This window comes from Micrasema longulum, unplaced genomic scaffold, assembly GCF_059751315.1.
Source record: "Micrasema longulum isolate JH-2025_06_02 unplaced genomic scaffold, ASM5975131v1 h1tg000454l, whole genome shotgun sequence".
NCBI lineage: Eukaryota > Metazoa > Arthropoda > Insecta > Trichoptera > Brachycentridae > Micrasema > Micrasema longulum.
Genome location: NW_028277653.1, coordinates 3,116 through 75,204, shown reverse-complemented (window position 1 = coordinate 75,204; position 72,089 = coordinate 3,116). Strand labels below are relative to the sequence as shown.

General features: G+C 33.0%; 4 protein-coding genes across 13 annotated transcripts; 2 read left to right on the top strand and 2 right to left on the bottom strand.

Annotated features, from left to right (window-relative positions):
• Positions 1 to 19,774: 19,774 nt before the first annotated feature.
• LOC148281473 (uncharacterized) lies at positions 19,775 to 25,123 on the top strand. Of its 5 annotated transcripts, none has more exons than XR_015822346.1 (4): positions 19,775 to 19,965; positions 20,810 to 21,256; positions 21,337 to 21,497; positions 24,418 to 25,123. XR_015822346.1 is itself a non-coding variant. In XM_088226664.1 (3 exons), exons 1-3 carry the CDS (start codon positions 19,869 to 19,871, stop codon positions 24,635 to 24,637), a joined length of 1,005 nt encoding a protein of 334 aa, XP_088082790.1. In that variant the 5' UTR covers positions 19,775 to 19,868; the 3' UTR covers positions 24,638 to 25,123. The 5 variants fall into 5 exon arrangements, 3 of the variants coding, with proteins under 3 accessions (XP_088082790.1, XP_088082793.1, XP_088082791.1); XR_015822347.1 differs by having other exon boundaries at positions 21,337 to 21,502; XM_088226664.1 differs by having other exon boundaries at positions 20,810 to 21,497.
• Positions 25,124 to 27,174: 2,051 nt separating this feature from the next.
• Sec61beta (Sec61 translocon subunit beta) lies at positions 27,175 to 32,076 on the bottom strand. The gene is made up of 3 exons (XM_088226663.1): positions 31,938 to 32,076; positions 29,954 to 30,150; positions 27,175 to 27,533 (listed from the first exon to the last, which is right to left on the bottom strand). The coding sequence occupies exons 1-3, from the start codon at positions 31,938 to 31,940 to the stop codon at positions 27,446 to 27,448; spliced, it is 288 nt and encodes a 95-aa protein (XP_088082789.1). The 5' UTR covers positions 31,941 to 32,076; the 3' UTR covers positions 27,175 to 27,445.
• A 1,738-nt stretch (positions 32,077 to 33,814) lies between these two features.
• Positions 33,815 to 43,007, bottom strand: Caper (RNA-binding protein 39-like protein Caper). Of its 5 annotated transcripts, XM_088226659.1 has the most exons (10): positions 42,879 to 43,007; positions 41,123 to 41,182; positions 40,881 to 40,931; positions 39,726 to 39,814; positions 38,905 to 39,120; positions 37,833 to 38,088; positions 36,378 to 36,644; positions 35,840 to 36,058; positions 35,407 to 35,525; positions 33,815 to 34,658 (listed from the first exon to the last, which is right to left on the bottom strand). In XM_088226659.1, the coding sequence occupies exons 6-10, from the start codon at positions 37,986 to 37,988 to the stop codon at positions 34,370 to 34,372; spliced, it is 1,050 nt and encodes a 349-aa protein (XP_088082785.1). In that variant the 5' UTR covers positions 37,989 to 38,088; positions 38,905 to 39,120; positions 39,726 to 39,814; positions 40,881 to 40,931; positions 41,123 to 41,182; positions 42,879 to 43,007; the 3' UTR covers positions 33,815 to 34,369. The 5 variants fall into 5 exon arrangements, with proteins under 5 accessions (XP_088082785.1, XP_088082784.1, XP_088082781.1 ...); XM_088226658.1 differs by lacking the exon at positions 40,881 to 40,931 and having other exon boundaries at positions 42,718 to 43,007; XM_088226655.1 differs by lacking the exon at positions 40,881 to 40,931.
• A 1,678-nt stretch (positions 43,008 to 44,685) lies between these two features.
• Positions 44,686 to 52,694, top strand: Pss (phosphatidylserine synthase 1 homolog l(3)77CDf). Of its 2 annotated transcripts, XM_088226661.1 has the most exons (7): positions 44,686 to 45,208; positions 46,171 to 46,429; positions 46,888 to 47,198; positions 47,305 to 47,559; positions 48,650 to 48,872; positions 50,246 to 50,351; positions 52,444 to 52,694. In XM_088226661.1, exons 1-7 carry the CDS (start codon positions 45,027 to 45,029, stop codon positions 52,518 to 52,520), a joined length of 1,413 nt encoding a protein of 470 aa, XP_088082787.1. In that variant the 5' UTR covers positions 44,686 to 45,026; the 3' UTR covers positions 52,521 to 52,694. The 2 variants fall into 2 exon arrangements, with proteins under 2 accessions (XP_088082787.1, XP_088082788.1); XM_088226662.1 differs by lacking the exon at positions 50,246 to 50,351 and having other exon boundaries at positions 44,700 to 45,208.
• The last annotated feature ends 19,395 nt before the right edge of the window (positions 52,695 to 72,089 follow it).

Here is a 72,089-nt window from a genome sequence, read left to right as displayed (position 1 = left end):
GACAAAAAATGGACACAACTTATTTTAACACCTAATGCATTAAATCTGTATTTTTTTTGGCTGTAAACATTCTCAATGTTTACATTAAAATAATAATCACAAACGAAATTTCGAATGAAATTTGACGCATGCACCATAAATGAAATACATTTTTCTATGCATTATTCATACAAACACAAAAATTATTAAAATGGAGAACGCGCTTTTTATTCACGCCTAGAGATAATCAATTTTCTTTTTGCGTGTTTTGGCGACATTCGTCAAAGAAGTTGACAAGTTGGTTCTGTAGAAGTAGAATTGACAAGTTGAAGACTGTATAAATATATTATTGTAATGCTACGGAATGCACGAAGGAAGGATAAGGGACGAATTGGACATAAACTTCAGTAAAATAAATATTGTAAATAACAAAAACGACTGTTGAATCCAGTAATAAACTATTAAACCTACAACGATGTGAGATATGTATACTTAATTTTTCAATAAAAAAACGTCCGTTATAACGTTGGCCCAAAAGTTTTCATAAGGTATGCTACCCTATCTATTATACTGATTCTCTGGATAGCTTCTAAAAAGTATTTTATGATGCATAAAGTTGCCTAGTCTCACCCACATGATAAAGGTTTCAGCTCTTTTAGTTTTTATTTCAGCTCGTAACACGGGCAGAATGGTAAATGTTACACAGTTTGTAAAGTGGCCACTTAAATAAGCCCTAGACTTCCATTCCCCTTTCTTAAAAATGTTTTCCCTCTCTGTTGAAATAAATTTAAATATTATTATATATCTCCAGAATCCTAAACTCCTCGAGTTTTTACTGCTTTTTTTTTCTCAAAGGTATTTTTCCCCCTTTTCTTTTCATAGTTCCTCTTTTTCTCTCCTTCCAAACTCATTATCTGATCTTACATTCCTTATAATTTAAATACGTAAACAATATATACTTTTTTAAAATTTTATTAATGTTAATATGTGCAAGATTTATTTCCCAATTAAAGAACAGCTGTTATTTTCAATTAATAAGATTTTTTTATCTTTTGATAAATATGTGTGTTTTTCCAGTACAAAATTTTGACAAACTCTTCTTTTGACCACTCTGTTTTTTGGTTGGCTGGAAGATATTGCTTTTGGCAATAAGTCCGCCAAAGTACTTATTCTTTGTACTTGAAGTTTTAAATAAATAAATAATGAGTTGATATAACCGGTCACTAGATATTCCGAATTTGTGGATTAAAGTATCACTCGTCTTTTATTTATATAATAAATAACAATGTACTTCCATCGAAACGAATTTAGGTTATTAATTTAATTGAGTTGACATGTAAATTTTACAAAAACGTAAAATACAAAATCGAATTAATTTATTGTGCTTTTCAGAGAGAATATTTATTTTAAAACATGCACATTTTTACTTCTCTACTTTTATGCTCTGTAGATTAAACTTAAGTATAATAACAAAAGATTTCCTTTAATTTGTCAGAATCCGGCACTGACTCTGGTAGTGGGGTGTGCGTCGGAGCGGAAGTTAGGTTGCTATTGCGTATCCGGATACAGCTTCCTTTAGCTTCCTGTTGCCATAGCAACTGACAACTCTGGCCTCGACCGCTGAGCTTCTTCCCGGAAAAGACTTTGCTTTAGGACACATTATGAGGCTTATTTACTGCTTTTTAATGAGGTACGATCAAACTTTGAAATACAAGCATAAAAATATGAGAGCACCTTCATTATATATAATATTGAACCCTTCCGTGAACAGTTTCCGTGTGAAAGGAATACTTAACAGATGATAAATGCGAGTTTTTAATTGATAAAAACAGGCGTGTTAGTGCCAAAATTACCTATAGATAGCAACAAGCGTCATTTTTTTATGTGACTTAATATATTTGCATGGTAAAAAGACTTAAAAAAAAATAACAAGGCAAAGAATGAATGCAATAGAATCGCCAAAAAAATCAGTAAATGTTTTTTATATAATTAAATTCTCCTTTACTGTACACCAGTGGCGAACGGTGATTTTATTTACAGTTAAGCCATAAAAAATATCATTTATTTGTATCTATACCTACATAGTAGGTACATAATATTTATTTATTTATTTATTAAGGGAAGCATTCTCATTCAGTCTTTATATACATACAAGGTACAAAAGAACAATAAAAAAGTAAGACCAATTACAGATTTCACATGAATTTATAATGAATGCAGGAGAAGAAGGGAAAAAGTATTAAAATTCTAAAAAAATACGTATGTATAAAAATATAAATATTAAATAAAAAGTACATAAAAGGGAGAAGACATTGCATAGCTCCAACTATACTTTCCTCCCCTCTCTCTCTGCTTCCATTAACATTTATATGTCTTAGTAAAAATTCACAACCAACAATAATTAATTAGATGCAGGTAGTAGATGTACATATAAATAAGTAAAAATTAAAAGTTGAAATTAGAAATTAAAATTAAAAATTAAAAATCAAAATTAAAAGTTAAAATTAAAAATTAAATTTTAATTTACTATAAATTAATATTTTTTATGTGGTTCTGTGTGACACAACAACTCTCATCTATGAAATCAACTCAAACGACTTAACTTCGTGATATATCAGTCAGTATTAGGTATTTTCATTACGATTGAAATGTCAGCTGTCCGATTTGTTCTAGAAATGAATAATGCCAAAAACGGCTGCGTCGAGCGCCATATGTGTTACGGAGTCATATGTCAAAAGTATAATCTCAAAGAAAAATAGTCCTTAAGAAATAATGGTTGAAATACTGATTTCCAAACCGCCATGTCCGAACATGGGCTTGTTGGTGTGTATCAGAATTAAATTATTTGAATTTACGAGATGATAGGCAAACTCTGAATTTTTTTTATATTTAAACATCTCTTGTGTTTTAACGCGAATATTAAAGATACGTGACGTTCTCCCAATATACGAGTACATTGATGGACACGCATTGCATTGTAGTTGGTAAACCCCTGAGTTGTCCAATATATCACTTTTATCTTTGCAATTCATTAGTAAATTTCCAATATTATTTTTAGTATAAAAAGCAGGTTTTATATTTCTTGGCAAGAATTTTGAAGTTTTAGTTGAGGAATTATTTACATATAGAATTCTTTTCCATTTACAAATATTATCTTAATCTTTGTTGGTATTTACAAGAGGACATGAGAACGAAGAGACGGGTACGTCTCGAAACTGGTAGACATAAAAAATCGGTAAGTGGTTAAAATACTCGTATTTACTTACATTGGTTAAAATGGAAAAAATAAGAAAATATCAGTTTTTACGAACTTATGTCATTGCCTCGGCCTCGTGGTGTAATGATCATCGCGTTTGCCTTCCATGCAAGAGGTCTCGGGTTCGATTCCCGACATGGTTGATATGAAATATATATTAAAAAGGGCGTTTTTACACTAGAATATTTCACAGTCCCTAGACTGGTGCCTTAAGCGTAAGACTGATCATCTTACCGACATGTAACAAAAATGATCAAGATACGCTGCGATTGGTGTACCAATGCAGTGCCCTGTGCAACATTAGGTGCAGAAAGGGAATGGTGATGATAATGGTGTAAAAAAACAATATAAAAAAAACACATTGCAAGTTAGCAAGTAAGTATTCAATGATAATAATGTCACATATTATTTTAATGTACAGTTATTTTATTTTTAAAGCTAAAAGACTAAACAAAAATATTGTTTAATCGGGCTTAAGAATGAGACTGTCGACTTAGCAGAGCGTCGTCTCTGTCCCAAGAGTTCGTTATCTGTATTTGTTATTGTATGTAAGACAAAGACGACGCTCTACAAAGCCGCGGTTTGCCGTTTACACCTGCAGTCTCTTTCTTAGGCCCGTGTACTTTATTTAATGCCGGCTACTGTTAGTGTTTTGGGTAATGCTAAAGGTCGCAATAATGTCCTAAATAAAAATATTAGTATACGTATGTATGCACGAAAAGCGATTTGCTTATGAATGTTGATAAATCGAAAGTGATGGTTTTTGAAAGGAATGAAAATATAACTAAATGTGAGATCAGTGTGAACGGAGATATTCTGAATCAGGTAGAAGAATTTGTGTATCTGGGAAGTATGTTTACTAGGGATGGAACGACCGAGAAAGATATTGAAAGGAGGGTGAGTGCCAGGCACAGGGTGAACTGTGTACTGAAATCTACTTTGGCAAACAAATATGTATCGCAGGAGGCTAAACTAGCAGTTCACAACAGAGTTCTAGTGCCAACTCTAATGTATGGGAGCGAAGTATTGAATTGGAAAAATGATGATGAAAGTAGGTTGAATGCTGTCGAAATGCGATCCCTCAGGCGAATGTGTGGTAAAACGATGTATGATAGGTGTACAAATGTCGAGATCCGTGAAGTGTGTAAGGCTGAGACTGCATTATCGACAGAATCAAGAAAAGGGTGCTGCGTTGGTTTGGACATGTAGAGCAAATGGACAGCGAAAGAACGGCTAAAAAGATCTACGATGCGAATTTTGATGGATGCAGAAAACGAGGAAGACCGAGAAAGACATAGCCCGGTCAAGTCCATCAAATACTTGAAGATGAACTTGTCAAAAGTAGGAACAATCGGCGTGCGTGCATGAGAAGATGTATGAATGTAGAGGAAGCAAGGTCTGTGTGCCAAGATAGAGTGATATGGCCTTCTATTCTCTCTGCCTACGGAAACGGCGTGATGGTTTGTCTGTTGTTGTTTGTTTGTATATTTATTAGACATTTAATCATCAGCTCGGCCATAAATGAAGCGAAGTTTAGGTGTATGCAAAAAATAAAAATTTCCAAATTAATCACGCTCTAGGTGATAGAGAAGATTCAGAATACCACCGCAGATGGTCCGCAGGTGTTACCATGATTGATAAGAAAAAAAATGAATATGTTCGCGGTAACCTTGGGGTCGCGCCTATTCCGGAGAAACTTAAAAATACTAGACCCCGATGGTACGGACACGTTAATAGACGGAATGACAATCGCGCGACAAGACTTGTGTTGGATATCCCCACACCAGCGAGAGCTCGAGGTCGTCCACAAGCCACCTGGTGGACCAATATTGAAAGCTACCTGAGGAGGGAGCAGCTGACCAGGATGACACGAGACAGGAAGAATTGGAGACTGCGCACCGACAGATAGATGAACTGGGAAGAGACGAGGAAGAAGAAGTTGTTTAAATTATTCCTCAATTCATTATTATTTATTTATTTATTATCATTATATTACATACACAAAATTATAATTTATGTAAAGTTGCTTTGACTGTCTAACTAGGGTTATTTACCCCGTTCTAAGACAGTCAAAAAAATATAAAAAACAGTAATCAATATATAGAAACAGTTATAAAGATACAGGACAAAGTGAAAAACAAAGTAAAAAATGGAGTAAAAACATGGTAAAAAATGTAGTAAAAACATAGTAAAATGTAATAAAAACATAGTAAAATTGTAGTAAAAACATAGTAAAAATGTAGTCAAAACATAATAAAAATGTGGTAAAAACATAGTAAAAATGTAGTAAAAAAAACGTAGCAAAAAAAATATGATAAAAACAAAGTTATAAATGCAGTGAAAACATAGTAAAAACCATTAAAATATATAAATATATCTATAAAAATATTTTGAAACTCAGTAAAAATGCGAAATAAAAACAGAATACATACCTAGTATGAAACATATTTAAGTCATAAAAAAAATTGTTGTATGTTGTATGGCAAAAAGCATATTTAAAGAAAGAAAAAAAAACATGGCAAAATACCGAATAGAAAGAGAAAAAAAAAACAGCATATTAAAAAATAAAGTAAAAGATGTAATAATTTATTTATTTTTAAATACATAGTTAAAACAAATTAAAAAGTCATGAGAATTTTAAAAATTAAATCAGTAAAAAACTATAAATATTTATAAACAATTTAAATTAAAACATTATTATAAAGCAAGTTTTGTGTAAAAAAAACCTGTGAAAGAATAAATATTTTGGTTGTTAACAATGACATAATTACGCATTCATATGTAGATTAGGTAGGTACCTATGGTTGATTTTATTCATTTAATTTTTTTGGGTAATAAAATACTAATTACGAAGCCGTAGTATCTTTCTCCGTACCATTATCAGATTTTAAACAATTTTTTTGTGGTATTGGACTACTTTGTGTTCCATTCTGTAATCCCAAAACACCAAACAAAGGCTTTGCAAAAAACAATCATTCATTCGAGTTAAATTAAACTTGCATCAATATTTTACTTAACCACGGCACCATGAAAATGTAATTGTATTATTAAAAGTGAGTTGATTAGAGAGGGCTCGAAGGGTGTAGGAATATACCCCCTCATTGTCTTGTATAAAATATTTGACACTTTTATGAGCGGCGCGCGGCGAGGGATTGTACTAGATTGTAACTTCAACCTGTGAGGGCCATTGCCTTTGTCCATGGTTTCCAGTTCATAATAACGGAGAGTTATACATTATTTATTGTGGAACTCGAGCGGAGCAGGACAATATCGAATTTAATTTTCTAATGTACCATCACACTATGAAACATATTTTCCTACGAAATATAAATTTTATTTATTTTTATTTATTTACATTGAGAACATTACAGAGTATCCAATTTATTATCAATACATTACAAAATATACACATCAGATTGATAAATAGGAAAGAGAAGAGAAAAAAAAGTCTTGTAAAATGAACATACATATTACAATTTGAAAATTGCCTTCCTAAGAGAAATCCCACTGTCATCAAATATATTGACATCCGAGGCGATACTATGAGTATATAATAACTCGATTGCTCTACCTACCGGCATAACCAATGGCAGGTTGGTTCTGCATCGTGGTAAATAGAACAGAGTTTGTTGCTTTTGTCGAAGATAATATCAGGGACAAACAGACCAAATTCATTCTGAATATCGGAATTATGTATGCGACCACCAATCAGGTGAAAAAATTGAACACTCAAATGAGTATCCCTTCTCCCCGACAGTGATCGGTAGGTAGCCCATCATTCCTAGTAAGAAGTCGGGAAAAGCCGCGCGGAATATCCATAAATAAAAATACGATAATCATCGTCATCGTTTCCCTATTTGCAGCCAGTGGCGTATAGGGCACCGCATTTCAACTCCAATTGCTGCGTATGTAGAGCATTGTTGTTTCATGGCATGTAAGATGATCAGACTTACGCTAATGGTAGCAGTCCAGTTCGGCACAATGAAATATTGCGGTGTAGAACCATCTGTAAAACCAATATTTTTCGTCCACCCTTCTAGAAATTAATATTATTCAAAACGTTGAGGGCTTACTGACAAATCGAATCAATTCAAAAAAATAAGGCTTTGACAAAAACTCTATCTTTCCTCGCCTCTATTGTATACACTATGATCGGTCTGACACACGTTTACTATATCCGAATTATGTTTCCAATAATCACGTGTTCATTGTACATTGTATTTTTTTAAAAAAAATTATTCAGAAAACATACAATCATACATAATAAGTATTAAAAACAACAATTTTTTAACAAAAAAAGACCAATTAAGTTTTCATAAATTATGAAAAAGATATAAACATTAAATGTAACAAAAAAAATAAATAAATAAGAATTTTAAGTGAGAAAAGAATAATTTTTAACATTTGGGTTTTCCATGGAGGTAATAAATTAAAATAAATAAAAATACCAAATGTACCTTAGAGTATATATTCCAAGGCAGCGTTTTTCAACCTTTTTCATGACACGACCCCCCTAGTATCAAAAAATATTTCGCGACCCCCCAACCCTTTTTTCCATGTATGTTAAAAATATATAATACTTACAAAAATTTTAGGCGTTTGCGTTATTTGCAATCTGATATAAACATATAATTAAGTATTAAGTACGTAAAACATATAATTTTAAATTGAATACGTGGCCAATTGATAACTAACAAACAAATACAAACATATTAGATGTATTTAAATAAATAAAATATATCGTTAGGGTTAGACTCTCAGCGCCATCGGTTGGTAACACTAGGAACTACTGCAGGTTCCAGATGTTAGCAACAGATGGCGCTGGTAGTCCGAAAGATCCACAAGTTTCGAGACGTTTCTTTACGCTTCGAGATAATTCTCGCCAGAATGCGCTGGCCTATAAAAACGGCGGTTGACCTTGGCAATGGCAGTTTGATGCAAGACAGCAAAGCAAGTAGAATCAGAAGCAATCCCGATAAGTGGAAACGATTCAGAAGTGTATATTCGTGTTATGTGGACTGTAAGGCGCCTTGGAGTTGGAGTAATTATAGACTGATTTGTGAGCGTAAGTCACGCGTGGTCATGTCTGCTGTTTAATTGTTTGAAGAGCGCGAACCACTTGTTTTACGGTACGCATTTATTTGAGTTGTTATAATTGAAAATGGATAAATTCCTGAAAAGATCATCAGAACTATCAACGTCTAGCGGGAGTAGTGGAATAAATAAAAAACGTATTTATGACGATATTTATTTAAAATTTGGGTTTACTGTGATTGACAGTAAACCGCAGTGCGTAATTTGCTTTGAAATTTTGTCAAGAGAAAGCATGAAGCCATCGAAGTTGGTACGCCACCTAAACACAAAACATCCTAATGAAAATAATAAACCCGTGGAATTTTTTGAGCGAAAATTAAAATCTCTTGAACGTCAAAAAACCGCTATAGGACAAATGTCCAACCTGAATGAGAAAGCGTTGCTCGCTAGTTATCGAGTAGCTTTTTGTGTGGCTAAAGCAGGGAAATCTCACACTATTGCCGAAAATTAGATTTTACCAGCGGCTTTAGATATAGCAAAGATTATGTTTGGCAAGCAAGAGGTCGAAAAGCTTAAATGTATACCTCTCTGTGACAATACCATTCAACGCAGGATAAGCAATATGGCGACTGATGTTCGTGATCTAGTCATAGAAAAATAATGAAAAGTTCTTTTGTATCCTTGCAATTTGATGAATCAACGGATATTGCGAGTTGGGCGCAATTTGTAGCTTTTGTGCGTTTTGAATCCAATGAAATAATAATGAAAGAAATACTATTTTGCAAGGCACTTCCCAAAAATACTACAGGTTAATGCTTGCATGACATGTTCCTTGAAGCTACGCAAGATATGCATATCGATTGGGCACAAAAATGCATTGCTATTTGTAGTGACGGAGCAAAAGCCATGACTGGTGCGAACAGTGGATTTATTGCTAGACTGAAAGAACAGATGCCAAACGCTTGTTGGATGCATAGCTTTCTCCATCGCCAAGCTCTTGCAGCCAAATCCTTACCGCAAGAATACAGTCAAGTTCTTAATATTATTATTAACATTGTAAAGGAAAAGCGTTGCAGACTCGATTGTTTCGAATCATTTGTGAAGATATGGGGACACTACACCGTAATTTGCTTTACCATACAGAAGTTAGGTGGTTATCAAAAGGCAAAGTACTGGCCAGAGTTATGGAACTTCGCGCTGAACTATTAGTATATTTACAGCAAGCCAAGTCACATTACTCTGAATTCATTTCTGACTCGGAATTCCTTTTAAAATTGGCTTTTCTTTCTGACTTATTTGAACATTTAAATAACTTGAATAAATGTCTTCAAGGGCGTGATGAAAATGTCATTACAGCAAAAGACAAACTCCATGGCTTTATAAAAAAAAAAAAATTGTGGTCATCATCTATAAATCAAAACAACTTTGATTCATTTTCGTCCACACAGTCTTTCAATGAAGAAGTCGGAAGCAAGATCAACATCAATTCATATATATCTGGTATGAAAATGGTGTTACATAATTTGAAGAAAGAATTGTGCCATTACTTCTCACTGCAAGAGATATCGGATAACACTGGGCAAAGATAGATCTTAAATCCGTTTTTAAATGCAGCTATTAACGAGGCAAATTTAGCAACTAAGCTCAAAGAGAATCTGCTGGAACTATCTGCTGATGGGATGTTACACTTGGAATTCAAGTCTGAAAATTTGGATACGTTTTGGTTAACAAGAAAAACAGAATACCCGGAATTAACAACCGAGGCTTTGGAGTGTTTGATTCCATTTTCTACCTCGTACTTGTGTGAGTTGGCATTTTCATCAATGGTGCGAATAAAATGTAAACTAAGAAATCGCTTAAATTTGAAAAACGATTTAATACTTAATGTGGCAAAAACGGATCCACGATGGGAGAAATTAATTGAACAAACTCAAGCGCAACCTTCACATTAAAATGAACGAAGATAAGCAAGCACAGATGTAATCATTTTCTATTTAAACACATTTTTAATATTTATTTTCTTTGTAATGACATGTTTTGAACTAGCATTTTTCTGACTTGTATGATTGATTATAGGGAAATTTTGTTAAATATAATAATTTTAACTCTTATCGACTTTTTATTTAAGTCTCACAAATTATATGTTGTACTACTTTCTTTTATTCTTAAAAGCGTTTTTTTATATATTTATTCTGCTTGTGTAAGAAAAGGTATTTGGAGTAAATATTGTTGTGCTATATTTAGTTATAAAGGTGCCAAACTTGCTTTGTTTCTTTGTTGTTCTCAATATGTGTTATTTTTTAAATGTTAATATTATTTATGTCTCGAATTAAGTTGTTGTAACGTCTGGGAATGCAATTCAACGTATTATACTTGTAAAATACTTTGTGTTATATGATTTATAAATAAATTTAGAAAAATTAAAAAGATTTCTTGTTTGCAGAATTGTAACACGATAAAAAATATTACCATGTTGATTGATTAAAATACTTTTTTTTATATGTTTGCCAATGTGCTTACATTAAGTACTGTCACTGACAGTATATGTATTATTTTCAATTAATTATGTAGATACGAGTGACACTAATTAGTCATATAAATATAAAATATTCAAAGCGAAACATAATTTATTACGAGTAGTACAAGAATTCGTAATTATTACAAATAAATTAATCATATTATTACCAGCACAATTGACTTCAAAAATATAAATACCCTTAAAACTCTCTTTTGTTCCCTAGTTCGCCCGCACCTAGAGTATTCTTCTGTTATCTGGTCTCCATATTATGATGTTCACATCAAGAATATTGAATCAGTTCAACATCGATTTTTGAGAAAGATGGGCTGGAGGTTGGGCTTATCCAGAGATCAATATACGTATAATGAGTTAGAAACTAGCTTAAATATATCTTCTCTTCAAGACCGTCGAAATAAATCCGACCTTCTAGTCCTATTTAAAATTCTCAACTCACTCTTTGGTTCGCCTGAACTGCTGAGCTCAGTAAAATTAAATATCCCAACTAGAAACCTCAGACAAAACTTACTTTTTCATACCGATAACCATAGAACTAACTATGGTTTTCATTGTTTTGTTTTTCAATTCTTAGGTCTGCCAACAAACATACCAGTCTTGGTTTCTTTGATAACAAATTGTCTTCTTTCATATATTATGATCACTGAATCAAATTTAATTATAAACACCTCTCTCCCGCTTCCACTCCCACCGAGTCTACTATATAGCATTGTGTCTTTCTACTTTTCTTTATTAAAATTTTCTATGTTTAAATATGTCCTTAAAAACGCCCATTGAGCGTATATTTAAATAAATAAATAAAATCATTATTATTCCCCTTTTCGCACCTAATGGAGCATAGGGCAATGCATTGGTACACTAATCGCAGCATATCTTGATATTTTTTTGTTACGTGAAGGTAAGATGATCAGTCTTGCGCTTCAGAAGCCAGTCCAGAGACTATGAAATATTATAGTGTAAAAACACCTTTTTAAATAAATATTTCATGTCAACCATGTCGGGAATCGAATCCGCGACCTCTTGCATGGTAGGCAAACGCGCTGACTACTACGCCACGAGGCCGTTTGAACATCAGCATCCAAAAAATGTTTTCCCTCTCTAGGGGGGAAATCCAGCCGGTCTACAAACATTTGGGTTCAAAACATTGTTGGAATATCATGGTGTAATGAATAAACATTTATTTTTGTTATAATTATTATTTTTAACGATTCATAAATGTGCCTATTTTATGAGGTTATTTCCCTTTTTCTACGAGATCGACAATCACATCACAAAATTTAAAAAAAAACTAATTTTCTCTTTCAGTATTTTGTTAAGTACATTTGAAAGCTAAATATTTTTTAACAACTCTTTAACTGTTACTTTGCTCTCCTAATTAGGTACCTTTCTAATTGTTATTTTGATCTTTTAGTGTCTCAATTTTCCTCAATAAACAAGGTAGAATCAATTAAAATCTTTGTCATGCGATCACAAAAGGATTTCGATAGATTTATTGATGCAGTCAACTAATTTTTGACGGGAAAATGATAAAATTTTTCTGAAAACCAGTCACATATTACCGATAGTGGTGATAACTTTATTTTTTTTACAAATATTCCAGTTTTCGTAATTGTGGTCGCACGATTGCGTCGAAAGGAGAGAAGTATGTACTATCAAGACGACATTTAGTATTTGTATTGTATTGTACTGACACTGTGATCAGTGCTAAATAAATACTGTCAGGAGTACTCGCAAGTCGTAAGGCCGACCTCCAAACATTTGAATTTAGGGTTAGGTTCATAAATTAGTTTATTTATTTGACCTCACATATAAATAGACTCCCGGCTAACATATTTTCCTAACAGGTACCCATTTGTTTTTCTTCCAAATACAATCCGAAACGTTGTTCATAGAAGTTTTGAATTTAATATTTTTGCTGTAATTTTTCTAGTTATTAAGTTCTATCTTCCTTCTAATATTTTACTGTAAGTTTCTCTTTTCTGTTAAATAGGCACTTTTAGGTTTTAGTGGGGTTTTCCTGTTAGTGCCTATTTCAATTTATGTTGAAATTTTGTTAGTTTAGTTATTTGTTTATTATTACAATTATTATTTGATGTTATTCTTGTACATATATTTTTGTTGTCTATTGTTTGTATCTATATTGTTATTCCTTTCTGTTTGTGTTGTTCTTATGTTTATTATAAATTAACGTAACTTGTTTTTGGCCGATTTTATCATGTTATGGTAGAAGGCACTTATAAAGGAAAAAAAACATTTGTTTAAAATCACCGACGCCGACGTTTCGAAACACAAATGTAAATAATATGTATGTCATTATTTAAAAATAGTAGGTAATCGCGTGTTTTTATTGTTATTTCAATTAATTTTCTTATTCAAGATAACTTTTTCACGAAAGGCATATATTCTGTAAGTAAACAAAATAATTTGAATAGTTTTTATCCACATCAAATTTGTATTAGAGTTTTAGAGTAAACCAAGATCGCGCACTTCACTACATACTGTTTTTTTGTATATTTCTAGTACCAACATATGTTTTATTATTCAATAAGTTCATATAAGGTAAATGTATTTATTTATAAATTTATAAATGTATTTATTTATTTAACTTATTGTACATAATGTTATTTGTACATTGGCGGGCTTATTGCCAAATGGCAATTTCTTCCAACCAACCATTAAAATAATAGTTTTATTTTTATAATTCAAGTTACAGAACATATTCAATAGAAAATAAAGATTAAAAAGCTAAAGATATATAAAAATAGAAATAAACGTATTAGTTTATAAACGTACCTTAAATCAAAACTATTACTCAACGGGAAGAAGGAAAAAAGAGGAAAGAGGAAAGAGGAAAAGAGAAGAGATTAAAGAAGGGAAAAGAGATGTTTCTTCAGACGTGATTTAAACAGAGATAATGTAGTAACATATTTGATGGTGGATGGGAGATGATTCCACAGTCGAGCCGCATGGACACTATATGAGTTAGAGAAGAGAGAGTAATTGCGGATGGGTATTAAGAGAGTGCCTTGAGAATTAGAACGAAGAGGTAAACCAACTGATAAGCGTTGAAATTTTTCACGCAAGTATATAGGAGCGTTCGGACTATGAAGTACATTGCACAGAAGTAAGAGGGAGTGATAGTTTCTCCGCTGTCTAATTTGGAGCCATTTCAGTTGCCTACGATAATCAGAAATGTGGTCATATTTCCTAAGACCAAAAATGTACCTTATGCATGTATTCTGCAGTCGTTAAAGTTTATCGAGTTGCTCACAGCTTCAATCAGCCATGTAAACATCAGCGTAATCTAGAATGGGTAGTAGTGATGCTTGTACAAGAGTGCATTTAGTATTAATGGGTAAAAAAAATTGCAACCTTCTAAGTGAGTGTCAGCGACAAATAATATCCACTGTGTTCGTAGGCACCATCTATGCAAATTACTACTAACTCTAATCTTTCTTTTATATTATATTCATGGAAAAGTAATTTCCAATCTCGATAATGAATTCCCCGGAGACTTGTCACACAAAGAAAATTGGCACTACCTTGGGTGCTTACTGCCTTCCACCCCCTCGTTCGCAACAGAATATAGACGACCCGACCCCAACTCGACCCTTGTCTTATTTTTATGGTTTGATTATTATGCATTGAGGGATATACCGTCAAAACGTGTCTTTAGTCTTTACTCGTGAACTTGTGGCTACTGTAATATACCTAGGTAGGTTAATATTCCAAGCCGAGAGATTTTATTGACAAAGATACCATTTTCTCGGGATAAAAATAAAACATGATATAAGCACTGAGGCATAATTAAATAGAGATTATGCTTCAAAGAACGATATTTTGAAATTATACTTCGAAAACTAAGCGTTGTCGCGTAAACATTGACGTGGAAAACGCGTAGTAGAGTAAAAAAGATTTAGTGTCTATGCCAGTTTACTGTGAATTCAAAGCTGTACGTCGCGCCTTGTTACGCCACTTCACGTTTACTGACTACAAGTTAGGTTCCGGAACTTAAGTTGAATGGAACACAAGACGGATGCTTAGTGCTGCATCTAGTGTGTGCATAAATATAACAATCACTTATTTTACCATTTTTATTTTTTTAGAAATCTTAAGCTTAATATAGTCAAACACGCGTACTACTAGGTACACAACGAGGTAATCATTAAGCTAAAAAAATATTTTTTTTGTATAATCAATAAAAGAGAAATATTTTTATTCTAACTACCTACGTAAATATTTCAATGTTGATGCTATTTTCTCAAAGTCGTAAATCGTAAACAACTATGCTAAAAATGAGAATCTAGTTGTGGTTTGTACGTTTGTAGTATAGCGAGGTTCGAACCTTAGACCTCCGTTCGTGACCGTAAGTTCGCAACACTCCCACAGAACCACAACTTGGTTTTTAAAATATTGTAATTTTTATATTATACAATGAAGATTAACATTTATCATTTCAATGTTTTAGAAACATTACCTAAACACTAAACATACTCGTACATGAGTGCATTTATTGTGTATGCAGATAATTGGTAAAATTCCACATAAAAAAAAATTAAGGTATCCAAAATAAAACACTTTTATTGGATTTCATTCTACTTTTATTTTTTTAAATATATGTGACGCGTTTCGTCCTGTTAGGACGTTTTCAAACTAACTTAAATATTTACAAAGTATCCTTACGAGGGCGGATTGAAAATGAAGCTACCTAAGGTTTTTGAAAAAAAAAATTTTTTTTTCAAAAACCATTTATTTCCCAACATAGTCTCCTTTTACTTCGATACACTTAGTAAGACGATATTCCAACTTTTTTATACCATCTGAATAATACGATTTCGGAAACCTCTCAAAATACGCGTTAGTTTCGGTAATCACTTCTTCGTTTGAGCTAAATCTTTTTCCAGCGAGCCATTTTTTCAGGTTTGGAAACAGGAAAAAGTCACTAGGAGCTAAATCTGGACTATAAGGTGGATGATCAACCAATTCGAAGTGTATATCACGTAATTTTAGCATCGTATCTAATGCTGTGTGAACCGGTGCGTTGTCTTGAAGAAAGAGCACTTTTTCCTTCTTTAAATGTGGTCGTTTTAAATATAATTAATACAAATGTTGCTGTTCAATGATATGGTGCTAATATTTTATGGGGGTATTTAACAAGTATTGAAGATTTCACTGATGACCAGGAACATTATATAAAAATATATATTATATTTTTTTATGTCTATCTAATATATCTATGTAAAAATCCTAAATACTAGTTAAAAACCCCTATAAACTATGAGCACTATTATGCACCTATATAATTAAAAAGCCATTATTGTTAGTATATGTAAGGAATGTAGGTATATTGTTGGTGACAACAATATATCTACAGTCGTCTGCATACCCACACAGCTTGGCAAGTCATTCTAGATTTGTCTCTCCTAGCAAACAGTCGCTCTCTTACCACAATATAACAAGCATTTAGAATAAACCACAGTCAACTACAGAAGTCTTATTATTGATCTTTATATACCACCATAGGGTATAACAGTATTTGAGGAAACTTTGTAAATATTTAAGTTAGTTGGATTATGTCCTAGCAAGACGAAACGCGTCACATATATGTTAAAAAAAATTAAGTAGAATTAAATCCAATAAAAGTGTTTTATTTTGGATACCTACTTTACCAAATACTTGAGTGTTACAAATAAAACAAAATGGAAAATAAGCATTTTGCGTAGTATACGAATAATGTCAGTATAATTCTTTATTTTGAATATCCATAAATCGATATTATAACTCTGACTTACCTATATAGGTACAGTAGAACTCCAATAATCCGAACTCCGAATCGCTTTCAGAATTTCAGAAAAAAAATTAAGACGGAAAGGTGCTGGGACTCGCCAAATAATGATTATGTGACTTTGACCGAGATGTTCGGTCCCAATTGATTCGGGTAATTGGAGTTCTACAGTTAAACCGGTTTACGATTATAAATAATTCATTGCATTAATGTTCAATATAATCATTACAATGTATGAATGAATGATGTATTTACAGTCTGTCAAGGGTCACCTTGATTTGACTAAAGACATTAGACGTTGTCAGAATACATGATCATTTACTGCCCATCTGTTGCTAGATAGTTTACGTGAACTATAAATGATGAAACATTATTTTTAGTTTATTTTTGGGTAAGTACCTACTACCTGCATAATATAAAAGGGAAATAAAGGGGAAAAAAGTAAAAATAGTTTCCTCAATGACGTTGAGTTTTCCATACAAATTTTCAAAGGTTTCCATTTACCACTCCCTAGTGAGCCTTTGCCGAGTTCAGATGCGATCTATTTTTATATAATATTCGAGGAACGGGTAAAGAAATTGAGATTTTTTTTTTCTTTGAACCAGCTTACCCATGTGTACCACATTGTTGGGTCAGTGCCAATATTGCGAATCAGCAAAAAGTGTACGAGAGGGAAAATAATGATTTATTTTTATTAAATGTATTCAAATTGATTAAACATTCATGATATTGATAATAGATGTATAAGTACATTATTTGACACTCTGAAACGTGCCTATGGGTCACTGGGGTGTGGCTACTTCCAGAAGCACATGTTTAAAGTAATCTTTTTGAATGTAAAAACGTTTGTATTTATATACAAAATATTTCAGGTCTATTACGTTACAAAAACAAATGGCGGTAAGAACCATCACGTGTTCCTTGTAAAATAAAATATATCCGTAGATTGTTTTTAAAATGTTGACTTAAATGTAAATATTCTAACATCAGTTTTTCACACCATATGTGCAGTTTTAAAAAGCCACACAGAAAAAGATACAGGTGTTGGCTGCAAACCAACCTTGGAAAGAAATTAGAAAGCTTTAACCCTGCAAAATGATCATCAGATCAGCCAAGGAGAGGTCCGCACCGAGCGATGAAAAATGGTGCAAGCAAACGATGCACTGTCAAATGATGTTATTAAATAATTGAACATTTCCTTTTGCCTCGATTACATTGTTGCAGTTCAAGGCTTTCATTATGTGCATTATAATATTACGAACTACTTATTTTAACCTACTTCACAGTCCTTTTCCACGTGTAACGAGTTTCAAGAACAACCACTGTCGATGCACTTTTCCAAAAGCTATATTCGAATTACATTAGTTGTGTGCAGAGGATTAAAGAAACGACATAAACGTTTTTACAAAGTGTATAAAAGATTTGCTAGCCAAATTCAGTGCAAAAAATATTCACAGCTAAACCACTACTACCAAGAGTACCATTCTTGTTTTAACCCTTTAAATACTAGGACTAGGAACTAGTTAAAATCTAATTATTGTTTATAACTTGTTTGTGTGCACACACTAAATATCTGTGAAAAAGTCATTATTGAATTAAGTGTTGTTAGACAAACTGAGCTCAATAATTCGGAAATAAATATGTTTTCAAAATCGATAAATATGTTACGACTCGTATTTTCAGTAAAGCTGTTACCACCCACGCTGGATTTTAATGTATAAAGCGGTAAAGTAAATTATTTTGTTACATTTAATTATACGGCGCATTAAGTAACAAGCATAGTATGTACGTACTTTATTAATACGTTTTTTAATCAATTATTATTATTTGTTATTTGTACATAACCATTTTATTATTTAGTTCTCTATTAATACCATTTTAATACGGGCACGAAATATGTTTAAAACTCAAGATTTAAACATGCATAGCAAAATGTTTACACAAGTGTTTCGAACTGTGTCAAAAACTTGGTATTGATAAGTAATACGCATTTTGCCTCGTGCTGTAGTAGACAACTCGCTTCTAAATGCCTAATGTCCCGGGTTTGATCCCAGTAGTTTGGCATAAAATATTTCATAATGCTTCACTACAATACTTAATAATTTCCTTAGATCTGGACCTAAATTGTAAGCCTCATCGTTTTGCATCTATGCAATAAAATGATCGTAATACACTTCAATTGCAATTCCATATGCACCATTAGGTCAGTATGAGAACGAAAATAATGAAATTAGCATAACATCAAAAATTAAAACGCATAAAAAGACTATTTTATTACCTGACACTTGTACAAATTTGAGACTCAAAACAAAATTTAAAATGATTTTAAAACGGGGAAAATAGAAAACTTATAGGTATATTTCAACGCTCATCAGTTCATGGTTTACCTCTTGGTTCTGTGTAATTCTCAAAGTACTCTCTTAATACCCATCCACAATTCCTCATTCTTCTCTAACTCATATAATATCCATGCGGCTCGACTGTAAAATCATATCCCATCCACCATTAAGATGGTACTACAGTATTTCTGTTTAAATCACGTCTGAAGAAACATCTTTCTCTTCCTTAATCTCTCCTCGTTTCCTCTTTGTCTCTTCTTCCCGTCTCAACGGGAATTATTATTATTACTATTACTCATGTTAGTATTGATTTAAGGTCATTTATACGCAACTAAAGTTATTTGTATTTTTAAATATATCTTTAGCTTTTTTATTTTTACGAAAAAAACTTTTATTTTATTGGTTGGTTGGAAAAAAATGCCATTTGGCACTAAGCCCACCAATGTACAGTTAACATAATGTACAAAAAGTTGAATAAATAAATAAAAAAAATACATTTAATATTATTATTTAAGTGTTGGAATCATTTTTTTTTACGAACAATAGTGTATTTCCGCTTCTACGACACTATTTCATCTACCATATCTACGCACTGTCAACTCGTCAACTGTCATTTAAGTCAACAGTCGATTGTTGGTGTAAATTGTAGACTTTCCTCACTGCTTCTTATTCCGAGATATTATTTTTTATTGCTATTATTTTGTTTGATATTTTCTAGGTGGAGGGTTATACACGAGTTTTGTTTGTGGTTATTCTCTGTGCGTTATTGTTGGTGATTCAGACATCAGGGCTGCGTCACGTACGGTTTAATTACGAGGAGTCTGAGACCAGCTCTGGCATTTTAGTTTAGTTGTTAGGGATCCTTTGCAGTTCACGGTTGTGCATTTTATTATAAATCGTATCAATTGCTTCATAGTGGTATTGTTTCAAGTCCTTTTAGTGATGGCTTGTTATTTTAACAAACTGGTATCGAATAAGCAAGCAGTTTTATCAAGAAATTTTATGGCCTTGCAAAATGTTCCTTCTACAGTTGAGACAGGTTTGTGTTTATTTACAATTTGGGAACACTTAAAAAAATTCCATTTCATTTATTTATCTTTGAATAACTTATCTATTAATAAAATTTATGTATATCATACTCCAGCTTTAAAATGTTATACTCCCTTTTATATAAAACAATTTTTAAACAGTATTTTTAATTGAGATTGATTTCTAACAAAAAATGTTTTTTAGACTGTTACGTTGGGACGAATTCAATTAAAAAAACCATTTATTTGCAATAGTTAAAAATGATTTTTTACCTGAGATGACTTATGTTCAAGAACTGTACGGTTTACTTTACAGTAACCTTTCACTTACGCATACAAATCGACTTACCTAACAATTTTTTTTTATTTATTGAAAATGTTTTAAAAACAGATACAATATTTTTTATTAATACATATAAGGCAAAAAGTAAAAATGAACTACTACTACCATCACGCCATTTCCCCGTAGGTGTAGGCATAGAGAATGGACCGCCACACACGTCCATCCTGGCATACATTCCTAGCTTCTTCCACATTCATACATCTTGTCATACATGCCCTTCGGTTCTGTCTGCTTTTGACATGACCAGACTTAAGATTTTGGTTTATCTGATCATGCCACGTCTTCCTTGGTCGTCCTCGTCTTACGTTACCGTTCATTTTCTCCATATATACTTGTTTTACCATTCTTTCGTTGCCCATTCGTTCTACGTGACCAAACCATCTCAGAGACCCTTTCTAAATCTTATCAATTATACTTAACTCAGATTTACACTCTCGCCTGATTTCATGAAAAAAAACAAAACAAAATAGCGCACCAAAAAGAGGCAGTTAAAATTTGTAAATGCATTTCAGGATCCACAAAATTAAGCAACCGCCATGAGCTCCACATGACGGCACCACGCACTTACCCGTGTGCCGCTGCCCTCAAGCTTCCTGACAACTTCCAAGACATCAACGCTTCCGAAGTTGGATGCTTTTCTCCTCTTCGCTCGAGGGATATCTCCGGCTCAGTCATTTCCACCCATGACTACTGGGAGACTTCACAGGGATTTCCTAAAATTGACATAACGGTAGATTCCGACCCTCATATTGGGCCATACGATTGTCGCGGGGCAGTGAGTCTATCGTCGTCCATGCAGAGTAACGTTCCGAGTCCGTTTGGTGGTCAGGGGAGTATTTTGGGTATGCCGGGGTCCCAGTGGGGCCAGGGACACAAGTACCTATCGGACTACTGTCAATCTTCGCATTACTTGAATTTACGCAACACTTACAGCCGTGCAATGCACTCCTCTAAATCAGGTACAAGCCGTTTGTATAGCACCAGTATCTTATCATCTCATCGAACTATTAATCTGCTAACTTGTAAATGTTTACCCAAGGTTTGGGGCGCCCTGTGTGATAAGAGAGGGATGAGCGATTCGCCCCCGAGCCGAGCGCAGAAGTTGAAGACAGCTGTGGCGACGTACGGATCCACCGTCATTGTCTTTCATATCACTATCTCCCTCGCCTCGCTCGGGGGCTGCTATCTCCTTGTTAGTAGGTATGGTATGGGTATTGTCATATAACTTTTCCGTTCTTATTCTATTTACCATTTATATTTTATTATTTCTTCTTTTATTACAACTTTTTAGTTTAATAACTATCTTCCTGAAATATTACTTTTTTTTAAACTTTTCTAGTATTACCAGTTACTTAACAGTATTTTTTAGTTATCGTTACGAAACATTTGAAATGCATAGGTACAGTATCTATAATTACTGTAACATTGTTTTTTTCAGTTTCTATCTTTGTAACTTAAAAAATATTTAACGGAAAAAAAAGTATTTTAATAACAGGACAAGTTTTAAAAATAACAAGAAAATTTACCATTGCAGCAACTATGAAATATTCTAAAAATTTATAAAAGTCTTGATTATTTTATTTATTTAAGACATATGTTTTTGTGTCAGCATAATTCCATTGCATTGTGACTAATATTGACTAATAAATGTTATTGTCCTCATTGTCATCTTTTAGAGTAAGCGGTATTTCTATTCCTAAACCTAATTAATGAAAAACGTAGTATAAGCTTAGTTCAAAATAAAATGTAGTCTTTTTTATAACATATAACTGATAAGAGTTATTTTTACTACATTATATAATTATATTTAAGCCAAAAGGGTATCTGCATATTATAAGATAATGCTGTCTAATATAGACATAATGGGTTAGTTATTAAGGTAGCTCTTTCTTATTTTATTAGGCATACACACTTGTAGAATAGTTGTAAAAATTCATTCTACCATCAATTAGCATAATAAATCATTATTTAATACAAATATCACGAAAACCTTTTATAATTTTAATTAGAAAAAATATTTGAACATGTTATTGTCCATATCATAATAAAAAATCAAAATGTTAAAAGACAAAGTAAAATAATTATTGTACTAGTTAAAATACAGGTATACGTCGTTTTACGCCGGGGTCCCGTTCCGAGAGACACAAAAAAAAATCGGCGTAAAATGAACACAATTATAATGGAAGATAAAAGGTTAGGTTCCGTGTCAAAATTCTTAGAACAATCTAACGTTTTTATTTAATACGTATCCTATATATTATATCCAAAATAAATAATAATCTCTTGATATAAATAATGAATTTTTTATAATAAATACTAACTCACCAGTTCGTTAATACTAAATTAATTTCTCACACTTTTTTGAAAAAAGCTTCAAATTTCATTTGCTTTGATCCTTTCTTGCAGAATCATCGCATAAGGTCGAACGGCAGCTGTGACGTTTCGATTGAAATCCCCATCTATCTCACAGAGCTCATCTGTTAACCTTTCTATAGAAGAAACGTCGTCTTACGCTTAGATCAGATACATCTACGTTGAAAGGAAAAGTTATTATACCTCTACGCAAACAGCGCACTAAATTCGGCGTACGCGCATTTGCGGTCGCAGGCCCTACGGTACGGAATGCTCTCCCAGCAGAGGTGCGAAACTGTGAGAGTGAAGTGATGTTTCGGAAGAAACTTAAAACCCACTTGTTCTCTAAATCATTTAAATAAATCCCGAGCATGTGGTGACAAAGAACATTGTTTTTCTTAAATTACAAAAGCCAAATTTATATCTTTATACAGGGTGTTCGTTAAACCCTGTCACATCCGAAACCACGATAATCAGTATGGCACATGAAAATAATTTTTTAGAACAAATATTTTTTTTTTTTTAAATATATCAAAAAAGCAAATGGTTGCTTACTTCTGCAGGGCAGAAACGAGGAGGGGGAGGGGGAAGTCTGATACTGCGCCGCGCTCCCCTCACTTCTCCCCTGCAGAAGTGAGCAACCATTTGTTTTTTTAAATATTTTATTTAAAAAATATTTCTTTGTCCTAAATATATTTTTAAATATGTTAATATGTCTTCTTGCCCACACTGATCATTGTGGTTTCGGATGTGACAGGGTTTGAAGAACACCTGTATAATCACTTTGTAAAGTGCCCTTGAGGTCTTATATTACGAAAATGGCGCTATATAAGTTATCCATAATAATAATAAAAAAAAGAAAGGATACAAGTTAGATAGGCCGTTTTTAGGGTTTTCCCATCATTTTCTTTCTCATCCTCTTCTTCTTCTTCAGGATTTCTGATTAAGGGCGATATGATATCTCCATCAATTCTTGATTTGAGAGTGGTAGGTCATGTTGGAATATTTTTTTGATTGGTGTCAAAATTCTAACATTTTTCCATTTTCTCTATATTTTTTCTTTGGCTGTAAGTTACGTGCTTTACACTTACAGCCCTTGTCTGTTGAGCGGAATGTTTTATTTTCTCAGCGTTTTTCATGATTGTTTTCACAGTGGACGGGGTAAATTTAGAACTCTGCAGACATAAGGTCGGGTTTGGCCGTCTTTAATGCTTTTAATTATATCCATTTTTGTCTCCAGGAATATTGTTTTTTGTGCTTTTTTCACCCAATGTTTGGGTTCGCAATCACTATTGTCGCCCATAATGAAACTATAAATATTTTAATATTCTTTTAATATTAATAATAATAAAATAAAAAATATAATCATACCTTTTTATTTTTCTTAAAAACAAAACTAACTCGGACACAATTTCACACACAGTAGGCTGCTTGCGTACACGGTAATAGAATAAAACAAAGTGTAAAAGTGTGTCTACTATTAGAATCACGGCGCCTAACATTGTCGTCTGGTGTCGGCTAAACCGGGGAATCCCACGCCGGCATCAACCGGCGCAAAACGACGCTTACCTGTATTAGGTTTGTTTTACTCAAAACATTCAACTAAATCTATTAAAAACTACCAATTAGTTTTTAACAGCTTTTCTCGTAAAATTATATCAATTAAACTGAGATACATTGTAATTCAGTATATTTTTATTTTGCTACTATTTTCCAGACTCCAAAAAGAAAACAATTACAAACAATAATAGTTTTTTTTTCCTTTCAGTGGATTAGACGTGATGGCTTTGATCGACTACCTGGGTATGACAGAGACAGTTATGTCCAAGAAAGTGACTGCTAATGCGGGAACATTTGTTGTGGCTTATGCTGTTCACAAAGTCTTCGCGCCTGTTAGGATTGGCATAACATTAACAGCAACTCCCTTCATTGTGCGTTATTTAAGGAGAGTTGGAATATTAAAGTCTCCTAAACCGCAAGCTAAATAAATATTTAAAATATCTCAAATAGATGTAGTAAAGAAAAAAGAAGAAAAAAAAAACAAAGAATCTTAGATACTACATACATATATGTATTTTATATTATTAATTAAGCACATCATTAACATCAATGATTATATAACTATTTTTCTATAAGCACAAACATTTTGCAAATGTTTTTCAACAAATTATATACACATTCATTACATTATTTTATTGCAAAACTGGTAATCTAAATATTGTTTTAATCTTTATTTGATTGCAATCATTCATTGCAGATTCTTTTTAAAATGTATTTTATGAAAATAAAACCTTATATTTGAGAGCCATAATAAAAATCATATAGACTGCTTTTAGGTATACAAACTCTGAACCTGCTAGAACATGGTCAGATGTTTTGGTTAGATTAAGATTTACAACTAATATGTAAGGTTTAAAAAATTGTTATTGTGTCACATTATTTTATACTATTAAATGTTTTTTTTATTTTAAAAATAACTTTATTTATTATTATAATTTCTTTGTTTTTTTACAATATACTACATAAGAGGTAAAACTGAGTATTAAAAAAATAAAGGATAATTACATAGCAATGAAATACATATTTACAGTAAAAATAGTAAACAAAAAAAATCCCACAAAGGCATGGCCTGTTCGTAGGTATACAATAAATGTTTATGAATTTATTGATTATTATTTTCCCATCCTACAAGTTATACCGTATTAGCCCGAGTATGATGTAACCTATATATTTGGAGCAGGAATGAAAGGGAAAATTCAAATATAAAACAAAAATTAATTAGGCAAGTTGTATAAAATATTTAAATTTTTATTCAGACATGCTTGGTCATCGGTGTCGCTTGAATAATTACTACTCGGTGCATCCTTTTCACTCTGCTGCCCCCAGATCTAACAAACACAACCAACAGTGTGTGTGCGATAGGCAAATAGGCTTGGCTGTATGCATAGGTAGTGTGAACTCTGGTACATCTGGACATGGCTTATACCCCGAGTATAACGCAAAAGTTTTTTTAAATTAATGTTTTAAGTAAAAAATATAGCATTATATTCAGACTAACGCGGTAATCAAAACATTACTGATATTTCTTAAAACTTGAGGAATCTGATTTTATGTTTTGCATTGGATCACATATCACCAAGTTCAAGATTTTATATAAAACTGTCTTAACTGAAACGGATAGAATAAAAGATATTCCACTTTTAAACTTCCTTTTGATTAAGGCAGAGGAGATTAATTCATTAACTCCGATGCACTCTGACTGCTATTGGATTGGAGATCGTAAGTCCGCAATGTAATATAGTGATTGGCGTATTCACCTACCATGGTTGATATGCCAGGTTGGATTGCTGGCGAGGTTGACATGAAATATTAGTTTTGAAGGTGGTTTTCCACTGCAATGTTTCATTGTCCCTGGACTGGAACTGATCATCTTACCTTTGTGTAATAATTTCAAGTATGTATATCAAATTTGGTGTACCAATGCAGTGCCCTATGCACTATCGGGTGCAGATAAGGGGATGACGATGATTATGGTGAATTCTCAGCCATTATATTCAATATAAAAACACTTCTCTACAGAAATTTAAAAAGCGATTTGGACGTACTCAAAATATTATTGAGATTTTCAAAACAGTGACGTTCGTACTTTGATGAGGAAGTTTAGAGTTTTTTTTATTTGTTAATAGACTATTTTGATAGATTATTTTGATAAGTCCAAAAAAAAAATATTGCAATATTTTTATTACTCTGCGTGTGGTGTCACTTGTTCTCTTCGGGGGGGTTGACTTCCCGGAAACCTATCACAACACTCTTATCATTGTTTTGATTTAAAAGAACTTTTAATATCATTTAAAGTAACTAGTCATTTTCATGAAGTGTTACCATAATATTTATAGCAGTGTAACGATTCGCCTGTTGCGACTATGTTATTGCTGTTTCCATCTTCCCATTAAATTAAATTAAACCATTAATATTGGGCAATCATTGAAATTGAACAATTTGAATCTTCACGGTACAATTAAATGCTCTAATTTTTAGCGCGTTTAAGAAAACTTTTTTATATCCAATATCCTGTAGAACTGAACATCCTCATTGTAATTTTCTCGGCACAGGTCACCCAAGTGAGGACATATGGTTTAATTCTGTATAATTTATGAAAAGTAAAAATGAATAAGTAAATATGTGAATAAATAAATATCCACAGTGGAACGGAAAAAGTTCCCATGCGACATGTACTCATAGATTTTTTATTAATAAAGAATCTGTTTTTTTTTATGTTAATTTAAATTATGTAGAAATCATGCCAAAATAATATGTATGTATTAAATTTTTTTATTAATTAAAAAAAATAAATTTAATTGACTCTTCTGTAAAGCTAGATGTCGCTTAGGAACTTTTTCCTTACCACCGTCAATATGTAGACTTGCACCGAGTAATGTAAGTGTTGTCAAATGAGTATCCAATAAAAAAATAACAATGGTGATAGGAAAGGTAAAGGAATAACAAAAATTTTAGAAAATAAATATTTTTATATGCATATTATGTATTTATAAATCTTTTAATGTTCTTACAAAATGAAATTCAACACATTCATATCATAATTTTTAAAAATAAAAGAAAAACACTCGTAACATCGCCGGAATGATTACGCAAGAATAAATGCAAATGGCGCAGCATTTACATCTCCAACGAAGAGGGATGAACATAAATTATAGGTTAATGCACGACTTGGCACCATATGTCCTTATACAACACTTCTATCACAACTGTACCCTGACTTCGGCCTTGTGGGGGACCTATGCTCGGGTGTACTTGCCCCAGATGTGCAGCATAAACACAGAGGCAATGAAGACCAGCGACATCACCAATACAGGCACTGGACCTCTGTAAAGAAACAAATAGCCATATTATTAAATAATCTTGGTTTGGTTATACTTATTTCTTTGTTGATCGACAAGTGCTTTCGGCTAAGCAGGTAAGCAGGCATCTTCAAAACTGGTGTTGTTATTAACTATGGAGTTATACCAAGTAATATCAACAAGAAACCACATATACACTGGAACATCTTTTTACACGAGGGATACGTTACGTAAAAAAAATATACTGAAAAAAGACAATGATAGATCTCTATGTATAAAAATTATTCCGAGATTTAAAACAAAATTGTTAACTAGTTATTAGTTATTATACATTAATTTTATTGAAAAATCCTAACAGAGATTATTCCCTATCCTTTCGATGCGTTAAATAACCCGTAAAGTAATGCTGACTATAATTTTATTAGTATGTAAAAGAGCGATGTAGGGAATTACAAAAACAAATAGTGTAATTATATTACTATTGGGATTGCTAAATCAATGTTCAAATTTTATTGTGTTATTTTGAAACTGTGTAAAGAGGTTCCGGTGTGTATTTATTTACATAAACTACTGAGATTTAAAATATCCTTCACAAGACAAGCCTGTATATCGAAAGATACTCATTTTAAGAGTTCTAAATATAATATAATTTTTAATATTATAAATTAAGTAATCGAATACATTTCCTTCACAAAAGATCTTCACAGGTCGCAGTGACGTCAGGAGCTTAAAGAATAGCACCGACCCCCGACCCCTCTAAGAATAAGAATAATCAAATACATTTCCATTGAATTACACCGAGAATTGCCACTAAATATTGTAAATCTTAACAATCGGGTTGTGGTCCAGTGGCTAGTGTTGCAGACTCACGGATCAGAGGTCTGAAGTTCGAAGCCCACTCTACTGGGGTTGGGTTGATTTCCTTTTTCTGATAGTGAGTTATTTACAACTCGCTGAAAATGGTCACCAAAATTGAAATATTTGGGTAAATTATAAGAACTCAAATATTTCTTTTAAAAAAATAATACATACATTTCCATATATATAATATTGTTTTGACAAATAAATAACTGTTATTAAAATTTTGTATTTGCACGCATTTCATTAGAAATATATATGCAAATAAAATCGGTAGACTGTTAGAACTTTTTTTATACTTAAATATTAAATGATTTCTGCATTTAAATACTCTGCTTTCGCCCTTCTTTTGCAAGTTTTATATTTTGCCTCCGTGCACAAAAGTTAATATCTTGAAAATTGCAACAAAGGTACACTCTGATGAAGAACTCCAGACCTACGAGGAATTGTATACTAAAAATGTTTTCTTATGTACGATAAAAATTAGAGCATTGAATTGTAAGATGTAAATGAAAACAAACTACTTTGAACGATGTCACAAGTATATATGAATCAACCAATGATAAGAGAGTCTTGAAAGATTGCCGGTTTACGGTAAGTGAACGGACCAATCGGCAGAATTGACCGAGAAGAAGCGGAAAAGAAACTGAGACATCACACGTTGAGTAATTTCAGAAATACAAAACGTAAAATACAGAAATACAATCATATTTATGATATTAATCGTATCGAAATATTTTTTAAAAAGATTGTTGCTTAGTTTAAGTCTTAACAAATAAAAACCACTGAACTTCCTCATTGCGGACAGTTAGATACAAGACTGTTCATTTATCAGTCTTACAGCCAGCTAAGCCACAATGATATATTGCTGTGCAAAACCACATTTTATATCAATATTTCAAGTCTCTGCCAGGAAGCGAATAGGAGACCTAAAGCATGTAGTAAGTAGGCAAACTCACAAACCAACATGCTAACCACATATTTAATTCTTTGTTAGGATTACCCGAGTAGTGATTGAGTCGAAAACACTTGTCTAGTACTATTTCACACAGAGAACTGTATTCTTCACCCACCTGCACACGGATAAGGTAAATTTATTTCTTTGATCAGCTCTCTTGAATAGTTGATATTTTTAATAGACATATAATAGTTTACATAGCTGCCATTGATATGTGTATTTTTTTGAATAAATAGTATTTAACTCTATTTTGAGTATGTCCAAATGTTTGTAGACAAAGCAAAAATAATAAAATTTGGATAAAACAATCTTTCAGGCATTGCCTAGGTGAAATAATTCAGTCAGATGAATCTCACTCACGTGAATAAAGGTTTCAGCTTTTCACTCCACAAAAGTCAACACATAGAAAAGTTGAGATTTAAAGATAAGCATATTAGTGAAAGTTACACAGTATGTAAAGTGGCCACTTAAACCAGCCAATGACAGGTCATAAGCCCTGTAAATGCCCAGCATTTTTTATATTTAATTAAATGATATTTTTTATTAGAATAAATTTATCCTTTTAGGCATTGATTCAAATGAATACATTAATTGTTTTCATTGGAGCGCTTAATTTCTACTTTGCTTACACTTTGATCCCAGGGGAGTCGTCCGTGTAGAACCTCCACATGCCTCCCGAGGAGGTGCCAGTGTTGCGGTTGCGCACGCTAGTGGCGGGCGCCGCCTTGCGCTGGCGCGCCGTGCCGGCGGACGGGATGCGCGGGGCGCCTGCCTTGCTCGGCGAGCGGCTCCCTGCTCCTACGGACGTGGCACTCGGTGAAACGGGCTGCGAAAAAAAAATTCAATTATTTGTTAGGCAAAGTTTACTCCAATCCAACATACAAAATATGAATAATAGTTTCATTCGCTATCCATGTCCAAACCATCGCAGTACTGCTTTCTTTATTTTGTTGATAATGCTTATCGTCGACTCAAACTTGGCCACTTTAGAGGAGAGACATTAAAATGTTGTTTTTTAACTGTGTTCAGTAAAATTATGGATATATTTTTTTAACAACAACATACCATCACGCCGTTTCTCCGTAAGGGTAGGCAGAGAGGATAGAATGCCACATCACTCTATCTTTGTATACAGATCTCGCTTCCTCTAAATTCATACATCTTCTCATGCATGCGCGCCGATTATTCCGAATTTTGACATGTCCATCTTCAAGTATTTGTTGGATTTGGTCATGCCATGTCTTTCTCAGCCTTCCTCTATTTCTGCATCCATCAAGATTCGCATTGTAAATATTCTTAGCCGTTATTTCGCTGTTTATTCGCTCTACATGTCCAAACCAGCGCAGAGCTCCTTTCTTGATTTTGTCGATAATGCTTATCTCAGCCTTACATAGTGTACGGATCTCAATATTTGTGCATCTATCGTACATAGTTTAACATTCAGGTAAATCTTACTTCACATTTATATTTAAAATGTGTTTGTTTAAATATATTTAACGCCAAATGGCATACTGGATGACTTAGGCTGTGATATTACATACGCAGTGATGAATTGCCATCGAAGTTATCTCAGCCTTACATAATGCAGGGATCGCGACATTTGTTCACCTATCGCACATAGTTTTACCACACATTCGCCTGAGAAATCGCATTTTGACAGCATTCAGTCGACTTTCATCCTTTTTTTCCTTTTATTTGCCTAAGTTGAGTTTTGTGCACCGTTTACCCTGTGGCACTCACGCTTCTTTCAATATATTTCATTAAAAATAATTTATTCCAAAATGAATTAGTTTTTATTCTGCTTTGGGTGCAATAGGTAGTTTGTAAGTATTCATAAGAAAGAGCACAGGTTCTATTCCCAAGAAGATTGACAGATTATTTTTGCACCAGAAAATGCCAAGTTATTTTGTTTGTAATCCAATTTAATAAAGATTTTGTGGCCCTTAACAATGTCATATAAAAATGGCATTTTGAAATAACCATGTTTGATGTTTTAGCTTTTTCTGCTAAAATTTAAGATGTCTATGTCTTAAAGGTATTTTCTATCTTAAAAGGACGTAGATTTTACTCATGGTAATTTTTATGGGTAAATTAGACCTAAATTACTTTACTATGTTAGGATATCAAAGAGAAGAAAAAGTTAAAACATTTAATGATTCAAAGGGGGGATTTACTTGCCAAAAACTTTAAAAGGAAAAAGACATACAGTATCGTAGACTGAAAAATAAATAAAATTGCACATACAATCAACTTATATACAGAAGTGTACCATATTGCCGTACTGACCACAAAGTTTGTGGTATATTGTAATAAAAATACTTGTTATAATTCAGAAATTTCAATTGAAATGGCATAGTATTCCTAATGACCCATATTCTGAATAAATAAGAACATAAAATAAATAACCTCATTAAAATATGATTACTTCTCGTGGAAGAAAACAGGGAACAAAATATAATGAAGTAAATGTTATTAAAGCCTATTAAAGGTTTACATTCTTAAATAGACTCATTTGATACCTGGGAATATATTTAAGCTACTCTAATATGAAAATATACAGGACAAAGAATATTTTTAGTAATACATGCATTAAAAAACAAAGTATTCACTTACCATTCTAGATATTTCTTATTCTATAATACGATCGCTATCCGCTGATTCTATCAAAAGGCACACGTAGAAAGCGGCGAACGATGAAAAAAAGGCAAACCGCTACACGTCGCAGAAACGTCACCACATTACTATAAAAGTGTTACCATTTTCAAAATATTTCGTTCATTTTCTAAATAAAAAAGTACCTACGTTTAATAATGCTTGCTAACTTTGAATGCGTGCGAAATGAAAACATCAAAATTAATTTAGCCGTATCGGTGTTATTTCACGTAACAATACATTCCTTGATTTTTTTGCACAAAAAGTAACATGTTTTGAAATAATGTGTTATTTTGTACAACCCTTTAGGAATTTTGATTATTAACATTGAGATACTTTACCAAAATTTAAAAAAAAGTACATTTTTGATTGACTGCGATTCATTGCACGAAATACGTGCCTACTATATTGCATAATACTTGATACCCTTCTATATTCCAATGGTTTTTCTTCGCGGGTCACAATCTGTGCGATTGCTTCATGCATGGTCAGTCCCGCTACAACGCATGTCGGAGATAATCTGGTCCATGTAGCTTGAACGAAGTCTTCTGTAATTTATCCCTTCGCAATCGTAAGAAGCAGGCCTGGGTGTCTTATGTTATGGCCTTTCCATTCGGCTTGCTGTTGTGCAACTTTATTGAGCAAGCATCTAGACTCCTCAGCCTAGTTCAATACCTCAGTATTCCGACAAACGAATCTCCAACATGCGCCTGTAGCACCACATCTCAAACGCTTCCGCTGCCCCCGTTCTGCCTGTCCAATAGTTGACGTTTCAATTCCATACAATAGTATGTCCAGACCAGTATTTTCTTGTTTTTAAGCTTATATCAGATTAAAAAGCTTAGATTTCTTATTGAATGCTATTCTTGCTTGTTTTATCCGGCTGACTATTTCTGATTTTGATCGAACCTCTTATATTCTTATGCTAGACCCCTCATAATATATCTATATCCCCTTGGGAGTCGCGATCTTCAGGTTTACATTTTTTTTTGCACCACAACAGGCCTGGAGACCTAATTACAGTGGTGAATTACATCACAGAGCACCCAGGCTTGAGAAAAATCACAAAATCACATTTTTAATTTTTTTGTGTTCTCACCGGGAATCGAACCCGGAACCTTCCGTGCGTGAGTCAAGCGTCTTGACCATTACACCACGGAGGCCGCCAACGTTGAGAAACGATGGTTTAAACCAGGACTCTCCAGACTACATCGACTGTTTCATGACATTTTTACGAACATGACTCATCTTTACAATGTTAGTATTGCGTTTATGCAATAGCTTTAATATTCTTGCAGAAAAAAACATTACCTAAATATGTCAAAGAATCTAAGCATAAAGATGAACAATGCAACTATCAAATATCACAACTCATGTATTATTTAAGTTTGTTACAAGTATTTGTCTCCTTATACATGTGCCTTTAGGCACTTTTATTTGTTTTTATTCATGTTAAACAAAAAATTATTTCTGTATCCACTCAGTAAAAAAAATAAATTATGTGTTCTCAGCATGGGACATCTCAGTGAAGACATATTAATTATTGTGATATTTTTGTATAATGAATAAATAAATTAGCAGTTTTTAAAAAAGACAATATAATTTTGGTAAATAAGTAATGAATTTAAGTCGGAGGAAGGATTGATCCTCTCTCAATTTCTATTTTCTACTAGCTCAGTTAATATGAAAATAATCTCAAAATTAATTAAGCAGTGTAAACTATGTATGTAAAAATACTTGTAAAAAGTGTAGGCTTGTATTTGTGCATTTTTTCCCCTTTTGTGCCAGTCAGTTCCTTCCTAGTCGGAATAAATTAAGCAAAATAAAAACACACTAAACAAAATTTGAATTTGTTTATTTTTAAAAATAGTTTAGATAATACTAACTGTTTTATTCAAATTTACATACACTGTTTTTAGATACGTCATGTATGACATATATTAAACATTACAAATAATTATTTTCAACCTTTGCTACGAAAAGCAATCTCAGTTTGGGCCCATTATTATCAAGTATTTAGATTGCCCCATCATCTTCATTCAATTTCCCACTTACTTACTAAAGAATCCAATCACAGGAAGATTTATTAAGTTTGTATCAAATTTTAAAAACTCATTGACCACATATTTTCGAGAAACAAGCACTATGGCTGAGCAGATTGAAATAAACTAATATTAATAATAATACCATATTATTTTTCTCTAAAGCTAATTTGGTAATTTTATGGCTACAAATCTACAAATGAAACCAAAAAAGTATAACAATTAACTCTGACTATTGAATGTGGATTAATAAGTGCGACCGAAAACCGCAAGTTATGTGCAAATTAAACAGAACTCTCGCAAATTACATTGTCCACACACATTGCATTAAAGTTAATTACGTTTTGTGTTTCACGCTCGTCTCGTGGGTATGAGGAGGGAAAGGGAAGTCATGGCATCAGGGAATAGGGAGTGGTAGTTGACGAGGGGAACGTACGCCGCAGTGATGACGCGGCCGGCGAACCATCGCCCGTGCAGCGAGTTGACGGATGCCACGGCAGTAGTGATAGCAGGACACTTGACGTACACATTTCCTTGCGGAGATGCTTTATCCACATACACGTGCAGTACTCCACCGTGCTTGTTGCATTCTTCTATTACATCATCCCGGATTTCTACATCCCAATTGGGGTTCAGTTCACTGTAATAAAAAAAAAAACATAATATTTTTTTGTACGATCTAATAATTCACAACAGGTTAAATGTATCTGAAATGGTTATTCAAAGTTAAAAGTATGTAAAATAACGTTATTTTTTAATCAAATCAAATGTACAGCTCTCTAAAGTGATCTCTCTCAAAAAGAGCACCATAGAAATTGTAATAATTTATTATCATTAAATAGTAAGTGCAAAATTTACTAAAGAGCAAAGAAAGGTCACAAAAGAGATAAAAAAAATTACAGTCTCCCAGATAAGGCCCATAGGGCTGATAAACTTAAATGCTATTTATTCCCTTCTCAAAAATGTTTTCCCTCAAACATTTGGTCATGCTCAAAACACTGTTGAAATGCTATTGATTGGCGACTGTTATATAGTCAGTGATACTGCGATACCGCATAACTATGAATTCATTTTTTTGGCAGAGGAACCTAAAAAGCGATACTGTTAATATATTACTTACAATTTTAGCCAACTAAAAATACCCCTAGAGTAACAGAAAAACTATCATTATTTCAAATAGAAATATGTAGTAATCATTTAAAATTATCGGCTCTTAAATTGCATTGTAAAAAATAGGTTATGCGGCATTGTAGTATCACTGATGATATGCTAATATAATTTATTTATGCAACATAGTACTGCAATTATTTGTTATTTAATGCTTTGTGTAAACTATGGTTTCATAATTATGCAAAAAAAAAACTATGCGTAATGCTTTACAAACTTACGTGCTGGGGTCAAACATATTGTTGAGCATAAAGCATTGTGTGGCTATTGGGGGACACACTTGGGGCTGAGGAGCAGTGAGGCCAGCTCCCAGGAGGACAGAGGCTGCTGCCGGGGGCACCTGTAAACAATACCAGTTTGATTATTGTAAAACTATTTACAAATATTTTTTTCAAAAGTTTTATGTAAAATGCTATCCAGTCAGTAAGAAAATGTCAAATTTCAACAAAATCATACAAAATAATCACATTTGTATATAATAAATGATTGAAATGTATTAATTTAGCATATGTAAATCCCCCCAAAGAATGAAATAAATAACATTGCTCGGGTCTACTAGAATATGCTGTGAAATGCGTGATTTTTCATTGAATATTAAGAGTAAAAGCTTGTTTTACAATACCTATGAAATAATAAACTTGAAATATGTGCTACCTGGAAACCCGTCCCTTCAGCTAACTTAAACATGAGCTGCAGTCGTCCAGTTGCGCCCAGATCAATTCCAGCCCGATCCAGTTCATCCGTGTCAAAGCGATGGTGAGCCGTACCGGCTTCCAGCCTCTCTGACACATTCCCCACCTTCATGGGTCGTCCAGCCAACTCGAACCCATTTAGTTGTTCCAGGGCCTTTTTAGCATCTGCTGCATGATGAAACTAGAATAAGAAAATAATCATTTAATATTTTAATTGAATCCCATTACAAAGAAGCAATATCTAAATTAATTTAATAAATATATGGCTCTACTCAATAATTGTGTGATCACTAAAATCACAAAAACATTGAACAAATATTTATTTATATTATTCTATAGTACTTCAACCAAGTGAATATGACAACATCACAATCATTCATGATCAAAATTCATTTAATTTAGCATATTTAAATCCCCCCAAATCATGGATTTATTCTACAAGATATGGGTCTACTAGCATATGCCGCTATCTTCTGTTGGTATGAGATTGTAAGACTCACCGTGAGAAATCCGTAACCTTTGGATTTGCCAGATTCAGGGTCTGTGATCAGCTGAATGTTGTCGATTTTTCCAAATGGTTCAAATATTCCTCTCAGCATGTCTTCTGTGATATTAAAGTGTAATGAACCAACATAGAGTCTCGTGGGACCAGTATTAATCTTAGGAGCCAAGTTAGGAAGAGAGTTCCCCATTCTGTTTTTCTCGGCTTGTGTGTGCTGCACTATGATTGGCACTCCTAGTAATTTCTGCCCAGTTAATCCCAATGCCTAGAAAAACATAAATGAAAGGGTAAATGCTAAATAAATCTACTAATAAATGTACTTTTTTTTAAGAATCAAAAATATTTTTATACAGTGAGTCATTAGGTCTCGTGCCTCTAAACAAAAATATAATGACAAAAACAATGCCACCCTTTAAAATTGCTGTACAAGCAACAATAGCAAAAAATGATAACAAAACACATTGAAATTAATATTCTCTACAATACGAGAAGCAAAAGTCATTCTTCCTAGATTCCATCCACTATTAAATATGTTTTTACAGCATCTCTGTTGCACACGAGAAGAAATATTTCCAATTTCTTCTTTTAACACTCCTGTCAAACAAATAATTTATTTATGTACCTAGATGTTATGGACGTCAACACAGTTAGTGGCCGTTCTAGGGACCGCTGCCACGCTAGTTAGCACGCATGTGTTAGAAAATGTGCTGCCCTCCAATAGACTCGTATTTGTTACTTTCGGTGGTGGCCTTTCCCATACAGAGGCATTTAGAATAGGTATTTTGTTTTATAAATTAGTATAAGGATATTTTTGAATCATTATTTTGTTACATGAGGGAGGAAACGGATAAGAGCGGGCGGGCGTCCTCTCTCCGCGCAGTACGCGACGGGGGTAAATGGTGGGGCACGCAGAGCCGATAGTATATAAGCATGTGTTTAAAAAGTAACAATGACTTCTTGGACGTTTGGCTTTTACCCATCTCTACTCTCTACTCCCCAACCCAGCTTTCTACTCGACTTCACTTCACTCGACACCTTTGCTTCACACTGGACTTGGATTTTGGACTTCTCTCCTTACGGATTCCTGATCACGGAGAATTGGAAACTTAAACCTGAAGTAAGAGGCCCTTCTGAGGACGTTGCCTAGCCTCCACTGCCTTACATCCAGTGGACCGGGACGTGTGCTCTAGTGAGTGCAGGGGAACCACAACACAACACCGGTAGCGCGTTAGCTACACTAGAGATATTTGCTAGTTTTTTAATTTTATTTTGTTTATTCACTTTTTATTAGTTGAAATAAATCACTATTTGGCAATAGGCCCCGGATATGGCAAATAAAATGTAAGTTTTAAAGTGTTTATACAAATTAGAAGATAGGATTTGATTCTCAAAATATTTGGACAAGAAATTAAAGCGTATATTTTACACAATGTATTGGAAAATATTGTCTCACCAATGGAACACTCTCGGTATCCTTAAACTCAATGTAGGAGATGCCTTTGAAGCGACGTGTCTTGTTGCAAGTGATGAGGCGAACATCGCGGACCTTGCCAACAGCTGAGAAGAACTCCTCGAGGTCGCGAGCGCGGATCCTCTGGGACAGCTGCATGCAGAACACGGTGCGGGCGTCGCGCTCTTCAGGTGCCAGGTCGTCAGCCGCGGACGGTAATGGCACTGGCGGGCCCCCTCGACGGGGAAATTCTGGAGATCTGCCGATAACCATCGCCATATTAATAAAACTAATTATTGGCAAAGCAGAAAATGTAATGACATTTATACAACACAAATAGGACGTGTTGAATTCTAACTGATTGCCGCAATCTGTGGTCAGATTGCAACACAAAATAATTTTATAATACATTTAATATTGCATACATGAATCCCCCCAAAGAATGAAATTATAACAATAATTCGGGTCTACTAATGTTTGCATGAAAGAAAATTATAAAATGAAGTGTTAACAAACCATTTTTGAGAATAATAATGCACTACAGCTATACAGATGCCATTACACTATTTCACATTTCAATATTGTATAGAACAAAAGCATTGCAAATTTTTGGTTTAACAAAAAGCGTGTAATGGATAGTTTTGTCGCTGCGCTTGCAATTCTCGACCTAAGTACCTACGACCCATTGTTTTGTTGCAAACTATAGCTAACTTCGTGATTGATAATCCTCAAATTATTTTTGTCCGTACGGACGGCTCTATAGCAGGAACCGCATTATTAATCTGAGATTAACACTATTGTATACACTTATTCAAATTTATAATATTTAAACCGTTGTTTTATATTTAACCTAGTATTTAAACACTACATTTCTTATTATGAATATTTAACTTTTCATATTTTCCAGCATTTCTTCAAACAACTTTATTCCTTTGTACATAAGGCAGTCTGGGGACTTTTAGATCCTGATAATGCACGTTAATATTTTTTCGACCCAATTTACAAACACATTTTTTGTATCTTGTACTCTCCCGTTTTTTAATAATAAAATAAATTTGATTATATTGATACTTACTTTGTTCTGCTTTTATTTTTTTTCTTTTCTATTTCCTTGTCTCTACCCCCCCTGTCTCGCTCTCTGTCTTTGTCTTTGTCCCTATTGCTATTGCTATTGCTTTCTCTTTCTCGTTCCCTTTCCCTGTCCCTGTCTCTGTCCCGGGGGCGCTCCTCCCTTTCTTTAGACCTCCGACTGCGGCTGCGATCTTGTGATCTTCTCCCATCTCTGCCTCGTCTGAAATAAAAATTGATAATGTAAATAAAGTTTTGTCTAGTTACAGGCATATTTATGGTTGACTTTAAGATAAATGGATCCGGGCTCGTGTTATAATGGGAAGTTTTCTGTAAAGAACATGCGCATAATTCTTTTTTCTAAACGTGTCGATTACAGATTACTTATGAAGATACTTGAAATTTTCGTCCAAATATACACATTTTGGTACATAAATATAGATTTTACTTTAAACGGAGTACCGATGAAGACAGCCGTTCATAGTCGCGGCCCCGGTATACTAAATTTTGAGATTCATAAAAATTAAGAATTAGCTTATTTTTACTGACATTGAGCATTTGTAAACTGCGTATCCGGTGTCCACAAACAAGAAATATAAGCTTTTAACACGCATGTGTTTTAATTGGCAGTGAATAAATTGTAATTTTGTGTTAAATAATGACATTGTTAAAATTCAACTAAATGATAGAAACAAAATTAAATTTCTTAACAAGGAATAGTTGAAAATTAATAATTTAGCATATTTTGAATCCCCCCAAAATATGGACAGTTAACATAATTTGGGTCTACTAGCATATGCTGCAGTAAGAAAGTAGGAGTAAACTCACCCGGATCTCTTGGAGCCATCTCTGGAACGTTCCGAGTGCCTGTGCTTCTCCGAGTGCTTGTCGTAGCGATGCTTGGAAGAGTGATCATCCTGTCACACAAAGCAGGCAAAGTAGAACCCACCAGCAAACAACACCGCAACAGAAATCAAAACATATTAGTTCACTACTCATGTTTCACATTCAACCTCACACGGCCATGACACTTATCAAATCGCACTGTTTAAAGATAAGGGTGAAAGCCAAAAATTGTCGCAAATCTTTCGGCTGTAGTATAATTCTATGTACGAATTAAACACGCACGATTCAAAAGAATTCTGTGTGCTCATGAGCCGGATGACGGTGGACATCGGAGTGGTCCGTTGAATAGCTAAACATGGCGTACAGCGGATATAGGGGCGGGACAGGGGGAGGGGGGGAGAGGGGCGACACTTACCCTTCACCACCTGTCTAGAGGGGGGGGACAGCCACCGCAATACTTCTGCAAAAGATACATCCGTCAGCTGAGTCTTATAACATTATTTTACTCTAACCCCCACAAATACCCCAGCTTTAAATTGATCAAAACGCTGTCATTTTCCTCTAGTTTATAAACCCCTTAAGATATAATATGCAATAAAATATTTATGAGAGGAGTTTTGTATATAACAAAATAAATAATCACCTTCGTTTACATCGTCGGGACAAACAAAGATCGCGATAGTCTAGAGAACCTAAAGGAAGGAATATCATACGAGATGAGGGAAGGAAGAAATGGTTAGTCTTCATGGCGCCGGTCCCGATGTACTGGTGGAGCGCCCTCGACCCCGCCTGAACAAAAATGTTACCAAGTCAGCCACTCTATCCTGATAGTCCAACTGAGGAAACCGATCCGCCACAACGGTCGGCTGCCCGAATAGAATTTACTTTATCTTTCGGTAAAAAAGTTTAATGGATCAAGTACAATCATTTGATAGAAAGATTGAGACATGTTTTTATTGCAAACTTCAAAGAATATATGAGAGAATTGAATGTAGCGTATTTATCATTTAACATATAATTCCCATGTGTGTGAAATGGAGTAAAAAAAAATATATTTAGATGCACAGGCCGAGAAATAAAAATCAAAATAATTCGATTGAAATAAAAAGGAATATAAAATTGTTGAATAATCAGTACCTCTCCTCAGTGTCTCCCAGGTGAAGCAACCTCGACTAATTGCACAAAGTTCTATAAATATAAAGAAAGGAGACCAGATGTCATTTAATTATATATAAAGTTGCATAGAATGAGGGTAAATAAGTGTGTTGTTTGAAACACAATAGTACTAATTGAAAGCGCATGAGCGCAATAAAGTGACGAGCCATGATTACATAAGGTAGGAGCAAGATGCTACCAAACTGTTATGAGACGGTACTCACTTTTTTATACGGGGCCTCCAGCATAGCCTCTACATCCAGATCTTCCGCCATCTTGTATTCCTAAACATAATATTATATACAAACATTAGAAAAACTAATAATTTGATTGTATCTTATGGTTCCGAAGCTATCTTATATATTATTATTCTAAAAATGATTGTGATGTGGATGGAAGGGAGTTAAGATGCTTGACTCATGAACATAAGGTTCCGGGTTCGGTTCGCGGTGAGAATACAAAATGTGATTTTTCTCAACCCTTAGTATTCTGTACTACAATGCACAACTTTCTTATAGTTATATTAGTATTCTGTACTACAATGGGCCTTCTGGCCTATTAAAAAAAAAAACAACAAAAACTAAAATAAACAGATGGCAGAAAAAGTAACTTTCAGAGCAAACCCAAAAACGTAACGAAAAAATGTAAATGGGTAAAATTTTGGTAGAATTCGGTAGATCAGCAGATTTCACCCAAAATTGGTAGATCGCGGGAGGATCGGGTTGGCACCTTACCGATTGTTTGGTTTTTTGGAAAAATCACATTTAATTTATGTGTTCTCACCAGGAATTGAACCCGGAACCATCAACGGCGTGAGTCAAGCGCCTTAACCACTACACCACGGAGGCCGACGGGATATGTATATTAACTGTGTGGTTTTGGTAGCATTATTCTGACAGATTATCATTTTTTTAAATAAATATTTGTGTTAAATAACTCACAATTAGAAAACGGGAACCAAGTTGTGGTAGAGCGGGGTGCGAAGCTCGGACCTCTGATCCATGGGTCCGTGACACTAGCCACGGGACCACAACCCGGTTCATTTTTACATTTAGATTGCTCCAAACACAAAAAATTAATTGTGAGGCTCAGAGTATGTGAAATTTGACAGTGCCCGAGATTCTAATTGATCAACTGAGGCCCGCAGGGCCGATAAAGCGAGACTCGAAGGGCCGAATTACCTAATATGTAACAGTTGGCAATAGCTGGCTGTGCCTGCTAGTTATCGATTAAAACTAAATATGGAAAATATAATCGAAGGTGTAAGAGTTAGAATAAGAGTCCACAACGAAAAAAATGTCGTAAGGGGTATATAAAATCTCTTAAATTATAATAAATTACTAAACATATTCTTAGTAAAAAAGCATTCATATTAAGTATAACTAATATTTTCTGAATTTTTGTAGATGGTTGTAAAAAATAATATAAAAGCATTAGAGGACGTGAATGTACATAGTAATGTGGCAAAATGGTGATATTATTTTGTTGCTATGCATTAAAACAATAATTTACAATATCAACATTTGGAAGGAATATTGCCACTATTAACAAAACATTCCAAATATAGAAAAATACGGAAACATCTTAAATCGTGGTTATTTTCTTAGAAAACGAAAATAAATCCTGAAAACTTGTTAAAAACCGACGAGCTGTGAATATTGACGATATTCTGGCGATGAGAATAAAGTTAAACAAAATACGCGAGTACACAATACTATAATAGTTTATAACTACAATGGACACGTTTATACTGTTTTCTTCCGAATAGCATATTGCAAAGTAACAAAAAATCAAATTATTAAATACACAAAGCACATACGGTCAACAACGAAAACCCCTCGTCGAACTCTCGAAGATAATGAACAATAATGACAAAAATGGCGAGACGAGCGAGAAACCGGATATGCTATGAGCGATGAGAAATCAGCTACCAAAGCGATACACAAATAATTTTGATAGTTAGAATGGAATAATAGTTACCTGTTTGTAATCTTAAAATAGTTCTAAATAATACGACAGCGCTTGAGAAACGTTTCACCTTTTTTTCAACGCGTTCGCAAACTCCGCCCAATTCTCACTCCTCAGCCAGCTAACACGAACCGGAAATGTAAATTTACCTTATGTAATCGCTGGTAACACTGGCAATAGCAATGGCAACATTGGCTAGATGGCGAAAAACCACTGACTAAATTATTAGCATTTACAATGCGAATTCATACATATTTTTTAATATCGTTATCAACTACTGAAAAATATATTTTATAATTTAAATCAATGCGAATTTTTTTTTAAAACACAAATTAATGCTGAAGCATTTTGGAACTTTCCAATATTTTTTACCGAATTGATTAAATTTTATTGTAAACATTTATCGAATGAAAAAAACTGTATTCCTTTTATGTCATTCCGAAACTGCAATTTCGCGGTAACCCACAATTGAATGTCATTCAAAATAACAGTATCCTACCAGTTAATAGTACTGCTAAACAAAGCATTATGAGAAACAACTAGCAGTTGTTATGCTAATTATTAAGGAATGCAAAAGCATTAATAAATTCAAAATCAGTATAACGAAAAAATTGTGATGGACAAAGTAGTAGGTCAAGGCCGTCTTAGGCCATGCAGGTGCCCTTGGACACACATAGGTTGAGGCTTTTAGAAAGGGGCCCTTTTAGAATTTCGCGGCCGGGGGTCATCTGTGCTCGTGCCTTATGTGCCCTTATGGAAAAGATGGGCCTGTGGTAGTTTGTAGGTACGCAAAACAGTTGGCTGTAACGTGAATGTGAAATATTAATTTATTTAATGGAAATGAAATATAATGAAAAATAGAAGTAATTTCTACCACTAACATAATAAACTTTTAAACTATGAATAAAGTCAAACCACCAGAAATTGAAATAAAACAACTTTTTTGAACGCTATAAAATGTGATTTCGCAAGCTAATATGTGATAAATTTATGCACAATGACGAGATGACGAGAAATTACGAGATCCGTGCATTTTATAAGGCTAAGGCATTATCAATGAAATTAATCAAGGGTACTGCGTTGGATTGGACATGTGTAGAGCGAATCGACAGTAAAAGAAAAACTAAAATGATTTATTTTGCGAATGTTGATAGATGCAGGAAACAAAAATCACAAATATTTGAATACGGTTATGTCAAAAGCCGGAATAATCAGCGCGTGTAATCGAAATTTTTTACTAATTTAGAGGAAGCGAGGATCGCATGTAAATAACTGCCTTCCCCTTTAGGAAAAACAACATGACTGTTTTTCTGTTTATTTGCAATAATTATTAATAAAATATTTGCGTTGAAAAAATATTTCAATACTGACACCATTTTCAGACAATTATTTTAATAACTACATTAGAAAATATAAATCATGTTGTGGAAGAGCGGACAGCGAAGCTGTCCTCTCATTCAGAGTTTATTTTAGAGTTTGTTTTAGTTTCAACCTCTCATTCAGAGTTTATAGTCATGTAAGTTCTTTGAAAACTGTACTTTTTTATTTATTAAACTTTTTCTAGAATACTGATTTCACGTTAGTGGACTTATTGCTCAACGGATTATTTTTCCAACCTAGAAATAAAACAGTACGTGTTATTTATTTTCAGTTTCAAAGCGCATGTGAAAATAAATCATTATATTATGCATATAAATAAGTTAATATCACTACTAATCTTCAATAGGATAAAAGGGTACAAATGTAGTGTTTGAATTTTTTTACTTGCTATGAACCATAGTAAAAATTCTAGGTAAAAATTTTAAAATCTATGAAAATCTCCTGACTTCTGACACTGTCTGACAGATTGTCTCTACTGGGTTTTTCGACTTTTCGTTCGATTCGATGATGGATGATGGTTCGATTTCGTCGTTTAATCGGGTTCAATAAAGTTCGTTGTCCTGTCGAATTCAAATTCAGAATTCAGTGCGGTTCGGAGTCCAATAAGAAGAGCGCATAAATTGATTGCGATTATTATATCGCAAATGATCAAATAAAAAAATATCGTACTATTTAATAAACGCGCTCTTTCGATTAGTAGCCGGAGATTGGTGCATGTTGTTTCTATGAAAAAATCTCTGAAACCTAACCTCATAACTGTGAAAGTGAACCATTTCGAACATGAAAAAACGAAATTTATCACACAAACGGACTTGTACACCACCACCAACGCAAAAAGATGCATTTGAGGCAATCAATGAGAGTCCAGTTGATGATATTTCATTAGAATTCTTTTACAGACCTCACACGATAACACTTCTCGCCGTCTCGATCGGGGCTGTCATTTATTCTGCATTTGTAAGGTATATCAAATTGAATAATTACGTCCAGTTCGGCTTTTGAATAAATATAAAAATATATTTTCTTCGCTATATGCTAAATCGAAATTTTACCAACATCAGAATTTTAATTTAAAAATCAACTAACACTTTTGCACACTGTTTCATAAAAAAATATTAAATTTGCCAATTATTAAGAGTAATAGACTCCCATTGAAACATAATGTTGCAAGATTTAGGTTATAATATGAAGTACATTTTGTAATTTGCAAATGTCATTCATGTTGGAAAGATCCCAAACATCTCAGTTATATAATGGCATTTTCATACATTTCCAAATATAATCATATTCCACCGGTTTTTGTACCAAAGTGCTAATAAATAATGAAAATCTTTATTAATCTTTTTACACTTTATTGCTATTATTGTGGGTAATTTTATATCACAGTTTTTGTGATATAATAAAACAATTTATGCAGATATGTATGGTTGAATGGAGCAATTATTGCCATTGGCAATCTCTTACATTCAAACCAAATATAAAATATTGATAATATACCCAGTGCATACAAAAAATGCTTCTCAATATTCTAAACTTTGTTTTTCCTTCAATTTAATATATTTTAGCATTGATTCATCGGTTTTCTTTTCTTGCTATTTGTCTGTCCGATTGCCCACTGCTCTCAACAATTTTTTTTTTTTTAATTCACACTATTTTTTTTTAGGATATTCATTTATTATTCGTGATTGACCGTTTTTTAAATGAGTAGATACCTATTTTATAAACTGCTTTTCATATTTTTTAAAATTTAGAATATTTCAGATTTGTTATAATAAAACTATCATAATTTAAAACGTTCAAATTGATTCTTGTTAGTGAAAATTACTGATGGAAGTTATAAACTCCTTGCAATTTAATATCTGTAATAAAATACCGTCAATTTAGAAAATTGGTGTGTTTTTTAACGAGAATTCTTTTATTTCAGAAATGAGACTAGTATCGAAGAAAATATTTGGGCGGGAGTTTGGTGTGTGATATTCTTCTTCCTAATCATATCAGTTCTAGCCTTTCCTAACGGACCATTCACAAGACCTCACCCTGCACTATGGAGAATAGTATTCGGACTTTCTGTTCTCTACCTGCTTTCTCTTCTTTTTTTATTGTTCCAAAGTTACTCCACTGTCAACTCCATTCTATACTGGGTGGACCCAAATCTCAAGGATTTCCGGATAGATATGGATAAGGTCAGTAAACACCATTTTAATTGTCAGTCGAGATGTGTTGGTATTCATTGTTTACAATGTTTATTTTATTATGTACCCATCAACCTATCAATACACATAGACGCGCCCTGAGACCTCGAAAATAATGAATCTTATGTCCAAATGCTCAGTGTTGCTCGATGCGTATTTAGTTGTTCTTTGACCACCAGCCGGGTGTGACGTGGGCTTGTTTAGAATTGAAATCAAAATGCCCGCTTGTGTCGTGCCAAAACTGCTTGGATAAACATTTCAAAAAGGATGGTGTAACTTTTTATTTCTATTTAATTTTATATTTTTTCAAATTTTGATACATTCCACAGACGGTAAAATCCAGCACTACATATAAATAATGGATTTGGTGTTTATTAGAAATATGGGGTAAATTCCACAGACGGTAAAATCCAGCACTACATATAAATAACAGATTTGGTGTTTATTAGGAATATGGAGTGAATTGCTCGGATGTAACGCTGGCCAAGTTATGGGCGCACACCGATGTGTTCGCCGTGGGACATTACCTGGGCTGGATGTTTAAGGCCGTGCTCATCCGGCACATGGGGCTGCTGTGGGTGATCTCCTGTATGTGGGAGATCACGGAGATCGCCTTTATCCACCTGCTTCCCAATTTCGTGGAGTGCTGGTGGGACTCCATCATACTCGATGTGCTGCTCTGCAACGGGTTCGGGATCTGGTGTGGCCTCGCTATCTGCCGCATGCTGGAGATGCGGGAATACAAGTGGGTCAGCATCAGGTAATGTTTACTCCAGTTATCCCTTATCTTCCTGAAGACCACAATAGTGACAATAATGATAGTAATAATCTATTCTTGAAATTTTGTAAAATGATTTTGCTTCTAGAGATATATCAAGCACGTCAGGAAAGATCAAGCGCGCCATGTTACAGTTCACTCCCCGAAGTTGGGCACCGGTGAGATGGTTGGACCCGACATGCACGTACATGCGCTTCTTTGCTCTCTGTCAACTTGTTATCTTTTGGCAACTCTCTGAACTGAACACCTTTTTCCTGAAGCACATCTTTGAGATGCCCCCTTCCCATCCATTGGTCATTTCCAGATTGTGTCTCATCGGTATCATTGTAGCGCCGTCTGTCAGGTATGTTATAATAGATATACATATGTATATTGTGGTTAAATTAAAAATATGGTATTAGCCTTTTTCACATTATTATTAATAAAATTCACTGATCTAAAATCAAATATAAAAATGAATTCATGAAAATAGTTGAACTAATCAATTACTAATCAGTTACTCAACTGCATTGTTTTGATAAATTGAATTTATAGTAATTATAATAAGCAATACATATAATATTATGTAAATGAGCTGGAACACTGATTTCAGTGTTAATGTATTTTTTGTTATTTTAAGAAAATTAATTTTGTTTAAATTTCCGCTGTACTCTCGACTTGACTCCGAGAACTAATTGGATTTATGTACATAATTTTATATTTAATTAGGTTATCTTAGCAAAATAAACAGTGGTGCCTCAGAATTTCAGCATAATCCCTTCTGAAATGGCATTAGAGTTTTAAAATTAGTGAGTTCAATCATTATTAATATTTTACGTGAAAGTAATATTATTTATCTTATAAATAATGAATATAAGTCAAGGGAAAGTAATACATGTTTACTATAGTCTTAGTCGAGAATCAAACCAAGAATCGATTGATTGATTGGGTTGGATTGGGTCTCTATACACTAAGACACACAATGGTAAATAATATGTAAAGATGGTGGGAGGAAAGTTTTATGGTTAGTTATATTTCGTATTATTGGTACAAAAATGCCTTTGCTATTATTTTGATAAAGCAAAAAAATACACCAAAGTTAATTACTAAAATGATTCTAAGATGCAATTTTTAATTTATAAATTTGTATAAATCACTTTAATTTAGAACCATACGTTTACATATTTGAGGTTACTACCCCATTGCTAGGGCTTATCCGCTTCACATTATAGTATGACTTATACAACCTGACGATGAGGTAGTAACCTCAAAATGGTCAACATATAACTCTTAATTAAATTGGTACAAATTTATAAATAAATAAGTGTAAAATGTTCTACCATTGAGTGAAAAATCTTACTTACTAAAATTATTCTAAGACATATTAAATATGCAAATGAATGATCATGAATGAATTACCGTATCAATTTTGAAATACTGTTTGTGGTTTTCAGACAGTATTACATCTACGTGACCGACCCAAGATGTAAACGTGTCGGAACCCAATGCTGGGTGTACGGAGCCATTATGGTTACTGAAGCGCTGCTCTGCATTAAGAATGGGAAGCAACTGTTTAGTCAAACACAAACATTTAACATAATTGTATGGTTGCTCGTGCAATTCCTCATTTCCATACTTTGTGTTTATGGTTGCCTTCTTTACCACAAGTATTTTCAGGTAATCCCCTTATTCAATAATCCTCTTATGTGTTCTTGGCTGGTTTTCCTTGACACGGAAGTTATGTCATTATAATTATTGTGCTGAAGACGCTTTATATTTAGCTGTTCGTGTAATCATTCCGATGAATTTGTATTCTGACGAATCCTAAGAGTTTTTAAATATTATATTTTTACTCATGTAAAAAAATAATATTTTTAGTGTGTTTATCCCAATACATTGTACATTTATTACACAATCATTCCCTAATATATATTATCGCTTCATTGCTTCACATTTTATTTTATTAATTATGCCCTATATTTTACGAGTATTGCAAGCATCTGTAACCTTTGACCACCAAGTGACCCATTTAATAATTTCATGTTACCCACTTGTGTTCCATCAATAAATTTTAATATTTTAAAATGAAACAGCGTAACTCTTTATTTAGACTTATGTAATGTTGCTTACTTCCATCAAGTGAAAATCAGTAGCTTGAAAGAAAAAAACTCTACATTTGGGTGCAAAATTAATGTTATAATTGATTTTGACTCGCAACTAAAAAAAATTCTGACTCCTGTCTGGGTTCTATTATTCTAATCATTTTCGATTAGAATTTTGCCATATTCCACTACTAGTAAAAACTATTTAATTAAATTTGATTAGATATGATTCATTTGCTTATCTTTTTTCTATTTTATCATATGCACGATCTAATAAATTTCTAACTATGATTAAAAATAGATTAAAAAGTGACATTATTATTTCCATTTTTACACATTTACATAACCGTTTGCGTAAATGATATATTTTTTGTAATTTTTCAATTCTAGAACTGTCAATTAAAGTCACCGCATAACTTACAAACTACAGTACCTACGCTTGCAAAGAATGATAACAACAACTCAACTATTATTAATGAATAACTAATATTAATGAATAAATGTTGTAAAGTATGTATAATTACAACTTATTTGTTATACACATTTTGGTAGTAATAATAGGCCAATTTTCCGCATTATAAAGCTAAAAGTTTCTGGTATTGACTTGTAAATTAAAAGCACACTTCAACCATATAAGGAAACAGTATTTTTAAAACTTTATCTTTAAATATATCGGAAGATTTACTTTTACATGATATAGTTCCTGAAAACAGGCACATAATAATAAAAATAGATATAACAATCTGCGATGCTAATAACTAATTATTGGTTGACTGAATACATTGCAATAAATTCCGATTTGTTTTGAGCTGAGAATTACCAAGTAAGAATGACACCCCGAGTTTGTTTTGTATTGAAGAGTGATCTGTTGATTATCTTTATATTGATCTCATTGGGAGTTGAAGTGACCTAATCCCATGTCCTACACTAACTGCATGATAATTCCAGAATCATAAACACAAGAGAGGAACTAACTCACAAAGTGAAGCTAACTCTCCGTTGTCCGAGGACTCGGGACCCGATGAATCTGTGAAGACAGGAAACAGTTCTACTTGTAAGTTCTATACTTCCCACTCCGCTATATGTCTGTACACATCTTCATTCGCAATTATAATGTGCCATGAGAAAACATGAATATTGTCAACTTTCAAACGCAGTTTGCATAGTATTATATTTACCAATTAAAAACTAGAATAGTCACTCAATTCATATTAAGGTATTTGTGTGATTGAATATTCAATTACATAGCTATTATACTTGTCTTAATAAATTTTTGAGTGCTATATTTTTTTAATTAAAAGGTCTGGCGTATCACCTTTACGATGTGTTACCAATTACATGTGGTTATATTTCACACTAAAAATATTGAAAAATCTCACAACTTAAATCAATGAACTTATAATAAATAGTACATAGTTGATCTGCTATTTTTTATTTTTAAATTCATAAATAGGTAGGTACATAAAACTAGAAAAAGGGGAAATTTGTTCCTTGTGATGTTTTTCTGGGTGGTTGTGCCGTGTATTTGTTATTTTTTATGTAGTTTTAATGTCGTATATATTAAAATCTTCATAATATTATAATAGATAATGAATGCGCCTCAAATCATGGTAACCAGTATTGTACACAGACTGATATAACACAAACCTGCTGAATGCGGTATGATACAAATTCCTCATACAACTACTTCCACTTCACTACGACATTAAAACTACATCGCCCAGATGATGGACACTGTAACAATGTCCGAAATGTTAGCAAAAATATAAATAAATACGCAGCGCTTTACCCACCGTTAAACTACTGGGAGTCATCCTTAATTCTGACTTTTCTCTTGACGCTCAAATTTATTTATTTATTAATTTACACGCCCTACGGGCTTTTACATATATTAGAAATTACATTCAAGTGCAGCAGTGAAACATAAGTATGTAAATTTAGTTAAAATTAAAGATAACATAAGAAAAGCTAAAAGATACAATAATAAGTAAAAATCAGGAAATGTACCAATATAGGTATAGGGTACATAGGGTACAATTAGTAGAACAATAAGTTCATGCTTTTACCAGCTGAGACAGATTAAATGCATACGCAAAAATTTGCCAGTTGATGCTGCCCGTCAATTAATAAATGCGTTTGTAGTGTCTAGAGTCGATTATTGTAATGGTATCTACATAGGTCGACCAAGAATAAAATGACTCGCCTACAGTCTGTATTGAATGCCGCAGCTAGACTTATTTTTGGAATCTCGAAGTTCAGTCATATCACTCCACTACTTCGGGAAATGCATTGGTTACGTTTTCCACAGAGGGTGGAATACAAACTCTGTTGGCCTATGTATAAGTCACTGCACAACTCTGCTCCAGAATATCTAAGGGAACTCTGCATTCCAGATGAACTAGCTGACAGACGTCTTACGCTTATATCAGCTACATCAACGTCCAAAGGAAAAGTTATTATACCTCGATGCAAACAGCGCACTAAATTCGGCGAACGTGCATTTGTGGTCGCAGGCCCTAAGGCATGGAATGCTCTCCCAGCAGAAGTCCGAAACTGTGAGAGTGAAATGATGTTTCGGAAGAAGCTTAAAACCCACTTGTTCTCTAAATCATTTGAATAAATTCTTAGCATGTGGTGACAAAGTACATTATTTTTCTTAAATCAAAAAGCTAAAATTAAATTTATATCTTTATATAATCACTTTGTAAAGCGCCCTTGAGGTATTATATTACGAAAATGGCGCTATATAAGTTATCCATAGTTATAATTATTATAGCACAACAACCTAGTAAAACGTCACAAGTATTTGAAAGGCCGCGAAAACCGGAAAAAAAACTTCAACCGGGTAATTTACTATCCAGTTTTCCATTTTTATGTATGTCTAATTTACCCTAATTTTTCTATATTTTTTCAACACTACTTGTTACTTATCTTTTTAACCATTCTTATAGAAAAATAAAATTAATGTCAGAGGTTTACCCATATTTCAAATTTTATTTTAATGTTTTTCATTTATTTTATTTAACGTTGTTTGTTTGATAAATACTCTATTATTTCAAATACTAATTATAAAAGAGTAATTAAATAACAACTTAAACGAATGTAATATTTATTACACTATACATATTATTATTGAATGTTTTCAGCGTTGGATGAGGATGGCTCTAAGAGCTCTGAACCTGGCTTGAGGAGGATATCGGCTGGTCGCGCTGCAGTCAAGTGAGAGACTACTAGTCACTAGTCGTACCTTCCATTCCAATATTCTCATGAATCTGATAAATATATTCCAACTTTTTAAAATCTCTTAATATTGATGTGATGTGACAAATGCTGTTGTTTGTCTGATCCTATTATCGAGCAGTAAATAATACATTTAATTTTAGATGTCTCATTATCATTATGTGTGTTGATTTATCCACTTTCGATATATTTACTTTAGATACTCCATCCTACCTCTTATTTATTTAAGTTTCCTACTTCTATTTTAAAACTTTGTCCCGTCTATTTTAAAGCTCTCAATGTTGAATCTTTCTACATCTTAATTATTTAAGAGTAGGGTTTATAATTTTTCAAATATTTTATTTAAACAAGTATTTTCAATTGAATTTATCAAGGTTGAAATTCATACGGAGTAATACTTTTAACGTTGCTCTTATCTTAAGTAACATGTCTTGAATTTACTATTAATAAATAAAATACGTCACATATTTATCAGGGAATCAATGAAATTCATAAATCTATTTGAACTACACACCTTGTTAAATTTGATTCTGAAGTAAACTGATTTACAATCTGAATATTAAATTTCGATAACGGTGTTGTGCTTTTCAGGGCCCCGATTATGAATATATGCCAACATATTTGTCAATTTAGTTAACTTAAATGTTTCGTCGTAATCAAACTCAAGGTATCATTGATAACACTTTTATAAGCATTACTTTTACGGCCGAACACTTTTTCAGGTTTCTTGTTGAAGGATAAAACAGTTGCTCATTTTTGTCTTTATTAATTTAATAGGAAATTAGTTTTTTTCTGTTAAGAATATTGGTTAGTATTTGACTCCGATGAAAAGTACAACAATATGAACATGTTTCAATATATTGTATATATATACATATCGTTGGTGATACTGCAATATTGCGTAACCTGTTTTTTTTTAAAAATGTTTCACTGCAATAAATTTGTTACATGGGCTGAGAGCCATTATTTTTAAATTATTGCTATTTTTTCTCTAAATAATGATAGGGTTTTTGGTACTCCAGCGGTATTTTTGGTTATTACAATATTACATCTCTGCTTTCTCTCTCTCTTTGTATGTTAAATCACTACGTAACAGCCATATGCTGACACAAACCTAATGGCAATTTTTCATAATAATTATATTCGCCTTATCATAAAGTTTAGCTCTCCACATTTTAATTTTAAATCTGCGTAGTTGTTAAATTGTGTAATTTATATTGGACTCACCAATGTTTTGTGACCCAATCAATTGTAAATAGAAATTAATGTTTGAGGTATATGTACATGTTAAGCCATATTCTTAATTTTACCCTCTGACAATTTGTTACTTAAACAAATTTGTCATAAGTCATATCAGTAGTCCGCTTGACTTTGGCTGTGACACCAGTCATTCTACTTGTTAAGGAATTTATTTGTGTATATATACAATATGTACACTTAGGAATTTTGTTAGTGTTTTACTAAGCAGAATATTTATTGTTAGTTTTTTTAGGTATGATGTTACAAAAAAAATAGAGATATAAAACATATTTCTTATTGAGGCTTGATAATTTAAATTCATCTGACTTGTAATTTTTTTTCACCTCTGAGATCTTTTTTTGTCATTTTGGTAAATTTTTCACTTATTGCTTGTGTTAAACCGTTAACCAATTTTTGTTTCAGTGTGTTTAAATTCTATGTAAATTTATTTAGTCCAATTACAGTAGTGAAATACAGCCAGAATGCCCAGACTTGAAATACATCACATAAAATTATTGTGGGAATTACACTGGGAATCGAACCTGGAACAAGTGTCATTACACCATGGGGGCCCCCAATATAATGAATTATTCAAATCAACTCCTTTTTGACAACCCAGCATTAAAACGATCAGTGATTCCCTTGATAAAAATTGTGATTTAATAGATACATTATCTATATTTATTTAACTCGGTAATACCAAATCTCCAAAGCATCACATTTTTAAAACGTTTTTTTATTGATAAACTGGCTCTATTTCTCCCCACTCAATAAGTCAATGCGATTCTAGAGAAATTATAATGCATAAATATGATGATCACAGAATACCCAGGCTTATACCAATCAAATGATTTTTTTGCCTCACCGAGAAAGCCTGTATAAGATGCATGTGTCCTAGCCAACGGACTCGTCTATAATTTTTAAAGGATAAAAACTAGTGTATATTTTTTATTTCATCTGTAGTGTCTGTAATTGATTCGAAATAATTTTTGCATATTGATTATTTTTATTTATTCTAATTATTTTCTGCATACCAATTCTCGTGTGAATTTATACTGTTCTACTTAACGGTTGCTTAGTTACTATCTGATTCATACCAGACTGGTGCTGTAGCACATTTGGTTAGACGCCCAAATGTGAAACTGGTGTCGCGGGTTCGATTCCCGTCAGTTGCTAGACAAAAACCCTAGAAATATTTTTTCTCAATTGATCTGGGTGTTGTGGTGTATTTTTTATAACTTCCTTCTATATCCTCTCCTTCCCGTCTGCTGACGAGCCTCTAAAATAGACGAATATTGAGTTATTCCTTTAAAACAAATAATTGTAAAAGCCAATTATGTGAAATATATTTAATATTTTAACCATCCCTGTCACCTCGTGGTCAAATGGTCAGCGTGTTTGCTTACTGTGCAAGAGGTCTCGGTATTGATTCCTGACATGAAATGTTGATTTAAAAATGGGTTTTTTTACAATATAAATTTTCATAGTCTCTGGACAGGCACCTGAAGCGTAAGACTGATCATTCTACCTTCACGTAACAAATATTATTAAGATACACCGCGGATGGTGTACCAATTCAGCGCCCCGTGCACCATTAGGTGTGGAAAGGGAATAAGAAGGAATTACATCACATTAAAATTAATATGCACTTCAACTGCATTACGTGGTTGGGTATTTTCACAAATTGAATCAAGAACGATGTTGAAAATATCATACATATGTACATTAAATATTTAGGGCAGATTTTTACGATTCTTGTTCTATTATTAATGTATAAAAAAAATAATTTTATTAATGATTTTTGGGTTTAAAAATGAGTTTATCCATAACGGCTCGAAGTTTGCATTGCGTTCCTTGCCCGCCGATGTGCACTTCTTACAAACATCGAGTACAAGTTCATACGCGTCATCGCGGTAATGTAATACGAGCCGTTAGTTTTATAGGGCGTGAAACATCCCGTTTTCAGGCAAATCAAAATATGCCTTTTTTTTTACAATAGTAGAAAATTTATCCAACATCGCATGGAAAAAAAATACAATTAATATTTTAATTTATTGCTAGTTTACAAATGAAAATGTGAAAATACCTCAGAGTAATACTCTGAGAAAAATACCCTATTATTTAGTTAAGTAATCTGAAAACCGGTTGACATAAATAATTTAATGGTGTAAACAAATTGTGTAATTTAAAAATTAGTCAAAAGTTTTACCACATTATCAATAATACTAAAAATATGAAAATATGATATTGCTCAAATATTAAACGGCATTTAAAAAAAAAACGTGCATACTTACTGCGGGATTGTCATGAGTAGAGACCGGATTATATGCATTTGCATATGCATTGGCTATTTACTGAAAACCTGCTGATGGGGCACATGTGCGATATTTTTACAGGTTGTAATAGCCTCAGAATAAGGCGCTACCGCTGTAGAGCCGCCCATGTGAACAAAAATCATTCTAGGTTTAACAATCACAAAGTTAGCTAGAGTTTACAATGGGCCGTAGGTACTCGGGTCGAGTAGGGCAATCGCAAGGGCAGCGACGAGCCGTCCGTTACACGTTTGTTGTTAAACCAAAAACCAAACTAAAATTTTTCAACACTTCTATGTAATAGAGCGGAATGCAGTCTCTACGGCTGTGGCGCGTTATTACTCCGAGGTTGTAGCCGACCTGAACAATGAAACCCACAGCTCGTATGAGTCTGAATTGAACTCCAAAGTGCCAGAGATATTCCCGCATAAACTTGGAGAAAAGTTTGACACTTTACAAAACAACCCTGGCTTCAAACCTTTATGTCGAAATAATAGTTTTATCAATAACATGGGTCAAATTGTGCCTCAGACAATATAGCACCTTATTACTAGAATCCCAACCGTCCATGCGCTCTGTAGCTGCAAGACGTACTGGGATATTTATTAATTGTACAGCGCCCTTGAGGTGATTTTCACAAAAATGGCGCTATATAAATTATCCAACCAAATATATATATATTTATATATACAAGCACTGCCTGGTAACCTCGATGTACGTGGAACGTTCATTTTCAATTTATAAATATATTTTGACTGATAGAAAGCACAACAGAAACTTTATAAAAATACATTTTTGTTGACATTAATAAAAACGAAGATATTTTTAATTTTTCCCAATAAAGAAATAATGACCATATTTTTTTCGCATTTTGTATTACACATTTTCACACTATACCTGCATATTTTAAGCCTTTTTATGTTGCATATAATCCGGTCTCTAGTCATTAGTTTGTTTTGGATATACAATATACATAATATACAAATAAAGTTACCACTTTTTTTCATGTCATGTATTTATTGACAAGGAATAATTAATTTTCTAATTAATTTATTCCACTGACTAAAAATTCGTAGAAAAATAGTAAAGTTATATTTTTGTAAATGAAAATGTAAATGTCAAATCAAGTCTTATTTTTATGCCTTTGAAATTTGAACAGATTGAAATTCTGGGAAACTTTGTAAGTCATTTATATATAACCTCTACTTAATATTGCAAAAGTTTTACACCTTCTTTTAGGAAAAAAAAACTTCATTTTGGTAATATTTAAGTAGATTGTCGGGCTATTACAAAGCTGTGAATTTGCATTTCGGATAGTTTTGAGATATACCACAAAGTTTAGAAAAGTTATTTAAATAGTGTACAGTGCAAAAGCAAATACAACACTGTATAATAAAACTGGGTGAAGCTGATTTAGTGCAACTTACATTTCTGATATCAGTTTAGAACTTTAAACCTCAATATCTCAAAGTTCGCAGGACATTAAAAGTTTATTTAGCGATGACTATTCACCATTCTGCCTACTAGACAACTCCTGAAAATATTTTTATATTCTATATTCCCTTCTCAAAGATGTTCTTAATCTCTGATGAAATACATTAATCTCGAAAACTCCCTAGGGGGTGGAAACCAGTCTTTGTTTACAAACATTAGAATTAATACTGATTCGACTAGATGACTTGCCTTTAGACTGCTCGTGTCTCGGAAAGAGCGGATTTTTCCTAGAACTATGACGAAATTCACTTATCTTCCAAATATAATAAAATTGATTATTGTTTTATGTTACCACGTTTTCTTTGTTGCTTTCCCCGTAAATTATATTTAATCATGTAGTGATAAAATTGTATTCCAAAGAATATTTTGTAGCATCGATGATTTGTAAATAAAAAACTTTGACATTAGAAAAACATTTGTTCCTATGTATTTATGATATGGGGAAAAATATTACGAAGTATTTTTTCTTGAAACGGATAGAGTACTTATCTTTGTATGCATTACCTTTTTTTCTCACATTAATACAATTGATTTATCAATGGCAGTAGGTATACTTCAGGGATAGGAAATCATACAATTCACCATACGCACTAATTTGTAGCGCACAATAGGGAAATATCACTTTTTTTTACAATTTTAAAGTAATAAGGGTCTTTAAAATACTATCAAGTAAAAAAATTAATTTTTTATTTCTTATGAGTAGCATGAAAAATATTTTTTAATTTATAATTTTGAATTCCCGCGAAAACGGTCATTGCATTGGCCACGCCCCTAATACATCACGATTCATGTTTATTTTGAACTTTCTTTGAAACCGTTATTTTTTTATAGAACATCGTCACGAATCTTGACGTCACAATTATCAATGCTAAACCTGTCGCATTTTTCTAGGGACATATTGTTTTTAATGTCTTGTTTAAAGTTGTGTATGAAAACATTTCTCTGCAATATCCATATTGATTTTGAAAATACAATGAATTTAAAAAAAAAACCATTACATATATTTTTATCGGTATTCGTAGTATGTGATATTTCCCCATTGAACACTACAATTGTGTAACGTTCAGCGCTACCTAACTAACTTACACAGCCAATGCACACTGGTGCGGGAGCTAATTTGCACTAATCATGTTACCTAGCGATACGCCTAGAGGGTGTTAACCAAATTGTATTGTGTGAAGTTAGCTTCAGAGTGTAGTTGGCTAGAGTGTACTGTATGAAGTTATTCCAAGGTGTTAATTGTGGTAATCAGTGATACCACCTTAACATCTAGGTACCGTTTGACAATGAGGAAGTTCAGTGCTATGGGAAATTGTGTATAAAAAATGATTTCTTATACGTGGTAAAAATTAGAGCATTGGCAAAGTTTCTCATAAATGTGTGAAGAAATTAATAAAAATTAACTACTTTAAATTATGTCACATGTTCTTCCGAATCAATCAATGATAGAGTGTTATGATAGATTTCCTGTTTACCGGAAGTCAATTCACTAATTAGCAGATCTCACCAAGGAGAACTCATGACGTCACGGGCGGAGTAATTAAAAATTATGAACCTTTAATAAAATCATAGCGCTGATTAATTTATTAAAAAACCGCTGAACTTCCTCATTGGAATTTCGTGTTAAAATTATATGATTGTATTTTCGTAATTACGTGACGATATTACTTCATTACTAATAATTTTCTATGTATTTCAATTCAATTGATTTTTAGCATTTCGGTGTACACATGTCCTAATTTCCAGTGTAACCGCAAAATTAGCCATCAAATAGCCTTTTCCAATTAGTATTATTATTTGCCAACACACAAAACAAAATGATTATTACTGCGAAATACACCTTGGGGCTATCTCCTTATGCCAAACTATGTGATTGCTACAATCGTACAATCGTGATGTGTGCGAGTGTGGCAGATAACACACCGTGTTAAAACATGTTTGTAGTGCCCACACAGTAAAGTGTGCGTGGTGTGGTCTCATCGCTAATGTAAGCGATTTAGTAAAATAATATTGTGTACACATATAATTTGATATATTTCAGCGATTTCTGAAACAATCTACAAAAATAAAATAGATCTGTATTTATTATTAATATTATCTTATAACTAAGATAATTTTTACTTGATTTGAATATTTATATTTTCACCTAAGTTGAATAATATTTATTCCTTATTGCTGTCTTTTTTATTAAAATTTTAAAAAACTTAAATATAAAAGAATTATTCAAGTCATTCTATTTATTTTTATGTGTGTGTTAAATAATTCTGATTTTCTACTTCCTATAATTTTTACATACATAATATTTATAGAGTTTGTTATTTTTCCCGTTTCTTGTATGTTTGTGTGAATTATTCAATAAATATTTGTTTACAAATTGTGTTTTTTTTTTTAATTTATACAATCCACTCAGAGTAATAGTTCGCTACCCGCTTAAAGAGATTTCATTTCACAATATTGAATAAAACAAAAGCTTTTGGTTTGGTTTAACAACAAATTTCGACAGTTTCGGTTTGCGCTTGCAATTCTCCACTCGGGTACCTACGGCCCCGTTGTATTGTTGTAAACTGTAACTAACTTCGTGATTGATACTCACAAGATAGTTTTTACCCGTATGGGCGGACTACAAGCAGGTGTATTATTACTCTGAGCATCCGCTTTTGTAAGTGAATACGCAATGTAATATTGCTGTATTGAAAGAGTTATAATTTTATTTGTTTGAATTAATATTCAAAGTATTAATTAATTTTTAAGGAAATCTGTGAAAATTACTTTTCAATGTACCTAATACTTAAGTCCGCCTTGTTGTTTAGTGGTTGGCACGTTTGCCTATCATTCTTAAGGTCCTGGGTTTGATTCCCGACAGAGATGTGAAATATTGATTTTAATGGTTGTTTGAACTGCAATATATCATCATTGTTACTGGACTGGGACGTGAAGCGTAAGAAAGCGTTACCTTACCTTACCTTCATGTAACAGATAATTGAAATTCGCTACATTAGGTTTATGCACCACTTGGTGTGGAAAGAGAATGATGATGAATATTCAAGTTTTACATATGTTTTAATGATATTTATAAGTTAGCTTGAAATAAAAACAAATACTGTATAAAATATTTTTTATTTTTGCAAAGTCAATTTATAAATATGCTGTTGTACTGCGACTTAAAATCAATATCACGATATAAAATGAGTGCGGCCCGAATAGGCCGTGGTTCCTTGTAGACATAAAGCACTTTATTGGTAACACCTTTGTCAGTTTCCAAATTAATTACTATTTTATGTGAATTCATCACTAAAGGCATTCTTATTCTACATACATACGTAGTTAAATTGGCAGAACAAAAATCTTAGTTCTTTTCTTGAGATAAACTAGTGCCATCTGAATGGATTAATCCATGCTGTGCTAAAATAACTCGTGGCGGTTACAGCCGATAAAACCCAATTAGACTGTTTTAACAGTTGATAGAGGATGACCTCTACTAAAAATTCTGTAATAATAATTTATTGTAATCTGAATGTATCGTTAGGGGATAGTAACCACTTTTTTTGCAATTTCAAAATTGGACTATGAATTTAAATATGGAACAAACATTTAAAAATAGCAGTTTGACACAATTCGAAAGTCATTATTTGAAAGTACATAATATTGCAAACATTTGAATATTATTGCATTTATAGTAATATAAACTCCCATGTAAACTGGTAAATATGTCTTTAGGCAGAATGTGCTTATATTTATGAGGTAAATGAATGCATTAAGCATTATCATTCTTAAGACTTACATAAACAAAAAATATATTGCGAATTTTTGCCATAACAAGCATATTATTGATTTCCTTAAATATAATTTGTCCAAATTACCTATTCAGTACACTTCTTATGCAGAATGCAAAAAGCATGTATTATTAATTTATTTAGAACTTGTTAAATGTGCAAAACCTTAATTTTAATAAATTTGCAAAAATATCTAATTTATATAAAAGTGTTGTTGAAATTATATAAAGTGTCTACACACAAGCGCACCATTTTAATCACCTGCAAAATAACTTCTAGTTATGACAATACACTATTCTCTGGTGCAGTGTCAAAAATAAAATATTTTTAATATTTTATTACGAGTTTGAATTAAAATAAATTCAGAAATGTCAGTAGGGATCTTCCAACAAATAGGCAAAACACATGTTCAATACAATATTTATAGTAATAGAATATCTAGGAAACATAACAACAACTTTAGGCTAATGCATAATAAAACATCATACACATGGACGCAAACAAACTATGCATAATATGGGTGCATTGCAGATTGTAACATCACAAATAGTTCTTTAATGTTAAAAATATTCTATGAAGTAAGGCAATCTTTAACACAGAAAACTGTAAATAATAATATTATTAAACCCACTACAAGAAAATTCATTTTTTTCTAATTGAAACTTCTCTAGGGCTGACATACTTTATGCTCATCCATTTCAATTTAAGAAACTATCATTTTTGTTATCTTTAGATATCAATATTGCAAGAAATCTTTTTTATTTATTTACAGTCAGATTTCAATTTAACATTTTGTAGTTATAACTTATATTAACATCAAATTAAGCAGACAAACTATTTTTCAATTAGGTACCATTATTCCTTCTTCCTTATAGATAAACAATGCAAGAGAAATTTATTTTGATTTATTTTCAACATACTTTATTGCAGAATTTTTAATTTCCCATTGACACGGGAACGTATTCCTTCAACACAGATAGGTAGGTACATTATGTGACCTCTGCCTTTAATTTCTAATAATAATAAATATTTGTATCACGTGGAAATAAATATAATATTTTCTTATTATTTGTCGAATACTGTTAACTATATTTTTATATTTATAGATATACTAAAAGATAAAATATTTTTTTATTGATTTTAAATAATATAGTGGCATGATTTGTCTTCACTATTTATTTAAAACCAAATAAAACTTTTTATCAGAAAATATTAAAATGTTGATAAGAAAACATTCAATTTGCGATTTTCGCCAAGTGTTACTACAGTTAGGACTTCATACACCATACACATATTATTTAACTTTTCATTTTGTTGCCATAATTATAATGTAGTAAAACATTTTTTACATTATCATATAAAAATTATTTTCTAATGTGCATTTTAAAATCTTAATCAGTTCATATTGTGAAAAAAAAAGTAAAAACAATTAGCATGTTTTATAAATTCCACGAATTACAATGATTGCACATATGTATGTAAATATATATTTTTGTGTACTTTAAAATGGCTTTATTTTTAGGCGAGCTATAATCAGCTTAGCATATATGACTACTTTCGCCAAAAAAACATTCTAAAATCACAGTGTAGATTGACTAGAAATACTGGAGAGAATATTGGCAATAATGCATTTTTCACTGTAAATTTGTGACATTGTGAATTTTAGATTATATGTAATTTGTGTTTCAGTACATCTTCGTGTTAAAATAAACAACAATATATTTCACAAAAATAGTAATCCAAATCTGCTAAATAAACTATTCCCAGTTTAAACATTGTTCTTGTGTGTGTTGTATGTACCTTTATAAATATAGTTGCGGTATTGAATATATCATAAATGTTGGCAAATAATGATTGATTACAGACTAGATAATTATCAGAATATTTCTTTTACATTAAGTTGCATTTGTTGATAGGCCATAAGTATATTCATTTGTGTAAAAGAAAAACATCAATAATTCACACATTCAAACTTTCACAAAGCAAGCAATAACAATGATTTGTAACAAAGTGTGTAGTAGAAATAAAATAAAAAATACTGCAAGATATATTATTTTTAGTAATCGCAAAGTTGCCCCACAACTAAACATATTACACAGTATAGGTTTTCATTTTGTGTAGAAATTTACACCACCCAGAATCTAGAAAAGCACACTTTTTCATTTCATCTATCTTGTACAGATTAGACCAAATATAAATAAATACATATTTCACTCTGTTTATATACTTTCACCCACTTTTAAATTCTTTTTGGTCTGTTCAGTGTTTTTGTTTAATATATTTTAATTCACAACACCTAAATCTAGGGTGTAATGTGATTGAAAGTTATTCACCACTTAAACATATATATAAATACCTGGGTTACCTAGATTTATATCCTGAATCATTTTTCCAATACTGTAAATAAAAATATTAAATAAACCCACGTACAGGCCTCACATGCAAGGTATTTTATTGTTTTGTCATTTCTTATGAGAGTATAATTGAATTAACAAACAGTTTCAACTGGCACATTTCAGGGAATAATAAACATTAAGTAAAAATATGGATTTGATAAATGGTATGATTTAATCATCGGTTCTCTAAGTTGGTATGCCACGCAAACCATAAAATTTTAGACTTCATTAAAAATGTTATAACAAATAAACACATTGATTGAACAAATGTTCATTTTGTTTTTCTCAATTAACTTAATAGTTATTAATATTGTTTAATTTTAAAGACATCAAGAATATGCCCTTAGGAGACAAAATAATATTATAATAATAAAAATAAATAAATACATAGGCTAAAATTTTTGTATTCGTGCTTAATTTAAATAAATATTTGTGTACTGCTGTATCAAAAATAAAACAGTTTTTATTTAAAAAAAATTTGGTAGGTAATTAAAAAGTGAAAAACCACTTAGATTTTAAAATGGTATATTACTTAATGGGAACATTAATGTGATAAAACAGTAATTTACTTTTTTATTATAGTATGTAACTCATTCTAAAAAGGGTGATTGATGCAATAAAATAAATTATTATTAGCAAACAAAATGGCTAGAGCGGAATCTACTTATACGGTGTTTATAATTTCCAGTATTGTGTTTTGTATTTTTTTCATTTGTGGCGTATCATGTTGATTTACCTAGGTTTAATTTGGGAAATTCCGCTTCGCTATTACGGTTTGTATATTTCAGGTCAAATAGCAATCCAGGTATTCATATACAAGAGCACAACTCACGAGGTTTTCTGAGCCCACTTGAGGTCGTCGGCCCGCGGCTTGCAGCCCGTGGCCTGCTGGATGGCGGCCTCCAGGACCTGCCAGAAGCAGATCTTCTCCAGCGGCCAGTTGAGCCACCCCGTGGTGATGCAGAAGTAGGTGTCGTGGGGCGCTACGTGGTGGATGCGATGGTGGCGCCGCGGCAGGATGACTCGCCTCTCCTGCAGCCACACGACCCACCCCGGCAAGCCGAAATATGTGTGGGACCATTTGTGTATCTAATCAAATATTTTCCACATTATTAGTGACGTTAATTACAAAATATATACATACATGTCTGCCTTGTTAATTTTGTTGTTCATTGATCATTTATTTAAAAAAACTACACGGTTACCATTTTTTTTTTCTCTATATTTTGTATCTACTCTGTATTAAGTTATTCAAATCAAGGACATATTTAGGATATTTAATTTCATGTAACTTGTATAACTTTTATGTAACTTTTAATTCAATAGTTTGGCATAGCATCAAAAGAGGAAATGAATTTCACAAATCACAATGAATTTTTTCACCAACAGGTAGAGTTATTTCCCAAACTACCAAAAGATATTTGAAGTCTTTACTCAGCTTTACTAACAATATTTCAATTATTTCCTTTTTTTACTATATAAATCTAAGGGGCTAAAGCCCTTGAAGTATTTGAGTATGGAAGTCTTTATAGGTAGCATTTATATGACGCTTAATGATGTTACACGGACTGTATAATATAAAACTAGAACTTCCAATGTTTCAAAATTATTTTCTCGTTTAGAGAATTTATTAATTTTTAAAAATGAACTTGTTAAGCATATTGCTGGTACGAAGGAGTAAAATGGTTTTTCTTTTTTTAAATCAATGTAATTTTTAAATAATCATCCAATTATTTTACGAATAAATGTTACGTTATTGCCAAAAATAAATACCGGGAACATTTCATAAACTGTGGGAAAGTCATATTAATAAAAATCGAATCATATGTAGCTTTAGATTTTATTGTTTCAAGTTCACTTTGAACTTAATTGCATTATAAAGGTTCATCAAATATTCATTAAGCGTGAATTTCCATTGCTACTCTAACACGCAACCCGGCCTCAACTAAACGCAATTTAAAATCACAATACTTTAAAAAATATAATGAATAACGTGGTGAAATAAAAATTACACTGTGGGATACAAAGAAAAACGTACATCATGAATACGTATGCATGCAAATTCTTCCCTTTTCATTCTTTTAGTATAGCGCCAGAGAAAGACTAATAACACATAGGGAATTTGAAATCGGCTAGTGAAGGTGAAATACATTAATAAACTACGACGTAGAAAGCTGGACATTCACTTCACAGAGGATAGCACTCGAAATGTGGTGCTATAGAATAATACGTAAAATGTCATGGGCAGACAAGAATTTGCAACAAAGAGGATGAACAAAGAGAAATACTATATTTAACTAAGAAAAGAAAGCTAGAATACTTTGGACATTTTATGCCCGGAGAGAAGTAAGAAATAGTCCTTACGCAGTGTAGGGAAGAAGACGTACCTCGAATAAAAGAGGCGACAGAAGACCTCAAAAAAGATGATCCGACGACATAGCCGCTATGGGGGGTAAAAATTGGCCGCAAGCAGCAACCAACCGAAAGAAATGAAAGGATACGGAAGAGGCCCATATCCAGCAGTGGAGAACAGAAGTTTGAAGAAAAAAAAGTTATTTGATAAGGCAAATGCCTCCTCAATACTGTGAAAAAGAGACAACAGCACATCGGACTAATTATGCCCACCTAAAATCGACGATTCGTTGTCCCGTTTTCCGCACTCCAAAACTGAACGTATTTTGTTTATGTTCTTTTGAAAAAAAGTAAAATTATGATTTTTTTTGTGCCAGTATCTTTTCCATTTTTCAAAATTATTGATCATATTTGTATTCGTACGTCCGAAGACAGCATATAAAACTGGGTGCTTTTATGGGTTTTTTGATGGTCCTAGCTCACATAAGAAACAATTGATCAAAAAAGCAAAATAATAGAGATATGCCAATGGTAAATATATGTTGTGTCTAAAAAAAATCACTACTCTAGAGCCATAATCCAGGGAGGAAATAGGGAAATACGTTTGTATGAAGAAAAGTCATACCGCGTTTCCTCTTAAAAGAGTGGTTTCACTGCAGCTTCGAACCTTATTCAAAGCGGCTTCGGATTGAATAAAAATTGACACAATGATCGCCAGCCTCCACCGTGAAGTTGTACCGTAAGAAGATAAAGAGATTAATACAAATAATGAATACAAAACAAAACACTTATTTTATCTTTGACAATGAAACTTCAAACTCTGATTACAAGTTACCCCACTAAATCCCGAGTCATGGAGAGGTGATAAACATTAATGTTCTTATAGTTTTACGATACATCTATTTTCGTTGATGAAAAAACTTATTCTAGGAAGGTTTTGAAGGGTTGTATTCGAGTAACGAAACCACACGAAAGCGCAATAAACTTACCAAAATCAAACCAGTAATTTTCATACTTTGATAGTCACTATACACACGATAAGTACTATAATCCCGTATTCATTATGTTACGTATCGGTGATGCAAAAAGACCCTATTCATTGAGGTACCTATACGGGAAAGTATTTTTAGATAATTTGACCTTATAAAGCCGCACCCTATCGTAAGGGATAAAAATAGAAAATACACCTGGCGTGCCATCATTCCAAAAGTATGGTATATGTAAACAAGATCCACCCATAAGTTTTTTTTCTTCTTATGATGCAATTAATCGAAATACCAGCTCCAGCTGTATCTTGATTTTAAATAACTTAAAATTTACATTTTATTAATCTGAAGTGGGTAGGTAACAAACTGGTAAAGTAGATACTTTTTTATCCGTTTAGTATGTAAATACGCGCAACGAAACCGTTCTCTACGGTCGCGAGAGCGTTCCAGGAGGACAAGTAATAGAGTTTTGTGTATGAAATTGAACCAGAACCCTGGACGAATTTTTTCGATTCCACTAAAAGTCCTGAGAAAGTCGAAGTAAGTCCGAATCGTGGTGTACTGGTTAAAGCGTTTGCCTACTATGCCCGATATCTCGGATTCAATTTCCGGCAGGATTGACGTGGAATTTGAATTTAAAAATATGATTTTATTTTTATTTATTTTTTTCGAATACAAACAGATGTATAGGTTAAATGAGTATAAATAAAAACTATAAAAAATGTATACATAGTAGGGCCTGCTATCCAATAATATGTATTCACTAAATTATACTACAATAAAGCGACGACGGTTTTTAAACCGTCTGGTCATAAATGGTTTTACCGTATACTACTACTACTACTACTACCATCACGCCATTTCCCCGTAGGGGTAGGCAGAGAGAATGGACCGCCACACACGTCTATCCTGGCATACACTCCTAGCCTCTTCCACATTCATACATCTTGTCATACATGCCCTTCGGTTCTGTCTGCTTTTGACATGACCAGACTTAAGATTTTGGTTTATCTGATCATGCCACGTCTTCCTTGGTCGTCCTCGTCTAACGTTGCCGTTCATTTTTGCCATATATACTTGTTTTACCATTCTCTCATCGTCCATTCGTTCTACGTGACCAAACCATCTCAGAGACCCTTTTTTAATCTTATCAATTATACTTGTCTCAGATTTACACTCTCTCCTGATTTCATCATTCGTAACCCTGTCATACATTGATTTCCCACACATTCGTCTAAGAGATCGCATTTCAACCGCGTTCACTCGGCTTTCATCCTTCCTCTGCCAGTTCCATGTTTCACTTCCATACATAAGTGTTGGGACTAAAACTCCGTTGTGCACTGCCAGTTTAGCTTCGATTGACATATTTTTATTAGAAATTACTGTGCTTAGTGCTCCGTTCATTTTGTTGCCCGCATTCACTCTTCTTTCAACATCTTTTTCTACTCTTCCATCTCTTGAAAACATGCTTCCCAGGTACACAAATTCTTCTACTTGCTCGAGACATTCGTTGTTTACATTTATTACGCAGTCAGTAACCTCACTATCCCTTTCAAATACCATCACTTTTGACTTACTTTCGTTCATCGCCAATTCACTCTCCAGGCATACATCATACATTCTAGAGACTATTTGCTGCAAATCAGCCTTGCTGCTTGCTAACAGAACTGCATCGTCAGCATACAACAAGCAGCTTACTGAAAAATTATCCATTTTTGCTCCAATACCCATACATTCTATCTCTTTCATACAGTTGTCCATGTATAGATTAAACAACCATGGTGACATTACACATCCCTGTTTCACGCCTTTTGAGATCGCAAACCAAGATGTAAATCCCCCATTAACTCTTATACACGCTGAACTCTCCTCATAGAGAGACGATACTGCACGTATAAGTTTATTGTTTACTCCATACTTTTCCAACACGCCCCACAATTTCATTCTATCTACTTTATCATACGCTTTTTGCAAATCGACAAATGCGCAGAATAGTTTTTGACTTTTTGCCAAAAACTTCTCCGTTAGCATTCGCAGCGCAAAAATTTGATCCGTGCATCCACGTCCACTCATAAAGGCTCCTTGCACGTCCCACACTTTGTCTTTCGTCACCTTTCTTACTTTCTCGATTATAATTTTCCCATACAGTTTACCGACAGAACTCAGAAGACTGATGGCCCTATAGTTTCCACATTCCGCACGAGATCCCTTTCCCTTATATAAAGGCATGACAACTGCCCTCCTCCAATCCAACGGCGTATGTCCTTCCTTTAGGCAGAGATTGAAAAGTCTGTGCAGCCATGTGCTCACGATCTGGCCACCACTCTTCAGATATTCCACAGCAACCTTATCATACCCAACGGATTTTCCGTTTTTCATACTTTTCAGCGCGCTCTTTATTTCTACCATGCTTATCTCACATGACCTATTATCACTCGTATCTTCCTCTGCACAACCAAGCTGTTGCTCAGGGACACTTTCAGTACTTTCGTATACTTCCATAAAGTATTCCATCCATCTCTCTTTCACTCCTTCGTCATTCGTTAGCATTCGGCCATCTTTTGATTTTATCGCTTTAATGTTTCCACTTTCGGAGGAGTTCTTTGTCTTTTTCACCTCTTTCCAAAACAGTTTTATGTTTAATATACTATATATATTTATATATGACAAAACAAGGATATAGTGGGAAGAAAAAGAAGAAAGAGAGTGGTGAAGGATGATTGAAGGAAAGTAGGAGTGGAAAATTGCATTTGATTTAATGATTAAGAGCAAGAAAAGAGACAGAATGTCCATTCTGTATTATTCTGAATCAAGCCTATTTGTTTATTTTTATTAAAAAGAAATATTAGCGTTCTTATGATTTATCCAAATATTTAATTTTGAGGGCCATTTTCAACGAGTTGTAAATAACTCACTATTAGAAAATGGAATCGAGTTGGGGTAGAGTAGGATTCGAACCACGGACCTTTGGTCCGTGAGTCCAAGACACTAGTCACAGGACCACAACCCGATTCAAACCCGTTCTCTTCTGTACCTATTATATGGAGTGTTAAATATATCAAGACTATTAAAATTCTTGTTAAATGCTTTGCATATACGAAGGATGGTAGACTGTTTCCAATGATTAGTTTTAATATTACGAATTTAGAAAATATCAGACAGTCTAGTTGGTGTGGAGGGGACACGGTAAGCAAGTAGACGAATTAGTTCTGGGGAATCAAATGATCATTTATAATTTTGTAAAGCAGGATCTGATCAAAATCGATTTTCACCGTAATATTTCATTGTCCACTGACTATATTTGAAGCGTGAGACCTGACCATCTTGTCTTCTAGCATCGAATGATTATGATTCGCTGCAATTGGATTACTAGTGCAGTGCGCTCCACCGTGACAGGGCGTGGATAGAGTAATTATGATGATGATGAAAGTACCTACTTCCGCATAATAGGGAAATATCACATACTACTAATACCTATAAAAATATAACATATGGATTAAGAATATTTAATTGTATTTTCAAAATCAATATGGATATTGTGGAGAAAGGTTTTCATACATGAATGTAAAAAAGAAATTCAATAAAAATACGTTCGTAGAAAAACGCGACGTGTTTGGCCATGGTTGTTTTGACGTCAAGATTCGTGATATTGTTCTACACGAATTTCAACGGCCAGGAACAAATAGATATGAATCGTGACGTATTAGGGGTGTGATCAATGGAATCACCGTTTCTGCGGGAATTCAAAATTACACATTTAAAAGTATTTTTTATGCCACTACTAATTATCATTTTTTTTTGTTTTACTGGACAGTATTTCATTTATCTTTATTACATGATATTTCCCTATTTGAGTTCAATCGTCAGATTCGAGTAGTGTACTATGAAAAACTAGTTATATATAATCTTTGCTTTGTTTTACGATTTTACAGTGTTTATAAACTTCTATTATATTAAAAATTAGGGCGAAATGTATTTTTAAACAAATACTTCATTATAAATATATTGCAACAGACATGAACACAACATTTTACAGAAGGGAATATAGAAGTTCACATTCCCTTATGTTGTTTGTTAATATTGTTGTTGTAAATATTTAATGTTGACCTTAAAAAGATTTTTCATATTTTTTTACTAAACCTCTTAATCTGCGTAATGATTTAGGTACGCCGAAATGGATAAATTAAGAAAAAAAATGCACTTTTAGGCGTGACAGTAAAGAGAAAAAGTTACAATGTTTGATTATGTCCAAATGCTTGCAGACTGGCTGGATTTCCTCCCTAGGGAGTTGTTCATATTTATATTTATTTCAACAGAGAGGGAAAAAGTTTTCGAGAAGAAATTTGGAAGTCTAGGCATTTACAGGGCTTATGATGAATCTCACCCACGTGATAAAGGTTTCAGCTCTTTCACTTCACAAAAGTCAACAGATGGAAGAGTTGAGGAAATGTGGATGTTCAAACATGGGCAGAATGGTGAATGTTACACAGTGTGTAAAGTGGCCACTTAAACCAGCCAATGACAGGTCATAAGCCCTGTAAATGCCTAGACTTCCAAATTTCTTCTCGAAAACTTTTTCCCTCTCTGTTGAAATAAATATAAATAAGAAAAAGTTACTTTTAAAATAAATTGACTTAAACTCGTATAACTGTATTTACTAGAAGCGCAGCGTTTAATCGTGTTTTAAAAATGGAGCTGCGATTACGTTTCGACCAAACGAGGAAGTTAAGTGCTACCGGAAATTGGATATTATAATGTATTCTTACGCGCGGTAAAAATTAAAACATTAAATTGCACTGCCGTAATTTGTTGAAAATGTATGAAAATAAAATAAAAATGAACTGTTTGAACGACGTCACTAGTTCTTCCGAATCAACCAATGATAGAGTGTTATGATAGATTTCCTGTTTACGGGAAGTCAATTCATTAATTAGCAGATCTCACCGAAGAGAACTCGTGATGTCACAGGCGGAGTAATTTCAACATGACCAAACTTTAAA

Excerpts from the sequence above, each read along its gene's own strand:
- LOC148281473 (XM_088226664.1), top strand. The coding sequence starts at position 19,869 with ATGGCTTGTTATTTTAACAAACTGGTATCGAATAAGCAAGCAGTTTTA. Across the intron at positions 19,966-20,809 it reads TCCTTCTACAGTTGAGACAG|GATCCACAAAATTAAGCAAC; the intron begins GTTTGTGTTTAT and ends AATGCATTTCAG. Across the intron at positions 21,498-24,417 it reads TGCTATCTCCTTGTTAGTAG|TGGATTAGACGTGATGGCTT; the intron begins GTATGGTATGGG and ends TTTTCCTTTCAG.
- Pss (XM_088226661.1), top strand. The coding sequence starts at position 45,027 with ATGAAAAAACGAAATTTATCACACAAACGGACTTGTACACCACCACCA. Across the intron at positions 47,199-47,304 it reads TACAAGTGGGTCAGCATCAG|AGATATATCAAGCACGTCAG; the intron begins GTAATGTTTACT and ends TTTTGCTTCTAG. Across the intron at positions 50,352-52,443 it reads GACAGGAAACAGTTCTACTT|CGTTGGATGAGGATGGCTCT; the intron begins GTAAGTTCTATA and ends GAATGTTTTCAG.
- Caper (XM_088226658.1), bottom strand. The coding sequence starts at position 41,173 with ATGGCGGAAGATCTGGATGTAGAGGCTATGCTGGAGGCCCCGTATAAA. Across the intron at positions 39,815-41,122 it reads TGGAGGCCCCGTATAAAAAA|GATGATCACTCTTCCAAGCA; the intron begins GTGAGTACCGTC and ends TTTGTGTGACAG. Across the intron at positions 39,121-39,725 it reads GATGGCTCCAAGAGATCCGG|ACGAGGCAGAGATGGGAGAA; the intron begins GTGAGTTTACTC and ends TTTTTATTTCAG.
- Sec61beta (XM_088226663.1), bottom strand. Across the intron at positions 27,534-29,953 it reads GACTCCCCTGGGATCAAAGT|AGGTCCAGTGCCTGTATTGG; the intron begins GTAAGCAAAGTA and ends GTTTCTTTACAG.